A 72,089-nucleotide genomic window follows, 5' to 3' on the forward strand; every position below is an offset into this window, starting at 1 on the left:
GCTATTATCCCTCATGTTTTTTTTTTTTTTTCAACTCAGTCTCCTGACCGAGTAACCAGGAATTGTATCCAACTCTTAACCTACAATGCTCCTCAGTGTGAGCATCATCATGTCCGGCTTTGGTTTTGAGGGCACAGCTCTTTGATTTGGGTGGCTTAGCTCACTAATGCAATGCTAATGCTATATTGAGTGTAGTAACAAAGCTAACTGGCATAGCCGAGGGGTATACAATAAGGATCTGGATTAACCAGACTGGTGTTGTGCCCATGCTAGATGCAGACGCTGAATAAACACTCTGGTGTATACTGCCTGTGTTTGGTCAGTGCACATCTCACACAAGTATGTTGACATCTCATCTTCTTGAGACTGGGCAGCACTGCAAGATGCAATCACAAGGATGACCAGAAAGACAGTTCATCACTTTTGATGGATGAAGCAAAGCCATAGCTGGATTCTCCATCTCCAACCGACCTGTTCCCCAAACCCTTCATTACAGAGGTCATGGTGGAGCTGAGCACACTCAATCCTTTCATGGCCCAGATGAGTGAAAATTTAGGTGGGATCCAGCATAAAATTTCCAACATCAAGGGAGACCTGAGCGAATTCTAATGCAGAGTAATTTGTTTTCAGAACCAGGTCAGGAGACGTAAAGATGACATAGGGTACATCAAAAACATGAAAGAGGAGGAACTCATAATGCACACACATATTCATAATATTAAAAACAGAAGGTACTGGAACAATATTCATATATAGCAATCCTGAAGAGAGTGGGTACTTGACGATGGTGACGTTCCATAAAAAGATTCTGCCCCCAACTTTTAGGCCAATATTTAAATGGGCGCTTAGAATTCAAAAAGCCCACAGATTAATCGGGTGAAAAGGAAGTCTTCAGAAAGGAAAGAGACATTTTGAGGAATATTAATGTTGCTGTGCTATGCTTTATCAAACTCAATAGATCCTGCAGCCATTGCATGACTTTTCTAATTTAGCGACACAGACCCAGAACTACTTCCTGGAGTTGTGCCCCTGAAATATGGTCTATTCAGTCCCACAAGAATGACAATAATACAATCTGAAAAAACTATTTATTTTGCTGATGTGAAGGGTCAGTCAGTCCATCATTAACTCTATCATCCACAACAACATTGAGACACCACCATCAGGCATTAGGAGGAATATGGCACTCACAGCCTGAAGACTCCATGCATCTTCCATGCCATAAATGACTATGACATTCAAATTCTTCATGAACTTCCACTGTTAGGTTACATAATACTGTCTGTCAGAAAGATAAGAATGACCCTTCAGATTGTTCTGATTGCTTGCTGTATCATGTTCTTCGGCCCTAATTTGGAAGCTCTAGCACTGATATGTATTGCATACTTCTGTTTAAAGTATGATTTATGATATAAGTTCATACAGGTAGGCTACCCTTCTCTGTGGTGGTCTATATGACCCCATCATTAAGATGAATCATCATGTTTCACCCAGAATAATATATTGCATCCCCTCTTTTCCTTTCATGTGCTCTCATATCCACGAGGTTGGAGCTACTGACTCCATACACATCTACACAGAGACCCCCATGCCTTGTGCATGAAATAATTATGTCATTATTAGATTTTTGTATACTATGTGAATGGACTTGCATGTTATCCATTTCTCTTTACTACTTTAGATGGCAGATCATTTCCATTGCTGCAAGTAGAAGTCATAAAGAACAATTGTCAGCACTATTATGAAGTACATGATCCGAACAGAAAGGGGGAGGCTTCATCTGGGGTGGTGTGGCATTGTACCAGGCATTGTTTTGACGTCTTCTCATATGTCAATCTCGGCCCACACTAAAAAAGAAGAAACAGAACACAAGGAACTTTCAACCAATGAGTGCCCAGTAAAAATGTTGTGCTTTGCAGATTATGGTAATCCTTGGGTTCTTAAGCAGTAGAGAAAGACCAATTTTGAGCTGACTTCAGACCTGACTGACAAAGCCTACATGGTAGTACTCAGTAGCAAGGTGAATTATCACCACAGGAATAATGAAAGGGGTGGGCGACTGGCTAATTACCTCATGGCAAGACAGACTGTGACTAGGGCAGGAGGCATCCATCAACATGATGAGGGGAAGCCACACAGAGCTAATGAATGGATAGCAGGTATAGTCTCCAATATTTTTCTAGATTTATATCTTGGAAACATCCTCTGGTGAAGACAATATTTCTGACTTCCTCATCCCACTGACTAACCTCCAAATAACCAAAAAACATCTCCTTTGTCTATCAGCACCACACCGACGAAATATATTGGACTATCAGGACTGTTGACAAGGGTAACGCTCTGTAGACTCACAGTTTTCTGCTGAATTCTTCACAAACTGTACAACATGTACCTTAACACTATCTGACCTTTATATATTTTGTTGGGAAGTCTAGATAGGATAACACTTTGGTACAAAATTACAGGCAACTCACTTTCTTAGATTATAAGTGCACAATCCTTGATAAGGTTTGTAGGATATTTTGTCTTATTGGGGTGAATTTGGGGTTTGGTGGACATTTCTAATCGCCAAAATAGGAGCGGTAGTTTGGTAGTAAATTAGCCTTGCATTTAGATTGGGTTTGGCCTCATATTATTTTAGTGAGCATACTTTGTTATATTATATTTGGGAATCTAGTAATATATTGTTTGAGGTATTTAGTGGTGAGCAGAGTTTTCTTCCCTATATTATTACCCCATCATAAACAAAACCTTCCTTTCTATTAGAGTACCTTCCAGTGGTCTATGGAGAGCATTGGACCTATGAACGTGATGGAAACCCAACAATTTTATATAGAGCGCCACCTATAAATTGGGGCCGGTATCACTGGCTTATTCTAGCTATCTTTGCGCCCCTGGTATCACTGCTTTATCTACATCCAGCAATCTATATATTATATCATATTCCTTCCAAACAACATGCAAGGAAGGTACACACGCACACACACAAACCTGCTTTATCACTGAATATTATCAGCTTTTTCTGGGTTGTTATTTTTACCTGCAGGGGCTAATTGACAAATGGACTACTGAAGAGAAATGGACCTCCCCTGTACTGTATATTATATAGGTATATGAGTAAATTCACAGGTGCAAAGATGATACTAAACCATTTGTTTTTATATATTCTCATTATATTATATACAAATACAATTCACAATTATTAGTTCTTACCATGAAAACATTGTATCATCACCTGGAAAACAAAAGAAAGAGAATACAGAACAAGCAAGCCTTTTAAAACATGAGGTAATTCTTCCACATTGTGAACATGACGAAATAAAAATACAGGGGATTTCCCATCCTGTATACACTGTACTATAATTCAGTCATCCATGCGACCGTACACAGTGACCTCACTTAAATTTATCTCCTTACCAAAAGTATTCTTTTGAAGTTCCCCCACACAACCTTGTTTCACTCAAATCAAAAAGACAGGCCCAGTAAGCACAAACTACTCCTGTAATCTTGTGTGTCTGGGAAGCACGGCGAGAAACTCTCAAGCCAGCGCTCTGTGACACCTTGAACTTCTGTCTTCACAGCCCAGTCAGCACGAACTAACTCTCTCTGTAAGTTTTACCATTAGCAGAACTCGGAACCTTCCTACTTTGTCTACGTGATATGTCTGCAGACACTTTCCTCCAATCAGGTTAAAAGCATGTTTTCAGAACCACCCTTCACTTTTATACAATGGGATCTTTGCTCACTGAGCAACTGCTTCAATTTTATTTCCTGCCGTGCATGCTTTCTGCTTTCTGCAAACTAAACACAGAAAGAGAGAACAAAAAAATGCCAGTGTATTTTTAAAAACAAATTATATGAGTGCTACCAAAGTATGTATTTTCACCTCATTTTGCACATGAGACTACATTATAATGCGAGGGAGTTAGAATTAGTGTTTAGTAAATGGTAATTCAGTTAGTCAGTTATATGATTGATGTAGTCTCATATATGAGGCATCACAGAGAAATTGGTGCACTTTATTCTCTGCAGTTTCATACTTTGCATGCCACCAACAACATATTCAATTGTTATACTGGCAATACAAAAATAACTATACGTGTGTACCATATTACTGCTGGCAACATCAAAAAAATGCCATCACATTTAGTAAAGCGCTATATATTCTTATAAAGCGCTATATATATTATTACATATTCCCTCCTTTTCCGACAATTATGGCAACTCAAATCCACAATTGGAGGAAACCCAAACTGTGCTTCTCTTTTTTTTTATATGAATCACGGTTGAAATATTAGTAACTTAATAAAAATAACATTGAAATATTTCATAAGAAACCACTGTTTGACCATCATAACAAAAAAACATATCCGAAATGGGTCAATGAGTCCTCATACACATGGGCATATGTATAACTTTTTTTTAACGAAGTGTCCATGTGTATTCAAATGTCTTTGTTCAATTGTGAAATCAATATTTTAAGTTACAATAACAAAATAATAAACTAAAATAAATAAATAAAACAAATAACTTACATAACTAATAAAAATAATTAAATAAAACAATAAAGTTGTGGGACTCCATCGCCCATACTTCTAGTCACATAGGATTATCTTCTTCAGCCACAAGGCTGCAGAATTAAGTTCCATTTATCACTGTTCCATTAATGATGTTCACTATCTTTATGATCGCACCTCTAAGACGTCCTGATCATCAATCCTTCATGAAATGGTTCATTCGATGAAACTCTTTCACCCTGGCGGTCTTGGATTCTTTTCCAAAGAAGTCATTTCATAGGGCGTCCCTGTTACTTTTTCTTCACCTCCATATTTCAGTCTGGAGGCATTACTTGAGCTTCATCCCGTGGACTCCAGGACTCCATCACCTCCCGTGTCCTCCGGTCCTGCAACCTCCGACCTCAAAATATTAGTTAGCCATTCTAAATTAAACAGAAAAGGGACAGATTAAGTATATAGCATAATATCAATTTCACCATTTCTATCATAAAAAAATCCAAAACATTCTGCTTTCTTCTGCTGAAACTAAGCACATGTTAGAGAGAAAACAAACATATACATAAAACACCATTATACATTAAAATCTTTCAACATTGTATCATAATATTTCAATCTGCTTCAGCCCCGTTTGTCAATGTTTACCATCTATGGTATTTTCATCTACTTTTATCTCTCTAATCTCTATTATAAAGACCACAATTATTGTATTATTTCTGTGATGTGGGATGCAATGCAAACAATCACTGTGTCTTCCCTTCCATGTCTTCAGAGTACTTTAAGCTGTTTCTACTTGCTCAGGTCTCCTGATTTCATGTTTGGGATGACAGGGCTTAATTTGATTAACATGAACAAATTGCTCTGTTACCATTTCACCCTCTGTCTTCAATATTTTGTAGACAACTGGGGACACCTTATCCAAAATTTGAAAAGGCCCCTGCCAGGCCGCCCGAAATTTAGAATTTTTATGTTTACCTTTTCCAAAATTAAATTTATATACATGATCCGCTACATTATACTCTTTTACAGATGTCTTTCTATCATAATATGATTTTGCACTGTCAGCAGCCCTTTCAAAATTTCGCTGCACAAAAGCAAATGCATGTTGTAAATGCTTGTAATGCTTCCTCAGTTCTACTATATATATGTGAACTGTAGATGCACTTACAAGTGTCTGTTCGTGTGTCCTGTGTAATAAATGTTGTGGCAGTACCATTTTCCTTCCTGCTAACATCTCATGAGGGTTACCTGTTGGTTTGGCAGGAGTCGATCTGATTTCCATTAAAACCAAGGGCAATCGTAAATCCCAGCTGGAACCTGCCTCTCTACAAATTTCTTTAATATCTCCACAACAGACCTGTTGCAACATTCAAGAGGCGGGTCTGTATGCAATATGCAGTTTTCTTTTCACCCCCAGTATCTGCAACACTTTACTCATTAAAGCGCTTGTAAAATGACTTCCTCTATCTGATTCTATTCTTCGTGGTAACCCAAACCTTGAAAATATATGATTTACCAATAATGTAGCTGCGGTTTGTGCACTACAACCTGGTGCAGGAATACACTCTATCCATTTTGACATCAAACAAACCATGCTCAAAATATACCGGTTCCCGCTGCTCGACCTTTTTACAGGCCCTACATAGTCTATTTGCAAATCCGACCATGCAAGGGTTAAGCCTCTTTTCATCAGTGGAGGTCTATGCATTGGTGAAGTGGGTTTAAATTGGGCACATACTAGGCACCCCCTAGTATATAATTCCACATCCTGGGACATATGTGGCCAGTAAGCATAATTTTGAGTATCTCTAACATTTTTTGTGAACCTCTGTGTCCTGCAGTTATTGCATCATGTGCATGGTGTTGCATTAGACCTCTGAATGAAAAGCGTACCATGCACTGTACCTGTCCTGTTATGGATTCCCTGGTCATGAGTCCATCTTGTAATCTAATTCGTTTTTTTTATTCTTTAACAATACCTAAACTCTTCTTTTCCTATACAATCATTCTCAGTTAAAGGATTTTGTTCGGGGTCCATTAAATAATGATAATATGTTCCCAAAATTGGATCATCTTTTTGTGCCTTAATCAGATCTTGATCTGGTGTCTCATAACTCCATTGCACTACTGGTTGTTCTACCTCTTTTGGAGCCTTAGAGCATGTAACTGCATTAATCTGTATTTCACCAATTAAGTGTTCAATAGGTAGCAACTCCCCATCACAGCCCCAAATTTTGGCTAAGTGATCTGCTTTATCATTTCCCTCCTTATCTTCTCCTGGAGTTTATAAATGTCCACAAATTTTCCTCCAGTATATTGTTAAATCATTCTCTGACACTAATTTGTCTTTGGCCTGTATCATTTTTCCATGTTTGAGTGGCCTTTTATTACATGTAAGCATGCCTCTTGCTTTCCAGACAGGCAAATACTCTACAGAACTATTTTGTGCATAATCTGAATCAGTCACCAGGACAATTTCATTGAATTTATTATCAATCGCAGTAGTAATTGCTTTATAAATGGCTGCCAATTCCGCTACCTGACTACTCCTAGCCCCAATTCTCATCCCTATAATAGGAATGTCTTCACATTTCAACCAGACATTTCCTATTCCTGATACCAATTGTTTATTACTGTCATTTTCAATGTGAAAAGCACAACCGTCAACATATACAGTTGGTAAATTCTTACATGTCTTTTCATCAAAAGATTTGAGTGGTGATTGCTTCAAACTCCTGCAAACTACATTCCACCTCTACTTCATCTGATGCACATTCAGCTGCACAGTCATGTAAATCCGCTAATCCTTGATCAACTGGGCTCGTTTTATTTTGGCCATACCTCACTTCCACAGGAAAGCCTTGCAATGCTAATGTCCATGAAGTAATTCTGGACTGTGCTAGGTTGCCTGACCTTATCCTTTTAATCTGTAAAAACTGCAATGGTTGATGATTTGTCTCAATGATTACCCTTTCTCCTTGAACAATGGGTGTAAATGCTGCAATGCCCACACAGTGGTCAAAGGGGCCTTTTCACTTTCACATAATTTCATTTCAAATTGAGAAAATGCCTTACTTGCATAAGCAATGGTTTTGTGGTTCAAATCATGGTTTTGAGATAACACTGCTGACATTCAATGTTTAGTGAAACCTATTTCTATAAAGAAATCCCTGTTTTTTATGGGGTATGCTAAACATGGTACCTTTATGAGACACTCCTTTAATTTAGCAACTGCCTCAGATTGCTCCATTTCCCATTTCCAGGTCGTATTCAGCTTCAATAGTTTATTCAATGGTTGAGTAATTTCAGCATAATTTTCAATACATTTCCTGTTATATCTCGCCATTCCTAATAAACTTTTTAAACCTTTCAAATTTCTAGGATCTTTCAATTTCTGTATGTCTCTACCTTTTTCCTTTGTGGGTTTAGTCCATGTTCAGTTACTTCATGGCCTAGGAAATTCACCTTATTCTTGCACCATTGTGCTTTCTGTAAAGATACTTTGGTACCCACCTTTTGAAATTGGCCAAGAACATATCTAATTTCATAAAAATGGCTTTTTAAGTTTTCATTTGTTATCTGGACATCATCCACATAAACTATAGTTCCTCTTTCTGCTGCATCCGGCATAGCCTTTCTCAAAAATATTCCAAATTCACTCCCACTATTGACATACCCGAATGGTGTTGTAGCCCATTCGTATTGTGTTTTATCAAATGAAAATTAAAATAAATTCTGAATATCCTCTGCCGGTGGCACACAGCAATATCCAGATGTGAGATCTAAGGTATAAAATACCTTTGAGCCATGCACCTGAGCAAGACCTTGATCAATGAATGGCAGTGGCCATCTGTACACTGGCACTCTTTTATTTAATTCTCTCAAATCTGCACACAGACACCAATGGCCACTTGGCTTTAACACACCCAAAATAGGAGTGTTGGAGGTGCTATGAATGGGCCTGATAATTGCCCAACTCCAAGAAAAGACTCCAAGTTTTTAATGATCTCTGCCAATGACTCTAAACATGCCACTGGTAACCGTTATTGGCGCTCAAATACTGGTTTTCTACCACATCATTCCGGTAATGTGGCAACATGTAAATTAGTTAGGCCGCAATCATATGCATCTTTAGCAAAAACATCTTTAAATTCCATAAATATTTTCCTCAATTCATTTTTATCCTCATCGCTATCACATGCATCTGCTAACAAAATCTGCTCCTCTACCATTTTTGAACATTCTGGAAAATCCTCCAATGGAGGAATCTCTGTGCTTTCTTCTCACTGTTTGGCTGTATCTCTCTGTAAAGCTGCCACTTTTAAATATTTTGGCATATCAGCTTCCACTTCAATGTGCTGATTTTCTCTTTCATTTTCATTTAAGTCAAATACTATACAATTCTCATGGTGACAGCACACTGTCTCATTTAAATCATTAGGGTACACAGATTGAATTTTAAAGATCCTTTTGGGCTGAGAATCCAGATATTCTGGCAACACACCCTGTGCATCTACATATCTCTCAGGGATATTTCCAATTACCATGTTATTGAAATCTACAATACAATGTGATTTTTGTATGGCCATTCCTAATGAATAATTCTCTTCTAAATGAATAACCTGACACCCTTTATTATTCACCATCATTTTGACAGACCCTTCTCTAACATCTATCAATGGGATGTATTCATATCCAGGCCTTGTTGTTTATGGATTCATTCAAGCACACAAATGCATCAGAATCTTTCATTTGCTGTCCAATCTTGCACTTTAGCATTATAGCAACCTGTTTGGTGAATGCAGGCATAGTAGTATGCTTCCTCACCTGTAATTCAATTGCATACGGGACCAATTGTGCGCAATGATAATCCTTTCTCCTGTCTTCAAATTAGCTGGGACCATATTTTTTGATGGAAATCTAACACCATACACATTCTGTGTATGATATCATTGCCCATGTAAAAATCATGTTGTGTTCCACTCACTATCCACATATTGTGGTAAATGGTTTTCTGTACAATGTTAATCTTTAGCATGCATCTCCCTGCAATTCGTTTTTCAAAATCTGGGTTGTCCAAACCAGAGACATATTGATTTTTAATTCTAAATTTTGGGGTCTCCTCCCTCTCCATTATTTTCTGCAGTAATTTCTCATTAATAAAGCTCCTTTCCTGTTCAAGCGCCAACGTGGCTTTTATCATTTTAGAATGATCATTTATACCAATGTGAACCCTTGGTTGTTCATCTTCCATGTTTATTTCAGCAACAGTGGTAATGTGTTTTTCTGTGTCTGTTTTAGGAATAATATTCTGTTTGCATTTCTTCTCTTTTAAATAGAAGCGCATTGTGTGTTCATCTATTTCAGTTTTCCATTTCTTCCTGGGATCCAAATAAATCTGCACAGATTGTTTTTCTTTTTCACTTTGGATTTTATCCTGACGCATCAAAATGACAGTGATGCTAGGTACACAGCTATTCTGGAGGTGTACCTCCACTGCATCATTCGTTATGGCAACGGTGTGGCATTCATTTATACTGCTGTTTTCTGATTTTATTTTCTTAGGTCTCAACAGTTTTTTGGTTAAGGACCACAGTACTCCATTTACCCCATCTATGAGAGGAGACAATCTTTTCAGGCAATCTGTCCCCATCAGAAATGGAATTTCACAAATAAATCTGATCAATACTTCCTGTTTCATTCTATGTTTTCCTATCTTTATGTCAACCTCAGTGACACCCACAATAGGCACCTCCTCACCGTTAAAGTTATGCACTGGGCCTTCACTCTGCCTCACTGTGATCTGGTTCTGTGGAGATCTACCGTCATTGATACTTTTTACCAATTCTTTGGACATAATTGAGGCCTGTGCGCCGGTGTCAATCATTGCAAATGTATTGCATTTCTCTTCTACAGTGATGGGAGCATAGTACCTATCTTCACCTTCCTCTAATACACACAAAAAGTGTGGATTCTTACTGATTTCAGAACTCACCTTTCTCAGACCTTTTTCACTTTTGGCTAAGCACATTGGTAAATGAAAGGACATTTTTCCCTCCTTTTTGTTCATTTCTGTTTGAGAAACCTTATTCATTTCCCTATATTCAGAGGTCCTTTGGAGTACGGCCACTGTTCGCCCTTCCATCCGGGGAATCATCAGAGTTCACACTACAATTCTCCAATTGAATATGCATAGAAACATTACTTGGTGATTCGTCATTTTCTAATTCTGGGCATTTGTGGATATTTGGCATGGAATTAATCTTTTTAACTTCCTAAAAAATCTGTGGCTCAAAGAATTCTTCAGGTGATTGATCTATACCCTCCTTTTGAGTATTCATTTTTTCTGCCTGTATTTGGTTAGTGCTTTGATCATCTAGGGAAATTGTTCTAGCATCCCCACTTGCTCCCTGTTCAGTTGTATTACCCATGCATGAATTGTCATTCTAAAATCCGTCCCTTTCTTCTTTTGGAATCTCATGTTTTCCTTTTTCATGTGTGCAAATCTCCAATGTTTGATTTAACTCTAGGTTAAATCAAACTCCTTTTTTTATATGTATTTGCAATTTCTGTCACATGTTCATTTGCAGATATTTTTGTTTTTCAATCATTAAGCATCTCAGAATCATTATGCAAAACCAAATCAGGGCAATCTGTTTTCTTAGCATTGCAGGTATCACTAATATTTAGTCACTTATCAGAAACCACCCGGTCATTGCCTTCTGCCCCCTCTTTTGATGACTGTTTTTGTGCAGTACAGAGCTTTCCTATTTGTAAAGCCAACATTTTCACTTGCGCCTCGGAATCTTTCTATCTCTCAAGAATCTTCTCTCTGTGGCCTACGTCAATATTGGTTGTTTTCCCCCTGATTGAATCTATTCTGATATCTCTCAGGAGAATGATTTCTATTGGGATTGTTTCTGAACTCTTGATTCATATGTGGAGGGGAGCGGGGTGCACTCATCTTTTGGTTGTAGTCCCCTGGTGGTGGTGATTCATTGTATTGACGTGGGGTATAATTCATACTCTGCCTCATGTCCTGTCTCTCATTTTGTGAGTATTGTCCCTATGCTGATTCCCATTTGCAGTAAATCGATCCACATATCGGGGTCTATCCTGATTACCATATATCATGGTGTTAGGGTCAAATCTGCTCTGTGTCCCCAATGTCTAGTATGGACCATTATTCCTTTGATCCTGGCTTTGTCTCTGATTATTATTCATACCTGACATATCAGGCCGATATCCTGCCCGAGGCCTGTCACCTAAGTACCAAGGGCTAATGTAGCTCTCCCTATTACTAGGATCGTGTGATTGAAACATTGGTGCAGGGAGCGACAACCTCTGTTGATTACCCCTCTGTTCAGATGTCACATTATTTTTACCTGGACTTTGAGCGGACTCAAGGGACATTTTAGCTGACCTGATCTCCATCACTGTTGCTGAGGGTTCTTAAGATTTTGGTAGTGTCTTTCATTTTATCACTTTCACTACCCTGACAATAGAGTACTTCATATAGTTTTGTACACAATCCATTCAAGGGACTTGTCACGGTCAAATTCACGGACTGTGATGTGATGTCTTTCTGTAGCCCATAGAAGTAGGCAGTTTTAAACTCATTGGAATTGGGGTCAAAAGACACATCAAAGTGAGAAAAAGCTCTTTTTAAGTCTTGCAAAAATTGGCAAGGTGACGTATTAGGCCCAGCCGTAATTGTGTAAGCAAGCTTTTTTGCCTCTTGTAATTATTGGAAAGGAGAGAAATGATGTCTAATTTCTTTTTCAAACTCTGCCCATGTCATTTTCTGCTGTTCATTTTACCCTATAATGATACTGGCTGTGGGAGCATCCAGAGTTAATTGAAAGTATTGTCTGTATTGTTCCTTAGTTATCTGGAGGGCTTTAAATATATCATGCACCGGCTTCTAAGTGGTCCTCTACACAGCACTCCCCTCCTTTTTTAAATGGTTTGATCAGAGCCTTGATTGATTTCATTATTTTTATGGGGCTACTCGTTGCTATGCATGGAATTGCACTACTTTGTGATTCAACCCTGGTTTCAGGCGTATGGGATTGGTGGCGGCCCCCAATGGGTGTATCAAATCCCCCAAGAGCACTGCAACCAAGTTCAGTCACTGGTCCAGCCACTGGGGCACTAGTTCTCTCTGTAGAAATAGGATTCACCTCAACTCCATTGAATGTGGTGCCCTGTCGTTTGTCCTGGCACCTGGAAATGCATATTTGCTGTTCCAAATCTTTGCACTTTTTAACAAGCCTATCTGCCTCCTTACGCAAATAGTTATTTTCATCACTCATCTTATTAATCACACTTTGCATATCGCTCATTTGTATTTGGCATTCATTGAATTCTTCATTTCTTTTGTCACTTTCTTGAAACATTTTAACTATCTCTTGTTCAGCATTTTGAAGATCACTTTCTTTCTCAAATGTTCTTTTTGTAAAACCTGCATTTCCAAAACAACTTAATCTTTATCTTGTCTAATATGATCTACCAACGCTTTCAACTGTTTTAATTTTTGCTCACTATCCTCAAACTGTTTCTTTCTTTGAGACAATTGAGTGTGGAGATCTTTACATTTTGACTGCATGTCCTTTTGATATACCTCCAGTTCGGCTCTTAACTTTTCCTCTTGTTCATTAGCTCCATCCAGCGCAATTTTTAATCTGCTAATCAGCTTGACATCATTTTCTTGCATTCGTAGAGACCTATTTAAAATTAACCATGTCTTGGCACATAGCCGTATCAGACAATGGGCCTCATTCCGAGTCCGGCGCTAATGGAAAAACGATGGCGGTAAAGTAATTCCGCCATCCTTTTCCGCCGTGGACTATTCCGACCCTTCACACCGTAATTACCGCCGCCGTAAAGTACGACGGCGTAAATAGCGGACCAGTGTCGCGCGCCCGAGACACCACGTCGGAAATAACGCTAAGGCGTAAACCAGTGCTGATCCCAAGTAAAGCGGACACGGTAAAAACGGCCTCCACAAGGGCGCAAAGTACCTTAACGCCATGGCGTAATTACCGGCATCGCAGAGAAGGTGTTAACAACCCTGAACAGTGCCAGAAAGAGGAACAGGTGCACCCAATCAGCACAGGTGGAGTCCATAGAGTCAGGCACAGCACAAAAGGAGCACACCCACACACCACACCCCCTCCCACACCAAGATGATACCAATTCTCGCAGCATTCATGGAGCTGGAGGCCCTGCTTGCAAGGCAGCAATGACGACAACATCAACAACAGCAACCACAGCAACCACAGCCCCCACCACAGAGGATACACAGGAGGAGAAGGAGGCAGAGACAGGCCCAGCATGCCCTACCAGTGCAGCCACCATTACCACGCCGACAGCCCCCAATTCCACGCATCAGACCCACCCCCTTCAACCTCACACCAGAGCAGATACACACCCTGTACCGGCTTGACCGGGAAACGATAACCACCATAGTGGCCCTGATACATAACGACATAGTGAGCCTAATAGAAATCAGCACTGCCATCCCCCCTCTACTAAAGGTAGTGTCTGTGCTCCACTTCCTTGCCACAGGGACCTACCAGCATACAGTGGGGCACATGCATGGCATTTCACAGCCCATATTTTCCCGGATACTCAACCAAGTGCTCGATGCCCTCCTCAAGCACAGAAGGGACTACATATGCCTCCCCCGGACTCCCCAGGAGACATATGATACCAAAGCTGCCTTCCATGCACTTGCAGGCATGCCAAATTGCATAGGTGCCATCGACTGCACCCACGTAGAATTGGTGGTTCCCCATGCCATGGAGGTGCCGTATCGCAACCGCAAGCAATATCACTCCATCAACGTCCAGATGGTGTGTAATGCCAGTAAAGCCATCACTCAATGCAATGCCCGATACCCCGGATCAACTCATGACTCCTTGGTCCTGCGAAACTCTACACTACCACGCTACATGGAGCGACATGCTGAACGACGTACCTGGCTGCTTGGTGAGTGACCGGAATGGGCCATGGCAGTCCATTGGGGCTGTGAGTAGGCTGTCAGCATACTCCACCCGGGTGGTAAAGGGTGGGGTAGAGAGATGCATAAGGGTGGGACAGTCAACGCCATTGTACGATGTAATGGGGTGACTGTATCCTGGGACATGTGTGCATGGCCAGTGAACACCTGCTGCAATGTCAGATTAGCCCAATTCTCCACCATGATTGCACGAACACTTACCTTCATTCCACTCTCATGCAGGTGATGCTGGCTACCCATTGAAGCCGTGGCTCATGACCCCGGTCCGCAACCCACAAAACAGGCACCAGGAGGACTACAATAGATCTCATACCCGTACACGGGTGGTGATAGAGCAGACCTTCGGCCTTTTGAAGGCACGATTTCGTTGCCTCAGCCGGTCAGGTGGGGCCCTCATCTACAGCCACGAGAAGGTGGCCAAGATCACCATGGCATGTGCAATGCTGCACAGCATGTGCATCCATCGGAACGTGCCACTGCCCCCTGACGTGGGTCTGCTACCACCAGAGGAGGAGGAGGAGGAGGAGGAAGGAATGGCAGGACAGCATCACGGGGCCGATGCACAGGAGTGACGTCACGTGCGACAAGCATTGATTGACCAATATTTCTGAGTCACAAGTCAGCTGAGGGGGTGAGGATGACAGGACATTGGGCACTGGATGTGGGGATACATGTACTACATGCACTGTGAGACATTAAAAGACACATGCACAATGATCAATGTCCACTCTGTTTTCCAGGATACACCAAACTGTGTATTGTATAATCATGTGAAAACGTGTACAAATAATCCTCCACCCTCACCCCCCTCCCCCCCAACTCCCACGCACACCCTGACCCCCCTCCCCCCCAACTCCCAAGCACACCCTCACCCCCCTCCCCCCCAACTCCCACGCACACCCTCACCCCCCTCACCCTCCCCCCACAACAGCCCCACAATGGTCCCATCAATACTACATAGGCCATATGTGTGTGGCTTCATAGTCAATGGGCACGCCCCGAGCATGAGGAATCATTTTCGCATTGTGCGTTGTGACCTGCGGACCGGGCTGGTCTGCGTGGAGGAGCACTGGGAGGGTGGTTCCTCCTGCTGGGGCTGAGGTCTGTGGGTTGCTGCCTCCAGGGCATCAGCAATCCTGCCGAGCACCTCACAGAGCCGGTTTGTGGATGTAGTGATGACCTCGCCCAGAGCCTGCAGGTCATTGTGATGCACCAACCCTGATTCCCGGTTGTCCCGGAGAAACTCCTCAATCATGGCCGTGAGGTTCTGGGAGTGCACAGCTTCTGCGGCCGATGTGGGGGATGTGGTTGGCAGGCTCGGTATTGGGCCTGCAGGCCTCTCAGGTGTTTCGGCAGGGGAAGCGGGCTGATGTGAGACAGGTGTTACCCCTTCGCCTGTGAGACCTGGGCCATCACTCGACCCGGAGTCGCTGTGTGCAACCTGGCTGTATGATGGTGACTCGGGGCTGTAGACGTTGGTCTCCTCCACGTTGACCACGGAATAGGATGTGGGGCTGTCTGGCACACTAAGGAGGCACATGGCAGCATTCTCCCCTGACATGCTGGATTCCTCAGGGTGCAGCGTGGGGCATGTTTCCGGCGGAACTGCAGCCATGTCCAGGTGCGCGGGTGTGGGTTGTGTACCCTCCATGGGGGTTGCTGGAGCAGGTGGTGTAGTATGGGCCTTATGTCTGCCAGCAGGTATGCGCTGTACCCTGCCCCTGTCCCGGGAGGTACTTGGCCGGGACCCTTCCTGCTCCTCACTTTCATGACCGCTACCTGTGGGGGGCAAGAGAGAGACAGCATGAGCAATGACCTGGGGGTCATCATGACTTCAAGCCTATGGTAACACATTGGGAGAGCAGCGTCTTGGTGATATTTTGGTCGGTGAGTGAACTTGGCTTGGATGGTAAAAGCATACTGTTGGCGGGGTCAATCATGTTGGCGGAGTACTGTGGTGAGTGACATTGACCAGCTTTCTGTGTGGCATGGCCAATATGGGTGTCAGCCTTGCACCTGACATCATCCTGGGTCCCACTTGTTACGACATGGTTGCAGGGTGTGGCGGGGCTACGAAGCAAACATGATGTGACTCTTTGGCCGGCCCTTTGCGGTGAATTACATTAGGGATGCATGTACTGTTTGGACTCATGACACTCACCTGCATCAGCGGATGAGGGATCACCGCAATCCATTTCGCCCACACCTTCGATGGCTTCTGTGCCCATCATCTCCGCACATGTTTCCTCCCAGGGCATCATTTTAATGGGTGAGCCTGGGCCTCCTCCTGTCTCCAGAGCCTGCTGACGGTTTGCTGACATGATGGCCCGCACCCTGAGACGGAGGTCATCCCAGCGTTTGCGGCAATGCGTTGTGCTGCGGGGGGTGTTCCCAACGGCGCTCACCCTCTGTGCGACCAACTCCCATATCTCCTTCTTTCTGAGGATGTTGGGCCTACGCATGTCGCTGCAGAATACGATATCTGCATGTTCATGCAGAGTGTCGACCAGGACCTGTAACTCATCCTGGGTGAATTTTTCTTTTCGGATGCGCGCAGCGCCCTTTTTCAGAACTTTAGGCATGATGATCTTCTCTGTTGTATATTTGGTCGATCTGAGTCCTGTATGGAGTCCTGTATGTCCTGTATGGAGAGGATTGCAATGGATTGTGATTTTAAATATGGCCGCCGTGATGCTTCCCGTTCCTGTGCGATGACGTTATTTCCGTTTCCGGTATTTAACGGTGGCCGTAATTTACGGTTAGCGTAAATTACGGTCTCCGCTAATTACGGATTCCATCGAAGGCGATGGTGTTAATTACGTCTAGGTTTATGGCGGTAAGGGGTTTGACGGGACCTTTTGCGCTATGCCGCAAGGGAGTTTACCGCCATGGCGGAATACTCGTGCACGCGAAGTCGGAATATGGTGGAAATAGCGCCTTCCGACCACATCGTACATGGTATTTACGCCATGGCGGTAATTACTGTTACTTACCGCCGGACTCGGAATGAGGCCCAATCTTTCTCTGCATGTTTATCAGCTACATTTAATAGTCTCAAAAGGCAGACCTGAATTATGCTGCCTTCTGCAAAGATGCTGTCTAATGGTTCTTTCTGTACTTCACCATAGATGCGATCATGCCACTCTGTGGCATTATTTGATGACCATGTTCCATGTGCACATAGCATTGCCTCCAGATATTGCACTAGCTCCGGGAATGTGGCCTCCATTTAAGACATTCTGAAACCCACTTTTAGTGTCACACTGCTCTCATAAAATGGGTTCCCTCTAATGCACGTATGGTAGTGGGAGACACACTTGCCACGCCCATTAAGTGCTTTACAGTCACTTTCCCAGCCAACGCACCATATATGTAGAATATGTTGTCTTATTGGGATAAATTTGGGGTTTGGTGGTAATTTTTTAATTGCCAAAATATGAGCAGTAGTTTGGTGATAAATTAGCCTTGCATTTAGATTGGGTTTGGGTTCATACTATTTTAGTGACCATACTTTGTTATATTATATTGGGGAATCTAGTAATATATTGTTTGTGGTATTTAGTGGTGAGCGTGGTTTTCGTCCCTATATTATAATCCCATCATAAAACAAACGTTCCTTTCTATTACACTACCTTCCAGTGGTCTATAGAGAGCCTTGGACCTATGCACGTGATGGAAACCCAACAATTTTATATAGCACGCCACCTAAAGGTTGCTGCCGGTATCACTGGCTTATCTACATCCAGCGATTTATGAGCCCCTGGTATTACTGGTTTATCTACATCCAGCTATCTATATATTATATCATATTCCTTTCAAACAAAATGCAAGGAAGGCACACACACAAACCTGCTTTATCACTGAATATTATCAGCTTATTCTGGGTTGTTATTTTTACCTGCAGGGGCAAATTGACAAATGCACTACTGAAGAGAAATGAACCACCCCTGTACTGTATACTTTATAGGTATATTAATAAATTCCCAGGTGCATCGATGACATTAAACCATTTGTTTTTATATAGTTACATTATATTATATACAAATACAATTCACAATTATTAGTTCTTACCATAAAAACATTGCATCATCATCTGGAAAACAAAAGAAAGCGAATACAGAACAAGCAAGCCTTTTAAAAACAAAATGCCAGTGTACTTTTAAAAACAAATTATATCAGTGCTACCAAAATATGTATTTTCACCTCATTTTGCACATGAGACTACATTATAATGTTAGGGAGTTAGAATTAGTGTTTAGTAAATGTTAATTCAGTTAGTCAGTTATATGATTAATGTAGTCTCATATATAGGCATCGCAGAAAAATTGGTGCGCTTTATTCTCTGCAGTTTCAAGCTGGGCTTTGCTGTGTTATAAATCCTATACTTTGCATGCCACCAACAACATATTCACATGTTTTACTGGCAACACAAAAATAACTATATGTGTGTACCATATTACTGCTGGCAACAACAAAAAAATGCCATCACATTTAGTAAAAAGCTATATATTCTTATAAAGCGGATATATATATATTATTACAGGTCCTGGCCATGAGTTTTAATGTATTAGTCACCCCAGACCAGGTAGGATTCACAGTCAGAAGAACACATTTCGATAATATGTTCTAAATATGGTACCTCTTCATGAATATCTCCAGATGCACCAGTCAGGGCTCCACCCATACCTAATGTACTAGGACTTGAAATCCTCTTGATGGGGATTTGACTGGCACATGAGTTTGATGTTATTACATATAAGGAGCTAACTATCCAATGGTCTGCCTAACTGGAGGACATGCTGGTATGTCTGTCACAGCCCACCTAGTCCTTTTCTGCTTTTGTCAACTAATCACTGAATAGTCAGGTACATCATGATATAAGTGAATTGGAGTGAGACCTGGATCCTACCCCGAAAATACTGTCTTCCCAGCATGATTCATGTTTCAAGGTTTTCTGTGAGGCAGCAGGCTTGAAGTATCTGGGATGGCGCTCTGTTATTACCATAGTGAAGAGTATTGCAGGCAAAAGCATGGTACAGTATTTGTGTCTCCCTGAATGTCCAGCAGCCCATCTCTCTACATTTAATACGTGGGCCTTTTGGATGCCTTGAAAATGGTTGTTTCTTTGCATATGCTGCCTTCACTGGCCATGTTACCAACACCTATGCCCATATCTTCCTGAGCTGGCAAGCATAAAGGGGTATGCCAGTTTGTCCAGCAAATGGCCAGAGCATGCATCAAATTACATAAATTGAAGAGGAATAGGTGGTTGGGCAGCATCACATTGCTGAACTACCACCTAGACCTTTCCTATCACTCGAAAGGAAAGGTTATTTTTCAGGTAATAAACTGGATATATTTTGACACCCTCTCCCCTGCTTCACAGTTGAACCTTAAATTGGCTGCCTTGTAACACCTTTTTAAGCAAAAGAAAGATGGTGGCAACTAGTGTTTTGAGATTACCTCGGAGAAAAACGATGAGATGCACTTTGTATGTGTAGATTGGCAGTCACCATCTCGGTCAGCATATTTATCACTGTTCATGTATGCATGGGGGTTCCAAAGTGTTATGAACCTCACAGATGTGACACAGTTTGAAATGTTCACAAATAATCTGTGCTGGTTTTGCGGTCAGGACAAAGATGTACCCGACCATATGATTTTCGACTGCTGTAAGATAAAATTGTACTGGTCAGTGGGTGGGAGGGTTACATGTGCATTTCATTTTTACTTGTGCCTGTGTGAGAGGAGTTAGTGACTTGTGGGAGAGAGCAGTGGAGAACTCTGGATGAAACAAGTCAGTATTCTGGCTCATGCTCCGAATCCCTGACAAATGCTGCTTGCGGCCCCTGAATGGCATTACACTGATAGGCAAAGGTCAAAGCAGATTACTGAGCACAGCACCTGTGCATGTGACAGTTAGGATTCACGTGTCTCTCAGATCGCCACAAAAGATACTAAGGAAGTGTAAATGCATACCTACTGTTCACAACTTTCAAGCAGCCTTTTCTCCCAACAAAATGTTCCTACCTCCCATAACCCTTAGCATGTAGCATACGGTATTGAGTGACGTTTCCAGACTGCCCCCTTTCCCTTATTTTCCAATTTGCAGATCCATGATTTGCTGAATATGGGGTAAAATGTACCTATTTGAGACAGAGGGAGAGAGAGAGAGAATGAGAGGATAGAGAGAGAGAGAGAGAGAGAGCGAGAGAGAGAGATTGAGAGTAGTGCAGGCTTACAGGTCGATTTGCCTTATAAGGCCTAATTCCCTCAGCTAATAAACTCCCCTCTAAGCACTACTACCGGTATAACGTTTATTCCACGACAGTCATTTTTCAGTCAAAACTAATTTAAAAAAATATATGTGGGTGTGGAATAGTGTAAAGTTAATAGGGTAGGTGGGGGGCTGGGGGAAAATGCTTTCAAATATAAAAATAACATTTTCAATGAGTTTTTTAGAGAAAAGAAATTCTGTAAAAATCCATCGGAAAAAAATAAATGTGTTGATGAATGAAGGTAGAACCCTCCTACCACCTTACACTACAAATACAAATCCCCACAGGTGGCCACCTTAGGCCTAGTCATAACCACATCAACACTATTTGAGTCAGGATTAAGCCCTCCTGTTCAAGCCTATTACACTATCTCACATCAGCATCTAATCTGACCCAAAGCCCTATAGTCTGTCAGATCTTGGACTCTCACTAATGAACCCTTCCTTTTCTTACAGAGCCACAAGCAATGGGACCACTAAAAGGGGCAGAAGGGGGCAATGCAGGACCACTTACATCACATTTCATCAGATACAGTATTGTGAATGTAAATTACATACTTTGAACCTTATATGGTCAGACATTAGACAACAGAGCTATCCCCCTAAATTGCACATTCAACACCATAGATGGTCAAGCTTTAGGCAGCAGAGTTCTTCCCCCAAATCACACATTACATGAGCAGGCTTAAGACAGCAGAGCATCCCTCCAACTTTATTATTGTTCACCGTGCATGGTTCAGCATTAGACAGTACTGCTATCCACAGAAAGCAGACATCCTGCAATATACAAAGCTAGACTTTAGACAACAGATTATCCCCTAGATTATACATTCTTCACCATGAATTGTCTCGCTTTATACAGCAGAGCTTTCCTCCAAAATTGGCCATTCTTGACTATTCATGACTAGGTTTTCAACAGCCAAGTATCTCCCCAAATCACACATCCTGAACAGTAAGTATTTTTTTAGGCTTTAGACATAAGAGCCACTCCACTAAATTGCACATACTGCACAGTCCATTGTCAGGTTTTAGAAAGCAGAGCTAGCCTCATAAACCACACATAATGCATTATACATAGCCATACTTTTTACATCAGAGCTAACCCCCTAAATCCAAATTTCTGCACCAAACTTGATCAGGTTTTAAGCAGCACAGCCATCCCCAGAAATTGCAAATCCTGCACTGTACATGGTCAGGCTTTAGACAGCAAAACTCTCCCCTTAAATGAACACCCTGCACTGTGCATGGCCAAGTATTAGGAGCAGACCATTACATGATCGGGAATGTTGACAGTAGGACGTACAGCACCCAATCACAAAACCATATTTGTTATGATATATGATATGATATGGCATTAATAACGTGCCTGTATGCAAGTGTTTCAAGGTGCCACCAGACAATGGAGGGCAGACATAGGGAGGACAAGACAAACAATCCTACTAGGCCTTGTGTCATTCGGATCATGCAAGTGCCACAAAAGAAGTGCAAGGGGAAGTGGAGGGGGAAGTGCAAGGGAGAGGAAGGGGGAAGTGTGATCAAGGCAGCTTGGCTCTGAGGTAGTGCAGACAGGTCAGTGTGGCTCTGAATAAGTGGAAGGATGCAGAGGGCTGTAGGGGTTACAGTTTCAGTCCCTAAGTGTGCAGTAGGCCAGGAGTCAGTGCAAGGGAAGACTTGTCATGGAGGAGCCTGGAACCCAGTGACACTCTGAGGGAACCAAGCAGCCAGTCAGTTTAGCAGACAGGTAAGTTAGCAAGGGAGCGAGAGAGAGAAGGCAGAAGAGAAAAGGGGGGTCTCGAGTTGCTACCAGAATCTCAGGTGGTCATGCTCAAGTCTGAGAGAGGGGCAGAGAGGCCGTTCCAGAGGGAGGCACCTGCAGAGGAGAGAGATCTACCCCCCACTCTCTGCCTTTGGAGGAAGCTGAGAAAATGACTCTAGAAGGAAGGTATTTCGAGAGAGAGAGAGTTGGATGTAGTGCGGGCCCCAGCCCCAGAAAGCCTTGTGGACGGTGCAGAGGGTCTTGAACTTGATCAGCCAGAAGAAGCCAGTGGAGAGATTTCTGTGCTCTTGAGCTATGCCCTAAGATCACAGAGTGTCAGGTATTCGTGAATATTCACTATAGGATGGACATCATGTAAATGTATCTTAAAAAGAACATAGGTTGTTCTTTAAGGAAATGTATCAACTGCTCTACAAACATAATCATTTTAAAATTTTGGAGTAATTGATGTTACTTGATTTGGACAATGTGGTTTAACGTACCTCATCTAGACAAAAGTCTAGTGCTTAGGGGTAGATATGTCTTTATACATGAAGCTGTTTTTGACATTCATGGCATCTTTTTCTCTCTTTACTACCTTCTGTTAAAGGCTCAGGCTAGAACACATGGGTGGAGTTTACGGTCCATGATGATCTGTCAGAAGGAATTACTTTTCAGGCGTAATATGCAGGTTCAATTCAATATCATTAGCTCCAACTGTTAAGACGATGCATCATTTTGAATAGCTTGTACAACACAGTGTCCATGTGCAACTTTTTCTACTTTAACTGTTTATATAGTTTTGGAACACAGATATGTTTGAGAGGCACACCAATGACACTGAGCAAAACAGAGTGTATTTACTTTTATTGCTTGGCCTTTTCATCATCATAACAAAGTCACATCTTAGTTAACAGCCGAAAAAGAGCATGAAAATAGAGCTGATTTTATAGTACATTATCATCTCTCGGCACACACTCTTGGATGTAATAATCAAACAGTCTTGCCTATTTTACTGCTCATTTTATTCCTTTTATACAGTTCCATAGTTGCATGAACAGACAATTTATAGAAACAATATTGTCAGCAAACAATGTTCATGGACAAATAGAAGACTTAGTTGAATTGCTTGACATTACAATAAACCTGATAATCTGCAAGACATTGGAGCGCATTCTGAGTTTGTCAGTGTTGTAAAAATCTATATGTTATACTATTATTGGTCCTTTTTTGGTTGTAAAAAAATGTACACCAAGTTTTACTGCACCACAAAACTATCGGTTTGGCATAAAAGTGCAATAGTTATCTCCACCAAAGGGCTGGAGGCAAATCCTCAACTATAAGGTAAACAACTGGAGGAATTAGCATAGGTGAAATTAGTTTGGTGAAGTTTGCTGAGGAGAAATGTGTATTTTGGAGCACAATTAGGAAACTATTTCAGTAGCCCAGGACATCATTTACATGGGTATTAAAGAGGGATGTCAATGAGTGACATGCACATTTGGAGTGGACATTTCTGACAGTAGAAAACCGTAGGGGACACTGTGAGATTTGCATGCTTCTGTCATAATGAAAACCAATGTTTGGGTGGAGGGAAAGGGGAGTATTGCGTTTGGAGAGATGGGACCTGTAGTTAAAATGGTAATAAGGCATCAATGTAAGACTTCTAGCCTATTTACCTAGCCGTAACAGAGCAAATGTGCTGAAGTTCAGTACTATTCTCAAGCGAAAACCTGATTATTAATGCGCCCATTGGAGTTACTCTATTAGAGGTCCAATCTACATAGGTTACTGATGAGGGTTGTCATTGAGGTTAATATGTTGCCCAAAAAGGCATTCTTGATGATAGCAAGCTGACAAACCAGGGGTGACAACACAGGTGGACATGTAGAAGTTGCTGCAATAATGGAATGCAAAGTTAGGACAAAGAGAACGAGGAGTATGACTTTGGGGAACACGCAGAGGGGCATAAAATTGATGTGAGAATGGGAAGGAAGTGAAGTGGTTAATTAATGTTCAAATGATTTATAAATGCTTGCCTCAAACTCCAATGTTTATGACATGTTCCTGGAGTGTTCGGGGAAGAATAATAAAAAGAAAAAAGTGTGTGTCATTCTCTAGAGAGCTATGGAGAAAGACTAGAAGAGAGAAAAGTATTAAACTGGCATAGATGAGGACTAAGCTGAATGTCATGGTATTTCATATGAGTGCTACGGAGGTAGCAAGAGTAAAGGGAAAGGATGGTTTCGATTATTTATATGCGGGACATTCTTTCAAGTGGGTAACATGGTTTTAGGTTCTGAAGGACTTCAATGAGACACGATTAATGACATTCTGTGTGACAGTTTCCAAGTGGGATTGAGGATGAGGGGAACATTATTGTAGGGAGCTACATGCTTGATTAGAGGTTAGGTGACAGGTGTTCCTATTGAAAACCTGCCACATGGGGACTTTGAAGAAGGAACAAAACAACATACAGGTTAATAGTGTGCTGGGAACGGAAGAGCAGCAGAATATTTCTTAAGTATTGGAATTCCAACTGGTATATGAACCATGTGATGTAGATGCCAAAGTAAAGAGGTAAAGTGGCGGCTAAAAGGGAGACATAATTATTAATAAGTGGCAAGGACGAGTATGCTCGTTCTTTTTGTATAGACTTGCACAATAAACCTGGCAGTTAAGGGGTTAAGGACAAGGGTTGAATGCTTCCCTGTGTAGAAGGATCTGTGAGATCTTACAATGAGTTAGTTGAGGGAACATTACAGTCGTTGGGAGGTGGTGGTTTGGCCTGGAACAAAAAATGTATTGGATAAGGAGCATGAGGGAAGTGAATAGAGATAGGGCCTCATTCTGAGTTTGGAGGTAGCCATAGCGCTATTAGTGCCATGGCTGCCTCCAAACCCGGGTCCGGTCTGGTTGAATGGGGACTTACTGGGTCATTCCAACCTTGGAGGACCCGGTAAGTCCTTGTTCAGCCAACCATTCCCCATTCCCATTTGAGCCCGCATAGGGCTCAAATGGGAATGGGGAAGACGCTAGTTACGGGCCCGCAAATAGCGGGCCCGTTATTAGCGCCCTGGTCCCTTATCGGGACCTGCAAAGGACGTTTGGTCAGACCACACGTCCTTTGCGGGTCCCGCTAAGGGAACTCGGAATTGTGCGGTAAGGGTTTACCGGCACCGGTCTCCTTACCATTGCCCATTAACCCTTACCGCCCAACTCAGAATGAAGCCCATAGACATGTATAATTAAGTAGCTTTGATCCAATAGTTCCATAGAAAGCCAGAAACCGTATTTGCTCCACTTCCATATTGAAAATATGTTGAATAAATATCTAGACAAAACTGTCAATATCTACTTGGAAAATGTGCAAATGCAGCTTCAAAATCAGTTGCAAAAACTATGTATTCCTGGAAAAAAAACAAAAAATGTCATGGCAATGCAGAATTCGGCATAGGATGTTTTTTGGCTCAGACCTTTGTAAGCACCCCTTTTACTTCTTGGTTTCTTAGGCTATAAATTATAGGGTTCAACATGGGAATGACAACTGCATAAAACACAGATGCCACTCTGTCCTGCGTCATTGAATGACTTGAGGTGGGTTTGTTGTACATGAAGACAAGAGTGCCGAAAAATAAGGTGATGCAGATAAAGTGTGAGGAACAAGTACTGAAGGCCCTCCATCGCCCATCAGTGGAACTAATCATTAAAATGCCAGATATAATGAAAGAATAGGATACAAGGATAATGATGAGACTTAATAAAATGAGGCCACTGAAGTGAGAAGTACCTCATTCAGGGTAGTGTCAGAACATGAGAACTTCAGGATTGGAGGCTCGTCACAGCAAAAATGAGTGATCATATTTGACCCGCAAAAAGACAAAGTAAAAGTGAAAATGGCATGTGTGAGCGCATTCAGAATGGCTATTGAATATATAAAAACAAGAAGGTAAATGCAGGTTTTGTTGTTCATGATCACTGAATAAAGCAATGGATTACAGATAGCAGTATAACGGTCATAAGCCATAACTGTCAAAAGGAATACCTCTGCGCTTCCCATGGTAAAGTATATAAACATTTGTGCTGCACAACTTGAAAATGAAATTGTCTTCCTCTCTGATAATAGGTTGATCAACATGTTGGGCACAGTCATTGAGGAAAAACAGGTGTCTACAAAGGACAAATTCCATAACAGGAAGTACATGGGCGTGTGAAGTCGCGGAGTGACGCTGATCAACACCATGATCCCGATGTTGCCCATCAAAGTGATGACATAGACAGAAAGAAAGAACATGAAAAGTGGAACCTGCAACACAGGGTCATCTGCAAGTCCTAAGAGAATAAACTCAATCACTTGTGTCTAGTTGCTTGTTTGCATCAATCTAGAAGGAAGAACATTCCTGGAAAGAAAAAGAGATTGAAATGAGTGTTGTGATTATTGCACCAGAAGCAAAGCAGAGCACTGTCACTTTCCAAAGCAGAGACATAATATGACATTGCGGTTAACAGAAAACATGTTATTAATATGTGAGTAATAGGGCACCAACAGTGGACTAACTGCTTTACAGTACTAGGAGACTGGGGCAAGTACTGGGATGGGTGTGTTTTGAGTGATAGGCAGGAGGTTGGGAGGCTAAGGCAGATGAAACACAATAGACGAATTGTGCCGTGCGCAAGCAACGGAAAACACAGAACAGATGGAAGGAAGTTCCACACTTGTGTTTCCATCTCTGTAAATGCTTGATGAATGGCTATGGGAGTAGAATGGATGTAACAAAAGAGGATGACCTGCTTGGTTGTAATTTATGTGCAGTCCACAGGATGGGATCGCACTGGTTTCTTGAAATTATGTTTCAAGGGACACCTTGAGCAAACAATGTCAGGAAGGTGGGTTATCCTAACAAGCACACACATCTATACAGATAGGACCTAGGGACCAGGCTCGAGTCCAGACCACTACTCTAATCCAACATATTTCATGATTGTAAAGCTCAGTTGGTCTTCCTCAGTTCACTCAAATTTGCTGGGTATTCCAGGCACCAAGGTTACTTCTTTCTTGCATGGTCCCTTTGTAACTTGAGGCACAGATATTGCTACCCTTTGGCCTTGGGGCATATTCCTAGGCTCCTTACATATAGACATTGCACATATTTGCCAGTTTCCAGGCTACAATGATTCTCACCTGCCAACCAAGGATGGCAGTGGTAGATTTGAAACCATAACTAGACCCAGTCTACCTCAGGTTCACTAGACCCAGTATACCTCAGGTTCTATGGCACATGTCAGGCTCTGGATATATCCCACACCTGGCTAGCAATACTGCTTCTCAGGTTCTGGAAGGCATTGGTTTACCCCTAGGGTTGGTCTATCACACCGAATGGACTGGTAATAGCCCTTCTCTTCACTGGTCTCTGGTCCTTGCTGGAATCTTGGAATTACCGTCATATACCCAAGTGGGGTAATACAAAGCCAGAACACAATTCTTAGGTTAAAGAAACATGTTTACTTAACAGACAGAGATTCTCACCTGGGTCAAACTAAAAATATAATGTTTGATGATAGTCTCTTATTAACAGTTCCAACAGAGTAATGGTGTCCTTAGTAAAACTCACAAGGTTCATTGTACTTTCCCCATCACTCACAATCTCAATGGTAATATCTTTTGCTTTTCCTTGTTTATTATTGTTTGTTGGTGGGATACAGCGGCCTCTGATACACCTTGAAATTCCTGCATTGATTTGCACCGCTCACCGCTACCACCCAAGGGCAGTCTCCAGACACTCACTTGGCTCTGCAAGAGATGAGGGCTGGGCATGCTCGAGGGGATAGGATGATAGAATAGGTTCAGAACCAGGAGGAACTGGCATCAGTGAGCGTTGTTTTGCTGGTTGAAGTTGGTTCTGGAGGCCCTGTGCATTGTAACCGTATGGGTAGGACTCAGTGCCTCGGATGTGTGCTAGTGTTTGTGTTGGTGTGTGTGTTGTGTGATGTTGGGTGGTTTGTGGTTGTGCGCACTGGTTAGCTGTATCCATAAGAGGTCCAGAATCACTGATGGCTATTAGGTGTATGGATATCTATTGTGTTGGTGTGTTTTTGTGAAGTATTGATGGGTTCAGGGACTATGTGCCGGGTAGTTACCTCTAGGTTTGCTTCCAGAATCTCAGAGAGATGGTAGGGTATGAGCTTTAGGTCAACTGTTGGTGTGTTTATGTGTAGTGTGCCTAGCCCATAGTCATGTGTAGTGGTGTTGGTGATGTTGGAGGAGCAGGAAGGGGAGGTGGGTTAGTAAGTCAGTCGGTTTTGCTGAAGCCTATGGTGTGAGTCTTTGGTCACTGTTTAATGGAATCTCTCAAAGTTCTTGGTTGGGGTTTGTTGGCCCATCTTGCCTCCTCTCTAGGTTAGGGGGCTGACTTTCCTGTGGGTTATGCCTGATGGTGGGCGGTTGTACCTAGTGTGTTCCTGGTTACTCGTCCAAGTTAGTCATGGCCGCTGGGTGTGGACCTGCTGTTCAGTCAGTTATCTAAAGGGTGCGCAGCAGGAATTATAAAGACAGAGGGGGAGGTACTTAGCCCGGCAGTCCTAGTTATGGCTGTGCAGGTTCATTGCGTGGGGGTGTTTTCCCTTCATCTGTCTGTTGGTTGGGTGACCTTTTCTTCATTGATCACTGTAGTTTTTGGGCATGGTTGGGGGGGGTGAGCCGGAGGTGGGGGTAGTGCTGTGTTCTGGTTTTCTGAGTTATTGCTGCCGATGTCCCGTTGTGGTTGTCATTGTCTATTGAATAACCAGGTTTTCAGTAATTCCCTGAAGGTGATGTGGACTTCAGTGGTTCTAATTTCTTTTGGCATGGTGTTCCAAAGGATGGTGATTAGACGTGAGAACACAGTTTCTCCAAATTTCCTTTTTTCATTTTGTTTTGTCTCCATTTGTAGGTCGTCGCGTGATCATAGGTCCCATCTTGGCTGGCAGTGGTTGAACTTGCCTTGGAGGAATTTTGCTCCTTGTCTGAGTAGGGCTTTGTGGACGATGAAGAACGCTTTGAATTTAACACATTATTTTACTGGTAGCCAGTGTAGGCTTTTCAGAGCTGGAGTGATGTGGTCTGTTCTGTTTAATCTTAGCCAAATCAAATGTCATTGGGTCTCTACTAGGAGATCTAGGCACCAGTAGATATTCTCTTCAACATAAGTAAAGAGCTTACTGAGTTTTCCTTCCTCAGTTTTCACAGGTAACTTTTAAGAGGGATTCCCCACATCCCTCTCCTGGGTGCCTGACTTACCTCTTCACCACCTCTCTACTCCTGATCTCGTCCCACCCCTCCTTGAAGCCACACCACATGTTTGTTCTTTCTCCAACCATGGGATTGCTCCCTTCAGATTGGGACCCTTGCCACTACCCCAGCTCTGGCCCAAATATGACATTTTGTACAGTCATGATTGTTCCAGCTATGTCCTTGTTAGCATCCATGTCTTCCCCTGCAACTTCCTCCTCATGTCTCTAACCAACATCCTATATCTGGCACCAAAAAACCTCCTCCTTATCTCTTGAACCAACCTCCTCCAGGTATTCCATCCAACCTTTGACTGATCTTTGATACAAACCTCTTCCAGAAAACTATGAAAATCCTTCTCCTGGTATCTCCACCCCGCACCCTGACCTCTGGCCCCTCTCACTTCAGATCTCTCAAAGCTTGAGTCTCTCTCGAAATTCTTTCCTCATTCTTAAATTGAATACAAAGTCCTGCTACCTGATCCTACTCCAAACACCCACACTGCCTGATTGATATGCTAAGCTTATAGAGCCGTGTGACCCTATCATGGGGTTTGGTTAGCAGTAAGGGTCTGCATTTGTGGATGTTACTGAGTGTGGGGCTCTGAATGGATATGCATAATCGTTTCACCTGTGTATGCTTTATGATTTTGGGGCTTGGGCAAGCTTTTAAAAGTCTGACTTAACATTTTGCATCCTGTCTCCGGCTGGCCATGGTTTCCTCCTAGATTAGAAAGGGTAAGGTGAGGGTATGCTCGCTCCACTGGTATTTTACATGAAGGTAGGCAGGGTGAAAGCACTTTTAAGTGTGGCACTATTTCCCAGCTTGTGATTTATCACTTATTGATGCTGGGAAACAATAGTGTCATCAAACTGTGAAATGATCATGCTGCACAAACATGACAGGAAAGTCTGGCGTTGCTTCGATATCCATGCAGGCCAACTGTATAAGTGCTGTAGGAAATGTTGGTGTCCCTCCGGTGACTGAGTGTGCCCAGTGAGTGAGTAACAGAGGACAATCTGAGGTACCCCTGATGTCTAAGTGGCCCATCAAGCGAGTGACATAGGAAAATGTAAAACGTCTGTGATGTATCTGCAGGTGTGTGCTACTGGTGCTCTAGGAACTTACTTCCTCTGGTACATAACTTTCCTTAATCACAGAGTTTGTCTCTTAAAGTGGTAGTGTTTTGTCAACACATCTGCTCACATAATACAGAAAGTATCAATCATTAGTCCCAGGAAATCAGGGATTCACGGCTCCACCACCAATAGTCATTATTTCCATGTGGCGTGAGTCTGTGCTCAATAATTGCTTGATTGATAAAGAGATTGCAGACCAATGGTCTGATAAATGTCTGCTGTCATTTTAGAGATTAGTTGCGGTGTCCAGCACTATTTCCAGGTGCCAGACATGTAGATGCAATATTTCAAGTGATCACAGGGAACTTCCTGCCTGTTCTCATAAATAGATGCTTAATAAAAGTTGCCCAGAGCTTTTGTGCTGCCTTATTGTCTTGGGAAAACTTCATAATCAGCTCAGAAATGTTTCAGAATTGTAACACAAAAAACAGTCATCTTAATGTGTTTATCTTCATTTATTGTGTTTATTGAAGACATTTAGATTATGACAGTATTCTCCTTTTGTGTACCAATTTAAGCCAACACTTGTTTTGCACAATAAAGTTATTCAATGCCAACAATGTTTAACTACAATGCATCACATGCTGTGAACAATTGCATGGAATGAAGCCATTCTAAATCAACCAAATGTGGAGACCAAAACTTTGATAGATTCCTGTCAGTGTATGTACAGATTTGATCGCTTTTCTCTATAAAGGTATAATAGGTTTAAGCAGATGTAAGGTGCTATGTTAGATTGAAAGTGATTTTGAACATCACTTTCAATTTATTGGTCCTTTATAATCTCATAGATTTCAAGTAGTGCCACGTTTACATATGCTGACTGTCTATAACTTGGACCCTTATGTGGGTTGGCATTAATAGAGCACGTATTCAAGATGATGAAAGAAATCAACAGTGATATGCCAATTAATGATCAAAGTTGCGCTTTCTTATGGAAACATATCTCTCATAAAAATTGATTTGTATAATAAGTGAAGGGGAATACAGCAGTATGTATATTCACAACGTTTTGATGTACTACAATTAAATATCTGGACACATGATCCACTATTTAACTGTAATCAGAAGAGATCAGATATTCAATTATAGCAAAATATATGTTTAATGTAATTCCAAATAAACAAGTTATTTTAACATGTAAATATGACATATAAGTAAAGGCAAAATATGACATATATAATTAAAGACAAAAGAGAAAACCTATATGGGGTACATTCCACAACTAGAGTGGATCCACCTTCATTAGTCTGTGATTGCAGACCCAAACACATCTGGTGTCAGGGCTTGTGAAAATCTTTTCTACCCTTCACTGTTACCCAGTCACCCTAAATTGTGCTGCTGTCATGACATCACATTTATCGCTTCTGGCAAACTCTGATTTCTCCATTCTGGGGCCAACCTAGAAGCCGCCCTTAAGTTATTAAGTTTAAAAAACAGCATTTTTCTTAGTTTTTGTTTAGGTAAAAGTTCAACTTTCGACATGTTGCTCCTTCCAGTGATTTTATTTGTTAGTTCCTGACTTATTCCTAACACGGTTTCTTGACTTTGCTTCTGTTGCAGATAAGAATAGGCAGAAATGTACAAACCTGTATCTATGATAAATTGACATATATTTTAGAGCTACACCTTTTAGCATGTCACATCTAAGACAAAAGTTTGCATTTCCTTGATGTAAGTGCACTTTACACTCAGGAATAAAGTATGTTAGGATGCAAGTTCAACGTGCCAAACGTGAAAGAAAATACAAGGTAAGGATTTTTTTTTAACATGCAACATGAACCATAAAGAAGGCCAATCACCTTGTTAATTTGCATGATATCTAGGCCTCACATGCATCAGACACAGGGATAGATGGGTTTCCGGGAATACTCAATGACAAAATGTACATTACACACTTAAAGGTATTTAGCAGTGGGAGCGCTAATTTTGCACTGTAGCAAAGGTAACAGTTCACATATAGCAGAACAGTAGAAATAGGGTACGTTTATAAGCCATAAAAGGAGACACGTGACACATCCTTAGAGTGGAAATAATAGACAGACAAATGTATTCGATGACAGTTTAAATAATTAATAGGCAACATATAGAAATTCATATTCATAAGGTAACGTGAAGCAGATGAAGGTTGTGCCATTTTGGTGTCGAAAATGCATTCTTGAAGCAGTTCTTCACAGTAGTTAGAAGACTAGGCCAGAGAGAAGCATTAACATATTCAGTGGTTAAACACAGCCCATTATGGCATGTCCCAGACTTGACAAAGGACAAGGTCAGATCCCATGAGGGAAGATGCAAAAAGCCACACAGGGATTGGTCAGGAGCTGATGGTGCAGCAGGTTCCCAAGCCACGATCAAGTGAAACGTATTACAAATCATGTTCCTACCCAATGATTTAAAAACTAACAAGATGAAGGCCACAGCTCAGTGAGAATGAGGTAACGTGCAGAGATGTGCACAAGAGAAAGCCAATCAGACAAAATTCACACACTGGCCCATGTTGGAAAACATCGACCTAGGAGCGGTACCGAGCCACTTCAGTTTTTCAACAAGAATATAAAGAGACAGGTATTCAAATGACCTTGAGGCATGCAGAAGTTTGACTAATATAGAAAATATATAGCGGAATACATTAACTGTTTTGATACCTCGTTAAACCAAGTATGTTCATAAGAGGCAGGACCACTCAGGGCCACACCCACTTAAACGCACAGTTTAGATTTGCCCATGGTCCCAAAAGCAAAGTGCTAAGAAGAACGCCCAATTAAGTCATGTAGTTCCATCATGGGAAAGGAAGGAGATGCAAAATGAGGCGCAACGTGTTTCCAATTTGAGGTCACAATAATAAATGAGAATTTAACAGTCACAAGGCTGAGAACGGTGAGATGGTGCCAACCGTTAGGTCCCTTAAGAACTAGATGAGGAATGATGTGAAAATCCGAACAGGGATTGGTTGAGAGCAGAGAGTGCAGCAGATTACCAAACGTTTAACAAATGAAACATATAATAAATAATGTTCCTACCCATTGTTTTAAAAACTAACATGACAAAGGCCACAGCTTGGTGAGAACTAGGGTAACATGCAGAAATGTGCACAAGACAAAGTCGATCAAACAAAAGTCACAAAATGCCCCCTGCCGGGGTACCAAGCCACATGAGTATTTCAACTAAGAATACACAGAGACGGATATTCAAATGATCATAGAATCACAGAGAGGTTTGGCCAATTTAGAAAATGCAATAGGGAATACATTTACTGTTTTGATCACTCGTCAAACCAAATATGTCCATAAGAGGTATTGGTATTGTTTATTTATAAAGTGCTGATACAAAAAATGACTGATTTACAGTGCTTCAAGATGGGAGGGGAACATGGGATACAATCATTCATAAGGCATTGCAGATTCTCAAGCGTCGGCGTCTGAATCTTTATTGACCCCTGGCACTGCATTTTAGGTGGAGTAGGGTTCATTTGAACCCTGAGCATGCTTTATTATTCACCGGAGTAAGGGGCTCTACTCTGTTACTCCACTGAGCAGCTGCCACCCATTCCTCAGCACAGAACACAGATGGTTGATATTAAAAAAAAACCTTGTTTACTTACATTTTTCTTCATACGTAGTTTAATATTTTTTGAAAAGGCCAACGCGTTTCGAGATATTATCTCTTCTTCAGGGGCATATTTCTATATTATAATCACATCTAAAGAAAAAATTCAAAAGCATTCAATTAATAATTTTAAAGAATAATCAATACATTCATTACTATTGAATAAATGTGTTCAAAGAGTAATACATTAATTATTGTTCAGTTTACATAACATGCGTTCAAACGGTAAAGCTTCTATGCAACCATGTGAAGGGTACATAAACATTATTACATATAAAATGCTCATAATTTAATAAGTAGTTGGTATATACTAATCAATATTTGACCTCTTTGTTAAGAACACTAAAGGAGTTTCACCATCTCACTGTCTGTAAACATTCTGTTGTACTGTCTGAGAAAGTGCAATTTTCTAAGTTCTGTTTTAAGAAAAGGGTAATGAGGGAACATGACTAAGGCTGAACCAGTTATAAAAAGGTATATTGTTGGAGCAATCGAATTATAGTCAATTTGGTATCCTACCCAGTTCAATATTGGTAAAGGGCCCTCAATAGCAATTTCTAAAAAGGACTTCTATAATTGTTAGATGATTATAAATTCAAACCTTTAAATCACCTGTAAAAGATCCAACATTAATTGACCAAAATGGTATGTCCAAGAAAGTGAGGATGGTTCCTTACCCCTTATCTTTTAGTCAAGATTAATTACTGATGGAAGGTAGTTCAGAAAGTGATAATGGAAATCCCAGTCTGTATTCACTTCTTGGGTAAAAATGATACGTGTTTCTAAACGTAAGTAAAGCTTTTAGATTCACTAATCTATGATTTAAAGGGGGTGTTATTCCTCATGGATTTAGGTCCAAATCTAAATGGGCTCTCACTTACCTAATTCTCCTGCTGTAGGGAAGAAGGAGTTCTTCTCCTTGCCGTTCCTTGGTTCGTAATGGTAACAAAATGTCTGTCTTTTAAAGCGGCTCTTATTGGTGATGTCATCACGTGTCATGATGTCACCAATGTAAACAAGGGTTTGTATGCTCGCGGGAGTAAATATGATTTGTTCTCCTGTCCAGTTTAAAGAATCCTGTAATAGTTTGTAATCCCAATATTTAAAAGGTTGGACAATGGCCAAAGGGTTAATGTGAGGATTGAAGGCTATGCTGTTAAAGCATAATGCAAGGTCTGTTCATGTTCATACTCAATTGTGGGAATTAAAAAAAGGACTCAAAATGATCTTTACCCCAATCTCTAAGATGTTAGTATAGACGTCCGTCCATTAGAACGGAGTATATGGGTGACGTCATCACATATTTATGTGTCATGATGTCATCATTTTGAACTAAAATACGTCCGCTTGCGGGGTTTAGAGAATTCAATTTCTGGTCCAGAATAGTATAGTTATATGTACAAATATTTAAAGTGCAGAATGAAAGTTTGAAGCTAGTGTGGTCAAAAACTAATGAGGATTGGATACCTTAAATGCTACAATGTTAGTAAAAATAGGACGGTGTAGTTTCAAGCGTCATGTTCACCAAAAAATGGTCCACAATCTAAGCTGCGGTAAACCTTGTTCTCTGTTTGGTATATTTTGACTTTGTCTATAGTTTACCAACAATTGGTCCACAATCTAAGATACCGTTAGCCTTGTTCTCACCTAATTTTCACCGGTATACCTAGAAATACTTTCATTTGTTTTGTGGAATATTTGTTCAGTTGTAGTTGTGGGATTATACATAGATTTACATTGTTGTCAATCAAGCTATGTAGCCATATCTTTCTTTTACTTTCTGTCTTACAATGGATACTTACAATCTACAATACATAGGTTTACAGCGTTGTCAGTCAGGCTATGTAGACCTAACTCTCATTTATTCTCTGTCTCTCAAAGGAGACTTACAATCTGCAATAGTATGAATGACTTATTCTAATAAAAGGATATCATTTTTCTTCTGTCTCTCAGAGGAGACATACACTCTGCAGTATGTAATGTGAGGGTCCCATTCTGAACTTTACTTGGACTTGGTTGACAACCATGATTTTTACCCTACCTCAATGAATGTATACATCCATTATTTATGAGGCCTGCTTGATTTATTTATGTGTTCAGTGTTAAGTAATCTTATGGATTTTCTAAAGGAATGGTTGCAAGTAACAATCTTCATTTAAACCCAAAGGGATCATTGCTTCCAACTTGTGTATCCAATATAGTTCTCTTTGTGCCAACCTTTTGGCCATGTCTCCTCATCTTGCAGATGCTCGCATCACTTCAAGTATCACACATCGTAATTTGCAAAATGTTGTGTCCATTATCTTTGAAGTGTCTGGACACTGGTGATTTTATGTTCCCCGTTCTTATATTTGACTTATGTTCTGTCCATCGTTCTCTAGCTTTGCGTGCAGTCCTCCCCACATAGTATTTGCCACATGGGCACTTCAGTTCATAGATCATATTTTTACTTTCGCAGGTTGCAAGGTCTCTCAGCATTATTTTCCTTCCACTGTTGGGATGTCTTATATGGTCACCTTTAATCAGATTTGAGCAATGTTGACAATTGAGGCAGATAAGCCCCTTTCTTGTGTTTTTTCAGGGTGTTTTGTGATGTGTTTTTTGATCTTTCTGCTCTTATAAGACAATCTCTGAAATGTGTGCCCCTCTTATATGCCAACATAGGTGGTTCTGGAAATAATCTGTTTAGATTTGGGTCTGATCTTATAAGATCCCAATTTTTGTTGATTACTCTCTTTACTTGGTAGCTTTGGCTTGAATATTTATGTGGTATCTTTCTTGGGTCGTTCTTTAAGGAGATTTTCCCTGGTTATTTTGCCCGTCTGGTGTATTGCTTTGTCTATAAATTCTTCTGGGAATCCTCTTTTCTTGAATCTTTCTTTCATAATCTTTTGTTCTGTTTCTAATAGAATAGGATCCAATGAGATTTTTTTCAAACCTAGAAATTGACTAAATGGTAGATTGTCCTTAAGATGGAGTGGATGAAAACTTTCAAAATATAGGACACTATTTACATTCGTAGGCTTTCTGTAAATGTGTGTAATGAATTCTGTATTGCTCCTTTCCACTTGTACATCCAAAAAATGGAAGCTGGGTTTCCCAATTTCCAGTGTGAATGTGATGCTTTCCTGGCAATTGTTGAAGTATACCAAAAAATCCTGTAGTTCTTCAGTTGTTCCTTGCCAAATACCAAAAATGTTGTTGATGAACCGTTTCCAAAATATGATCTTACTTTTCCAGGGTTCTTTTTCCAATACAAAATTGTGTTCAAAACAAAACATAAAGATGTTTGCGTAAGATGGTGCTACGGAGGAGCCCATGGAGGTACCTGATATTTGGAGGTAGAATGTGCCGATAAATCTGAAATAATTGTTGTATAGGATGATCCTAATCAATTCTATTGCAAATACCTATGTATGAGAGTTTCATTTTGTCTAAGCAGGAACCATTCCAGAGCCTCTATTCCTTCTTGGTGGGGTATTGATGTGTATAGACAGTTGACGTCTAATGTAAACAAGATCAAGTTTGTTTCCACTGTCCTGATTTCACTGAGTAGTCGTAAAAAATTTGCTGTATCTTTAAGGTAAGTAGTGGTCTGTTGTACAAGTGGTTGTAGAGCCTTATCTAAGTAAATGGCTAGCGGGTGAAAGATACTCTCTGTCCCGGCTACTATTGGTTAAAATGGTGGGTTATTGAGGTTTTTGTGGACTTTGGGGAGTGCATAAAATACCAGTGTTATTGGACATTTTTTGATGAGAAAGTCACTTGTTTGTTCCGATATTCAGTCTGAATCATAGGCTTTGTCAACTGTTTCTTTGATTACAACCTTAATGGCTGAGATAGGATCGTTGTCCAGGACCAAGTATGTCCTTGATCTTCTAGGAGTCTAAGGCAACTTTCATTGGAAAAATGGATGTCCATTATTACCAGTGCTCCACCTTTGTCTGCAGGTTTCAATGTTACTGTGCTGTCCTGTAACAATTACTTGATCAGTTTGAGTTCATGACTCCTGATATTCATTTTCTTAATGTTACTGTATTTCAACCATTTTAGCTCTTTTTTAGTCTTCAGGTTAAACAAATTTATGATAGGATGGTTAATCCTGGGATGAAACATACTTAATTTTTCATCTCTAGCTAGCCTGATTTAGGTTGTTGATCTCCTGTGTCTGAAAGCCCATCAAAAATACTTTGAGTTCCATCTTTCTGATTAGTTTGAAAAGGTTAACCTCTTCTTCAAAGTTACTGGTGTTATTGGTGGAGATAAAAAGAAATCCATAGGTTCAATATTTCAATCTTGCTTCTAGTCAGTATCTTTTATGAAATACTCAAATATTGTTTTCAGTTGATCTCCTGTTTTTAATTTTGATAACTGTTGTGTAACCTCCTCAATCTCCTGATTGATTGTGGACAGAGATTTGGATAACTCTTTGATGGTCAATAAATGAGGTCTAGTGAGCATTTATTATGGATCTGTTCCCATCTCTTAACAAAAGTTTGCCTGCTGCCCTCATGTTTTTCAATTAATTAATTCATTCATTCATTAGAGTGTGCCAAAGCCCCTGCCAAAGAGGAACATCACATTTGCATACTTGCCAACATTCTGTGCACAAAAAGATGTAGGATTTTTCAAGTTTGAAAAATAATAATTCCCATAACAATTGAATCACAGGAAAATACAAAGAGGGTAATTCATAGAATTTCGCAGAAAAGTGTCGCAAGCGGCTGGCGCAGAGTGTCTGCGTGTGATTGTGTGCGCCAGGAACGTGCGCTAAAACCCATTTCCGCGCACAGCGTATTCATGGATTTTAGGCTCCCAAACCAGCCGTGGCGCAGAGAATCGCAGCGACCCTGCAGCAGCGCCAGTAACGCCCCCAAGAACGCCCTCGCGCAAGGAAAAGCCATCAAAATCGCTAAATCATCGCAAAGGGCTGCGCTAACCCTGGACCAGTTCACCGGGCTGGCAAACAGCAAACGCCAAGCGGGGAACGTGTATTACAGGGGTGCGCGGGAAGTTCCACACGCGATTGGCCCAGTGCGAGCAGGGTACGTGTATTTCAGGGGTGCGCGGGAAGTTCCACACGTGATTTAATCAGGGTACGTGTATTCCAGGGGTACGCGGGAAGTTCCACACGCGATTGGCCCAGTGCGAGCAGGGTACGTGTATTTCAGGGGTGCGCGGGAAGTTCCACACGCAAATTCATCAGGGTACGTGTATTCCAGGGGTGCGCGTGAAGTTCCACACGCGATTGGCCCAGTGCGAGCAGGGTACGTGTATTTCAGGGGTGCGCGGGAAGTTCCACACGCGATTTCAGCAGGGTACGTGTATCTCAGGGGTGCGCGGGAAGTTCCACACGCGATTGGCACAGTGCGAGCAGGGTACGTGTATTTCAGGGGTGCGCGGGAAGTTCCACACGCGATTTCAGCAGGGTACGTGTATCTCAGGGGTGCGCGGGAAGTTCCACACGCGATTGGCCCAGTGCGAGCAGGGTACGTGTATTTCAGGGGTGCGCGGGAAGTTCCACACGCGATTTCAGCAGGGTACGCGTATCTCAGGGGTGCGCGGGAAGTTCCACACGCGATTGGCCCAGTGCGAGCAGGGTACGTGTATTTCAGGGGTGCGCGGGAAGTTCCACACGCGATTTCAGCAGGGTACGTGTATTCCAGGGGTGCGCGGGAAGTTCCACACGCGATTGGACCAGTGCGAGCAGGGTACGTGTATTTCAGGGGTACGCGGGAAGTTCCACACGCGATTTCAGCAGGGTACGTGTATTTCAGGGGTGCGCGGGAAGTTCCACACACGATTGGCCCAGTGCGAGCAGGGTACGTGTATTCCATGGGTGCGCGGGAAGTTCCACACGCGATATCAGCAGGGTACGTGTATTTCAGGGGTGCGCGGGAAGTTCCACACGCGATTGGCCCAGTGCGAGCAGGGTACGTGTATTCCATGGGTGCGCGGGAAGTTCCACATGAGATTCCAGCAGGGTATGTGAATTCCAGGGGTTCTGGGGAGTACTACACGTGAATTGGCCGTGTGGGTCCTCCCAGGTGTACGCTCGACAACCTCCACGGCCCCTGCAGGCAGCCCACACCACGGGGGACTACCCTGCACCCCTGCTCATGTCCCGCAGGCAGCCCATCCACCATGGGCATGCCCCGCAGCCAACCCACATGTCACCTTCCACTACTGATCAACAATGCATGTCTCCCACCACCCCCACCCCCCAGCAGTGCAGGGGCAGCCTCCACCAGGCCCCCACTCATGTCTCCCACCACCCCCACCCCCCAGCAGTGCAGGGGCAGCACCACCAGGCCCCCACTCATGTCTCCCACCACCCCCACCACCCAGCAGTGCAGGGGCAGCCCCCACCAGGCCCCCACTCATGTCTCCCACCACCCCCACCACCCAGCCACCAGGGGCAGCCCCCACCAGGCCCCCACTCATGTCTCCCACCACCCCCACCCCCCAGCAGTGCAGGGGCAGCCCCCACCAGGCCCCCACTCATGTCTCCCACCACCCCCACACCCCAGCCACCAGGGGCAGCCCCCACCAGGCCCCCACTCATGTCTCCCACCACCCCCACCCCCCAGCAGTGCAGGGGCACCCTCCACCAGGCCCCCACTCATGTCTCCCACCACCCCCACCCCCCAGCAGTGCAGGGGCAGCACCACCAGGCCCCCACTCATGTCCCCCTGCACCCCCACCCCCCAGCATGCAGGGGCACCCTCCACCAGGCCCCCACTCATGTCTCCCACCACCCCCACCCCCAGCAGTGCAGGGGCAGCCTCCACCAGGCCCCCACTCATGTCTCCCACCACCCCCACCCCCCACCATCCAGGGGCACCCTCCACCAGGCCCCCACTCATGTCTCCCACCACCCCCACCCCCCAGCCACCAGGGGCACCCTCCACCAGGCCCCCACTCATGTCTCCCACCACCCCCACCCCCACCATCCAGGGGCACCCTCCACCAGGCCCCCACTCATGTCTCCCACCACCCCCACCCCCCACCATTCAGGGGCACCCTCCACCAGGCCCCCACTCATGTCTCCCACCACCCCCACCCCCCAGCAGTGCAGGGGCAGCCCCCACCAGGCCCCCACTCATGTCTCCCACCACCCCCACCCCCCAGCAGTGCAGGGGCAGCCCCCACCAGGCCCCCCCTCATGTCTCCCACCACCGCCACCCCCCAGCAGTGCAGGGGCACCCTCGACCAGGTCCTCATAATCCCCAATCATGTGCGTTATGGTCAGCCTCCACAGCCAAAAAGCCCTACCAAGTAACCCATTCACCCACATGGAAATGGAAATTACATGTCACACCCCCAATGTTCATGAAGCTAATGAACCCATGTCCGTCACACACAATGTTTGCAATTGAATGGTAAAACACCCAACATGACATGCATGAAACCAATGAGATGATACCACACAGTGAAGTATGAAAACAAAATTGTATTGAAAAAAGAAAGAATGCTAAAGAAATGAAACAAACTACAATGGGAATTAAAAAAAATCAAGCTGCATGTCCGTATGAAAATAAAGAACTGCAAATCATAATCCAAAAAAATGTCGTCCAAAGTCAAATTTAAAATAAAATCTATCAAATCAAGAACAAAACTCAAAAGGGTCCATGAGCCCAAATGAACAAAGGAAACCTAAAAAAAAAGACCTAACTAAAAAGCAACTATATACAAAAAGTGGAGCAGTGTCCGTCGACTCCAAATCATAAGAAAAAACAAAGGACACCTAAAACTAAAGAACTATATACAAAAGCGGCGGGCAAGTCCAGCGGCTCACTCCGTGGTGTTCCGGGCCAGGGCATCATCGAACTCCTGTTCGATGTCCCGGAGGCGGTCCAGTTCCATGGCCCCGAGGGTCCGCAGGGACGACGCCGTGTCCTCCTCCAACCCCCTGCGGATTGCCTCGAGGCACTCGGCCCGCCTCAGGGCCCTCCGCATGGAGTTCTCCGCCCTGACCATTGTGAGCCGCGCCTCTTCCGCCCGCCGCCGCTCCGCACCTATGGCCTGGCCCAACCGCTGCCACACGGAAAGACACTCTCTGTCCTGGGTCCTCCTGCCCTCTGCCCTCCGGCCGATGCCTGCCCCTCCGATGTCGAAGGCCCCGAGCCTTCATGGCTCCCACCATGTTGCTGCTGCTGCTCTGCCTCTGCCCATGCACTGCCTCCTGCTGCCTGCACATCCTCCGCCGGCTGGGGTGCAGTTGTTGATGTGGCCACCCCTGCTGGACGTCCGACTCCCGACTGTGGCAGGGATGCCTCCTCCACCAGCCTGGCCGCACTGTCAGAGGCAGCTCCACAGGGCACCCAGGTGACTGATGGGTGGGAAGATGGCACAGAGGACAACTGGCGCATAGGGGGTCCAGTTGAGGAGGCGGTCGGAGCAAGCCCCATCAGACGGAGGAATCCGGTCTGGGTGACCTTTCCCAGCAGGCTGACGTGGTCAACGAGCCATTCGAGATGACGTGCAGTCTCTCCATGAAAAGACTGCAGGTCACCTCGCATGGCCCGTTGACGCAACGCCACACCAGCCAGGACAGGCTCAACCCGGACCTGGATAGCCACGTCCGCAGGCAGAGGAAGGCCAGTTGACGTCAGCTCATCCCCTGCCTGAAAACGGGTCTGGACGTAGGCATCCCTGCTGGTGCAAGATGATGCAGGGACAGGATCGGGGACAGGATTGCACACAGGCACCTCCGCGGCGGCCTGTGCTGCCTCCTGTCCCTGGTCTTGGGCTGCACCACTAGCACCAGTGGGATCCCCACCTCCAGACCCCGTCTCTGGTGCTTGCACGGCCTCCTCCTCCGCCAAACCCCCCACCAACCTGGATGACTCTGTGCCATCTTCCCCTGTTGGGCCCTGTGGGGTCCCAGCTGCCCCTTGTGCTGCCGAGGAGTCCAACTCCAACCTCCGCCTCTTGGACCTCCCCCCGGCAGCTGCGGCCTGGGACGCGGCACCGGACTCCTCACTCCCCGACGAGATGACAACACGGGAGGGGAGCCGGGCCTTGCGTCTCCGGCTGGCGGTGGGATCCCCACCGCTGTGCTCCACAGCACCTTCTCCGCCCTCTTCATCAGTTGACGCTGCATACAGGGAGAAACAAAACACAGGCATCAGGGCACTGTACAATGGACACATACACACATGACAGTTGCACATGAGTGGCATTGGCAAACCTCAGACATGTCATCACAATCCCCAACACACATTTCATTGCAACTCGCACACATGAGCCATACCACAGCCATATCACAACTGCCACCACCATCCATACACATACAACAGCATGAGCAGCCAAAGGTGACCCAGACATCACATGCAACACAGGAAGTGCACCACACATGTACACACACCACCACACTTGCATGCATGTGTACACCTCTGCCAAGTGTCGCACTGTTCAGACGGGCATCCATGTCACATCTGCCAATCAGGCTTCCACATACCGCAGTCACATGCATCCATGTTGCATCACTGTTGCACCCTTGTCAAATACACACACATGCACATGTACACAGTGCTCATACATGCAGCCGAAAACAACATACATGCGTGACATCACGGACATGTCTACTTAAATACACATTCATCCAAACATGTGTGCACACACAACTGCATTTGGCATGCAAGCCTACACACACAAGCACCATCCATGTCTCACACATTACAGCCCTCGCATGTGTCAGCCCCACGGCCCTGGACACCCCCACCCATACTCGACCCCATACAAACAGATGTGCAACCTGCACACTACCGAATAATCACCACACGCACTGCTCACAATCAGGATGCATGTACACTCACCGCACGACTCCAGACGGGTCTGCTTCTCCAGGACCTGGACGTGGAGCACTGGGGATATGCGTTCCAGGACCCTCATCTGTTCTTCCGACAAGTGGCCCCGGCGCCCCTTGGCATCCGCTGCCTTCAAGAGGCGCCGGACCTTGTTCAGGGTCCTGGACCTGAAGTCCTCCCAGCGCTTCCTGACATGTTGGAAGTCGCAGACTACCACCCCCTCCGCGTTGATGGCAGTCACGATGTCAGTCCAGATCCGAGTCCGTCCTTCCTTGTCGGCGCGGGAACTTCCGAAGAGGGCATCATACTGCCCCAGGACTTGCTCCACCAGGACACCAACTTCGGTGGCACTGAAGCTGGTGCCCCTCTGCCTCTCTGGCCGGGGGTTGTCAGTGGTCACAGATGGTGTTTGCCCCGACATGACAACCCCAGAGGCAGGAGTGGGTGGGCAACTGGGTCCTGGGGCTGGGCTGTGGAGCGATGGAATACCAGTCGGGAGTCTTCGGTTCCAGCAGGGGTGGTCACAGCAACAGCACCCCTGGCTGATGTGCAGGCAGCAAATGGCAGTGCACGTGGGCAGCAGGCAGTCAGGCAGCAGCAGATGGCAGGTGGGAGCGTGCTCGGGGCTCTGGGGGGCAGTAGTTCGGCCTTCTGGGCAGGAGCGTGGTCTTCCGTGTGCATACGCTTGGCCAGCTTGATACGGAGTGATTTGGCACGTGAAAAGTCTGCACGTCAGCGTGAAATTCGAGGAAAGGCCCTTAGCGCGTAAGCGCGTCAGCACACATACGCGATTCTATTGGACCAAAGGCCCTCAGCGCGTAAGCGCGTCTGTGACGTGACCCGCACAGGTGTTTCCCACACCGCACGTGATGACAGAGCACACGTGGAAAGACTGCACGTCAGAGTGTCATCGCGTGTTATTGGACAGCGCGTCAGAGTGTCATCGCGTGTAATTGGTGGGAATGGGCCTAGCGTGTACACGTGGCAGTGACAAAGCGAGTAATTGGTGGAAATAGCCCTACACGCAGAAGTGACAAAGCGTGTAATTGGTGGAAATGGCCCTACACGCAGAAGTGACAAAGCGTGTAATTGGTGGAAATGGCCCTAGCGCGTACACGCCGCGTAAGTGACGCTGGACGTGTGGGCCTGTATAAAAGGTACGTGTAGAACACCATTTCCTTGTACGTGCTTTTCGTGGAGAGCGAGTGGGTGAATTCTGTACTTCTTGTCAATTCACACGCGATTTACTTCACGGCGTTTCAAGTTCGTATTCCCTGTTACCTCTGACAGCTTTTTCTCTTTTTTCTCTTTTACTGGTTTACCTGGGCCTGTTCCCTCAAACAGTGTTCCCTTCTACTGTTGTCCTGTCTCCTCAGACAGCGTACAAATCTTCTTTTGGCGGGGGTGTTGCCAACCAAACGCGCTCCTTTTTCACGCTCTTTTACCTGGCAGACGGTGAGTCACGCACGTATCTAACATCTGTGCTTGCCCCGTGTGTAGCCTACCCCTTCAGAGGTCATTCTAGGCTACGTGTGACACGCATACGTTCATTGTTGTGTTACTGGGTGCCACAGCGTAGTGCAGGTTTTTCTTTCTGCACACGTGGTCTAGGAGGGGTTGTGTGCACGTCATCTCCCTTTTTTGGGGCTCCTGTGCGTAGCGTGACCCGTCATCTTTCCCCAGGGGTTACATTCAGCCTTGCAAGAGCACTAGGGTACAATTACCATCTGGTACCCAACCCCTTTGACCCCCAATTGCCCAGGACAATAGTTTACAACCAAACCCATACGCACATTTACATCAGTGCCATGGCTGGGAGGCGAGGATTCCGTAAGGGTGGCAAAAGGTGGAAGAGCCACAAGTGGTGGCCGTGGTAGATCCGGTAGGGGACGTGGTCGTTACTTGCAGGGTGAGCCTGTCCCCCCATGTGTGGAGGACCAGTCAAGGGCACCCATAATCCCCCCCCCTCCCATTGAGGCTGATGTGGCTGACACCATCCATGCTCAGCCCTTGTTGGACCAGCCCATTGTGGCACCAGACCTGGCTGACTCCATGGCTGACTTCCAGGTCAGCAGGCCTATGACACGTGCGCTGGTGCACATTGATGTCACCATGCCACATGCATCTGGGGCAGCAAGGTCATCTGCTGCCCCAAGTAGGCAGGGCGGAGAGGCTGCAGGGGCAGCTGCGGCTCCATCCACCCCAGCCCTCACACACCCAGCCAGGACAGTGTCGGTCCTAGTCCATCCTGCTGACATTCCCCCCGACACCATCACACTTGAGCCAATGCCTGCACCAACTCCCATGCTGAGTGTGCAATCCCACACTCCTGATACAGAGTCCACCAGGGCTCCTGCCCCTAGTGTCCAGAGCGGCGCAGGACACTCAGGATCACCACCACCTTCCAAGCGGAAGAGGAAGAGTGCTCGTCCGGCACAGGCTGATGCCCCAGACACGGCTACACAGTCCGGCCCGTCGAGGAAGCCCAGCTTCACGGATGACGAACTGAATGCACTTGTCGAGTATGTGTCCGCACATGACAACGAGATGGTCATTGTTGCAGGATCCAAGACCACACCTGCACAACGCCAGGCACACTGGCAGACCGTTGCGGACATCGTAAGTGCCCTTGGAATCGTGAGGCGCACAGCCAATGATTGCTATAAGCGCTGGAATGACCTAAAGCGCAGGGCAAAGAGTAAGCTGGCCTCAAGTCATGCCGCAACTCTAGTGACTGGAGGTGGGTCTCCAGTAGTAGACATGGAACTCACTCCACATGAGTCAGTCGCTGGGACCTACGTCACGGAGGAACAGATCCAAGGCGTGGGAGATCTGCCTGATTACGAGGCATTGTCCGGTGAGTGCACATGCATGTGTGTGTCATCCATGTGCATGGTGTGTGTGAGGGCTTCTGTTTGTGTGCCAGGTGAGAGTGTGTGCGCCTGAGTCGTATGGGTCAGCCATGTGCTTCATGCAATACATCCTGCGCACTGCATTTGGCCATAGCAGTATCCCTTCTGCCAACAGTAGACATCTAGCCCAACTGCACGCCAGTTGCCCTTGAAGTGTCACCTTGCCACAACATTGTTGCTTATTTTTCACTGTTCATTCAGTCAGATTGTTTGCATTCCACCACTTTTACTAGGCATTTCGCAGTCCTCTAGTCACATGTCTGACATGGCTATGGTAAAGTGGAGTGACTTTGTTACTTGGATATCATTTGTTCACACATGTCCCTTTGCAATTGGACCAATTTCGGACTGGCAGCTCCAGGTGAAAAATCTGACCTGTTTGAATTAGAAAAGCTATTACATGCGGGAACTGGACTGAATGCATAGGTGCTGCCCTCCTCTCCATCTTCACTCAATAGCAATGGTACATGCCATCTGTGTGATGGCATGTGTGTTTCACCTGGCAATCACAGGCCAATGTGTGATGCCACTGCCAGGCAGCATGCAGAAAATGTGTTCATCTTCCATCTTGGTGTCATCAGTGTGTGCCATTTGCCTGCCCTTCATATGCAGTGAGGGTGCATGCATGGGAGGGTTTTAGTCATGTGGGACATGTGTCAATCAAGTACTGGTTCTCTTGCTTCTCAGCCCTCATTGTGTGCCATGGTGCTAATGCCTGTTTCCATTTCTTTGTTTTTATGTCTTTACAGGGGAAGACGCACCTGATACTGCTGGGGTTGTGGAGATGGTGCAGACCCAGGAGGGGTCCGAGGGCCGACCAACCACCAGTGAGGGACGTGGTGTGGTGGTGGGTGAGAACCCACAACTGCTGCAGGTCGTGCTCTCAAGGGGTGTCTCTGGCTGCACCTCCCCCGAGCTGTACTCAGGTGTTGATTCGGATGAGACCTACGTGCCGTCGCAGGTGAGTGTTCCAGGGAGGGATTCTGTTCTGTCCCACCCACCTGCACCAGGGTCAGAACCCTCAATGGGGATGTCAGTGTTGGCAGCTACGCCTTTGGTGGTTACGGATGCAGGGTCACACTCCGCGACATCTGATCCTGTTCCTGGGCCAGCAGATCAGAGGGGGAATGCAGTCCTGCAGCCTCAGGCAGTGCCGGCACAGCAAGGCGCAGTTCGCCTTGCCCCAGACAGGTGTGGTGCCCGCCGACGTGGTGGCCGTACGCCACCTGGCAATACCGCATGGGAGCAATCCATTTACGGTATGGCAACCCAACAGGCAGCATCATCCGAGATGATGGCTCAGGCCATGGATAGGGTGGCCACTTCCATTGTCCCCCCTGAAAGGCTGATGGAGCGACTACAGCAGGCAACCGACTCCATCTGCCAGTCACACAGGGAGGACATGTTGGCGTCCAACAGGGACAGGCGGGCGGCACTGGCGACTCTGCAGGAGGCCATCTCCATAGAGTCCCAGGGCCAGAAGGGAAGCCCTGAGGCAGGAGCTCCTTCACCTCAGGACGACTCTTGTTGAGCTTGAGGCTTCAACACACCAAAGGACAGAACAGCAGCTGGAGCGTCTCACCCGTACGCTCTCAGCTGAGATGCAGGCAACGAGGGCGGAGGTCCGGGCATCCCGTGAGTTGTTGCATGTGGACCTCCGCACACTCATCCTCCAGAACCAGACCTACCACACCCGCATGCTTGCAGCCATGGAGGAGCAGACTAGGGCCTTGCGTGGGCTGCCTCCCATAGTGCAACCACCTCCGGATGCAGCTGCACAGGGTGATAATAGCGACAGCAGTGATACTCCCACAATAGGGTAGCCGTGTGGGCCATGAGCCCATGGAGGTGTTTTTTTTCCCAGGATCCACGCAGGTGGGTTCTGGTGTGCATCCTGTCCTCGGACCTCCTGGGTGGCCTCCCCAACCCCCCCGGGCCCATCAATGGCCATTTTTGATTTTTTTTATTTTTATTTTTATTTTTATTTTTAATTATTTTTTCCCAATTTTTTTGGGACAATTTGTTGGCTTCCGTGGTTCCTGTGGGCATACGCTGCATTGTGGCTGGGCACATGCAGGCTTGTCATGTATTTGGTTCAGATGCTTGGGTTAGAGTCACACACACCCCTCCTGCTTCCCGTTTCCATGGGCTTGCAAAGGGTGTGCCCAAGTGACATTGACGTACATGGTGACATTGGACTCCCACTACATGTGTGGGTAGTCTAGTCAATACTGTGTATACATTCCTAGTGCATATTGCTGTTGTGTTGTACACTGCATGTTGCATTGATGTGTAACTCATCATCTGTGTCTTCCTCCCAATTTGCAGGTCCGTTCCTCATGTCTACACAAGGCCCTCTAGTTTGGAGATGGGGTCCATGTCGGCAGCAGTGCACCTACAACTCTACATGGCGCCATCACTGCCCAGTTGGTAGTGGTGGGAGTGCAGGCATTTCCAGGTGGTGATACTACTAATATATAACATTTGTGATGTCATGTTGATGGTAGTACCTGCTCAAGTTTGTTGTTGGTCCTGCATTACTGTGAGCAAGTTTCAATTAGGGACACTTTACATTGTGACACTAGTGTCATGTTGTGGGGATTAGTTTGTTTACCTGCAAATAGCATGACATGGCACGGTGTGCCGTGTGGCGGTGCTGGGGATGGGTTGGCTGACATGGCACTGTCCTCTTGTTGCATTTTGCAAGTGGGTATTCATTTTAGCTGCTTGAATGTGTTACTTCACAAAACTGCATTGGTGGTGTCTGTGTGGGTAGGGATGCACACATTGTGACACTTCCAGGTGAACAATCTCAGGCTGATATGGTTTTCACGGTTCATTCTCCAGACATTCAGGATCAGTGTCAGGTTGAGTCATCATTGATTGTCAGATGGAATGTGCCAGAGCAGTGTGCACTCCACAGGGGTGTCATTTCTATGTGAAGTAATTAGCCACTAGCTGTGTACGGGCTGCCTCCCCCCGTGACCTTTCCCCTCCCATGCGCAGCGGCTGTGCATGTGGTTGGGGATGTGGGGCCACCACCATGTCCACGGCCAGGCCCCGGCGTGTTGCAACGTTGTGCAGGACACATGCTGCCACTATGATCCTGCACACTACTGGGGGAGCGTACAACAGCTGCCCGCCCGAACGGTCAAGGGAGCGAAAGCGTGACTTTAGCACTCCGAATGTGCGCTCCACTATGCCCCGGGTTGTAATGTGGGCTGTGTTATATCTTACCTGGGGTGGCGTGGTGGGGTTCCGAATTGGCATCATCATGTGGGGGCTGAGAGGGTAGGCACTGTCCCCTGTGGAGGTGGTGATTGGTATCATTGTTGGGGTTGTGACCTTGCTCAGTATCTGACATGCATGCATGTGCAGTGGCATTCATACTCACCAAGCAGCCATGTATCGCCATGCCGCCCAGCTTCTAGGTCCCGGCTTAGGGTGGACATTCGGTAAATGAAGCTGTCGTGGGTTGACCTGGGATAGTTGGCAAATACTGAGGTGATGATTCCCTTGGCATTACATACTACCTGCACGTTGATGGAATGCCAGTGCTTGCGGTTCCTATAGATGTGCTCTGATGCCCTGGGGGGACGTAGAGCCACATGGGTGCAGTCAATGGCACCTAGCACTTTGGGGAATCGTGCCACACCGTAAAAATCCAGGGCGGCAGCATGCCTTTCTGCAGGTGTTCTGGGCAGGTATATGTGCCTGTGGACTGATGGGCGTGCAGTGATAATGTTCAAGACCTGGTGTAGGCAGCGTGACTGGGTGGCCTGTGATACCCCACCCACAATGGCACTTGTCCGCTGAAATGATCCTGTGGCCAAGAAGTGCAGTACATTGAGGACCTTCTCCAGGGGGCTGAGTGCTTGGGAGCACAGGGTGGGTGATGTGAGGTCATCCTCCCAGTCACTCACCAGGTCCAGTATAATGTGTGGTGGAAACCTGCACCTCCCATGCACCTGGTCATCAGGCATCCCGAAAAGGCTGGTTCTGGGTGTGAATATTCTGGCCCTGACTATCCTCCTCCTCCTCCTTTGGTAGGCCACGCCCACTGCTGCTAGGTACGGTATGTTCATCCTGGGTCTGAGCTTGTTATTTTGTTAGCGCGCAAATTAATGCGTTGCGCGTGTTGTAGGCAAGCGTGTGACCCGCGCACCCCTGAAATCCAGTACCCAGTCCAATAGCGTGTGGAAATTCCCGCGCACCCCGGGATACAGGTGCGCTGACGTACTTGCGTGTGTAAGTGCCCGCGCACCCCTGATATACACATACATAGGCCAATCGCGTGTACGCGCACTTTTGTCCAATTACACGCGATGACACTCTGACATGCTGTCCAATAACACGCGATGACACTCTGACGTGCTGTCCAATAACACGCGATGACACTCTGACGTGCAGTCTTTCCACGTGTGCTCTGTCATCACGTGCGGTGTGGGAAACACCTGTGCGGGTCACGTCACAGACGCGCTTACGCGCTGAGGGCCTTTGGTCCAATAGAATTGCGTATGCGTGCTGACGCGCTTACGCGCTAAGGGCCTTTCCTCGAATTTCACGCTGACGTGCAGACTTTTCACGTGCCAAATCACTCCGTATCAAGCTGGCCACGCGTATGCACACGGAAGACCATGCTCCTGCCCAGAAGGCCGAACTACTGCCCCCCAGAGCCCCGAGCACGCTCCCACCTGCCATCTGCTGCTGCCTGACTGCCTGCTGCCCACGTGCACTGCCATTTGCTGCCTGCACATCAGCCAGGGGTGCTGTTGCTGTGACCACCCCTGCTGGAACCGAAGACTCCCGACTGGTATTCCATCGCTCCACAGCCCAGCCCCAGGACCCAGTTGCCCACCCACTCCTGCCTCTGGGGTTGTCATGTCGGGGCAAACACCATCTGTGACCACTGACAACCCCCGGCCAGAGAGGCAGAGGGGCACCAGCTTCAGTGCCACCGAAGTTGGTGTCCTGGTGGAGCAAGTCCTGGGGCAGTATGATGCCCTCTTCGGAAGTTCCCACGCCGACAAGGAAGGACGGACTCGGATCTGGACTGACATCGTGACTGCCATCAACGCGGAGGGGGTGGCAGTCCGCGACTTCCAACATGTCAGGAAGCGCTGGGATGACTTCAGGTCCAGGACCCTGAACAAGGCCCAGCGCCTCTTGAAGGCAGCGGATGCCAAGGGGCGCCGGGGCCACTTGTCGGAAGAACAGATGAGGGTCCTGGAACGCATATCCCCAGCGCTCCACGTCCAGGTCCTGGAGAAGCAGACCCGTCTGGAGTCGAGCGGTGAGTGTACATGCATCCTGATTGTGAGCAGTGCGTGTGGTGATTATTCGGTAGTGTGCAGGTTGCACATCTGTTTGTATGGGGTCGAGTATGGGTGGGGGTGTCCAGGGCCGTGGGGCTGACACATGCGAGGGCTGTAATGTGTGAGACATGGATGGTGCTTGTGTGTGTAGGCTTGCATGCCAAATGCAGTTGTGTGTACACACATGTTTGGATGAATGTGTATTTAAGTGGACATGTCCGTGATGTCACGCATGTATGTTGTTTTCGGCTGCATGTATGAGCACTGTGTACATGTGCATGTGTGTGTATTTGACAAGGGTGCAACAGTGATGCAACATGGATGCATGTGACTGCGGTATGTGGAAGCCTGATTGGCAGATTTGACATGGATGCCCGTCTGAACAGTGCGACACTTGGCAGAGGTGTACACATGCATGTAAGTGTGGTGGTGTGTGTACATGTGTGGTGCACTTCCTGTGTTGCATGTGATGTCTGGGTCACCTTTGGCTGCTCATGCTGTTGTATGTGTATGGGTGGTGGTGGCAGTTGCGATATGGCTGTGGTATGGCTCATGTGTGCGAGTTGCAATGACATGTGTGTTGGGGATTGTGATGACATGTCTGAGGTTTGTCAATGCCACTCATGTGCAGCTGTCATGTGTGTATGTGTCCATTGTACAGTGCCCTGATGCCTGTGTTTTGTTTCTCCCTGTCTGCAGCGTCAACTGATGAAGAGGGCGGAGAAGGTGCTGTGGAGCACAGCGGCGGGGATCCCACCGCCAGCCGGAGACGCAAGGCCCGGCTCCCCTCCCGTGTTGTCATCTCGTCGGGGAGTGAGGAGTCCGGTGCCATGTCCCAGGCCGCAGCTGCCGGGGGGAGGTCCAAGAGGCGGAGGTTGGAGTTGGACTCCTCGGCAGCAGAAGGGGCAGCTGGGACCCCACAGGGCCCAACAGGGGAAGATGGCACAGAGTCATCCAGGTTGGTGGGGGGTTTGGTGGAGGAGGAGGCCGTGCAAGCACCAGAGACGAGGTCTGGAGGTGGGGATCCCACTGGTGCTAGTGGTGCAGTCCAGGACCAGGGACAGGAGGCAGCACAGGCCGCCGCGGAGGTGCCTGTGTGCAATCCTGTCCCCGATCCTGTCCCTGCATCATCTTGCACCAGCAGGGATGCCTACGTCCAGACCCGTTTTCAGGCAGGGGATGAGCTGACGTCAACTGGCCTTCCTCTGCCTGCGGACGTGGCCATCCAGGTCCGGGTTGAGCCTGTCCTGGCTGGTGTGGCGTTGCGTCAACGGGCCATGCGAGGTGACCTGCAGTCTTTTCATGGAGAGACTGCACGTCATCTCGAATGGCTCGTTGACCACGTCAGCCTGCTGGGACAGGTCACCCAGACCGGATTCCTCCGTCTGATGGGGCTTGCTCCGACCCCCTCCTCAACTGGACCCCCTACGCGCCAGTCGTCCTCTGTGCCATCTTCCCACCCATCAGTCACCTGGGTGCCCTGTGGAGCTGCCTCTGACAGTGCGGCCAGGCTGGTGGAGGAGGCATCCCTGCCACAGTCGGGAGTCGGACGTCCAGCAGGGGTGGCCACATCAACAACTGCACCCCAGCCGGCGGAGGATGTGCAGGCAGCAGGAGGCAGTGCACGGGCAGAGGCAGAGCAGCAGCAGCAACATGGTGGGAGCCATGAAGGCTCGGGGCCTTCGACATCGGAGGGGCAGGCATCGGCCAGAGGGCAGGAGGACCCAGGACAGAGAGTGTCTTCCGTGTGGCAGCGGTTGGGCCAGGCCATAGGTGCGGAGCGGCGGCGGGCGGAAGAGGCGCGGCTCACAATGGTCAGGGCGGAGAACTCCATGCGGAGGGCCCTGAGGCGGGCCGAGTGCCTCGAGGCAATCCGCAGGGGGTTGGAGGAGGACACAGTGTCGTCCCTGCGGACCCTCGGGGCCATGGAACTGGACCGCCTCCGGGACATCGAACAGGAGTTCGATGATGCCCTGGCCCGGAACACCACGGAGTGAGCCGCTGGACTTGCCCGCCGCCTTTGTATATAGTTCTTTAGTTTTAGGTTTCCTTTGTTTTTTCTTATGATTTGGAGTTGACGGACACTGCTCCACTTTTTGTATATAGTTTGTTAGGTCTTTTTTTTAGGTTTCCTTTGTTCATTTGGGCTCATGGACCCTTTTGAGTTTTGTACATAGTTCTTGATTTGATAGATTTTATTTTAAATTTGACTTTGGACGACATTTTTTTGGATTATGATTTGCAGTTCTTTATTTTCATACGGACATGCAGCTTGATTTTTTTTAATTCCCATTGTAGTTTGTTTCATTTCTTTAACATTCTTTCTTTTTTTCAATACAATTTTGTTTTCATACTTCACTGTGTGGTATCATCTCATTGGTTTCATGCATGTCATGTTGGGTGTTTTACCATTCAATTGCAAACATTGTGTGTGACGGACATGGGTTCATTAGCTTCATGAACATTGGGGGTGTGACATGTAATTTCCATTTCCATGTGGGTGAATGGGTTACTTGGCAGGGCTTTTTGGCTGTGGAGCCTGACCATAACGCACATGATTGGGGTTTGTGAGGACCTGGTCGAGGGTGCCCCTGCACTGCTGGGGGGTGGGGGTGGTGGGAGACATGAGTGGGGGCCTGGTGGGGGCTGCCCCTGCACTGCTGGGGGGTGGGGGTGGTGGGAGACATGAGTGGGGGCCTGGTGGGGGCTGCCCCTGCACTGCTGGGGGGTGGGGGTGGTGGGAGACATGAGTGGGGGCCTGGTGGAGGGTGCCCCTGGATGGTGGGGAGTGAGGGTGGTGGGAGTTACATGAGTGGGGGCCTGGTGGAGGGTGCCCCTGGATGCTGGGGGGTGGGGGTGGTGGGAGACATGAGTGGGGGCCTGGTGGGGGCTGCCCCTGCACTGCTGGGGGGTGGGGGTGGTGGGAGACATGAGTGGGGGCCTGGTGGGGGCTGCCCCTGCACTGCTGGGGGGTGGGGGTGGTGGGAGACATGAGTGGGGGCCTGGTGGATGGTGCCCCTGGATGGTGGGGGGTGGGGGTGGTGGGAGACATGAGTGGGGGCCTGGTGGATGGTGCCCCTGGATGGTGGGGGGTGGGGGTGGTGGGAGACATGAGTGGGGGCCTGGTGGGGGCTGCCCCTGCACTGCTGGGGGGTGGTGGGAGACATGAGTGGGGGCCTGGTGGAGGGTGCCCCTGCACTGCTGGGGGGTGGGGGTGGTGGGAGACATGAGTGGGGGCCTGGTGGAGGGTGCCCCTGGTGGCTGGGGGGTGGGGGTGGTGGGAGACATGAGTGGGGGCCTGGTGGAGGGTGCCCCTGCACGGCTGGAGGGTGGGGGTGGTGGGAGACATGAGTGGGGGCCTGGTGGGGGCTGCCCCTGGTGGCTGGGGGGTGGGGGTGGTGGGAGACATGTGTGGGGGCCTGGTGGAGGGTGCCCCTGCACTGCTGGGGGGTGGGGGTGGTGGGAGACATGAGTGGGGGCCTGGTGGAGGCTGCCCCTGTATGGTGGGGGGTGGGGGTGGTGGGAGACATGAGTGGGGGCCTGGTGGAGGGTGCCCCTGGTGGCTGGGGGGTGGGGGTGGTGGGAGACATGAGTGGGGGCCTGGTGGGGGCTGCCCCTGCACTGCTGGGGGGTGGGGGTGGTGGGAGACATGAGTGGGGGCCTGGTGGTGCTGCCCCTGCACTGCTGGGGGGTGGGGGTGGTGGGAGACATGAGTGGGGGCCTGGTGGGGGCTGCCCCTGCACTGCTGGGGGGTGGGGGTGGTGGGAGACATGAGTGGGGGCCTGGTGGGGGCTGCCCCTGCACTGCTGGGGGGTGGGGGTGGTGGGAGACATGAGTGGGGGCCTGGTGGGGGCTGCCCCTGCACTGCTGGGGGGTGGGGGTGGTGGGAGACATGAGTGGGGGCCTGGTAGAGGGTGCCCCTGGATGGTGGGGGGTGGGGGTGGTGGGAGACATGCATTGTTGATTAGTAGTGCAAGGTGACATGTGGGTTGGCTGGGGGGCATACCCATGGTGGATGGGCTGCCTGCGGGACATGAGCAGGGGTGCAGGGTAGTCCCCCGTGGTGTGGGCTGGCTGCAGGGGCCGTGGAGGTTGTGGAGCGTACACCTTGGAGGACCCACACGGCCAATTCACGTGTAGTACTCCCCAGAACCCCTGAAATACACATACCCTGCTGAAATCGCGTGTGGTACTTCCCGCGCACCCCTGAAATACACGTACCCTGCTGAAATCGCGTGTGGAACTTCCCGCGCACCCATGGAATACACGTACCCTGCTCGCACTGGGCCAATCGCGTGTGGAACTTCCCGCGCACCCCTGTAATCCACGTACCCTGCTGAAATCGCGTGTGGAACTTCCCGCGCACCCCTGGAATTCACATACCCTGCTGAAATTGCGTGTGGTACTTCCCGCGCACCCCTGAAATACACGTACCCTGCTGAAATCGCGTGTGGAACTTCCCGCGCACCCATGGAATACACGTACCCTGCTAGCACTGGGCCAATCGCGTGTGGAACTTCCCGCGCACCCATGTAATACACGTACCCTGCCGAAATCGCGTGTGGAACTTCCCGCGCACCCATGTAATACACGTACCCTGGCGAAATCGCGTGTGAGACTTCCCGCGCACCCCGGTATACACGCACACGTAATTTTTTGTCAGCGGGTGTCCGTGTTTGTGGGTACCCCTTTGCACGTCATTTGTCCTGGAGGGCCACAGTATAGGACATTCTTCATGGCTGTATATAGGTGCTATTTGTTGGCGCACCTTTTGGCGCACATTTCTTCCAGGCGCAGAGACGCTACCGCCTGCTTTCTTGTGGCGGTCGTGTTTGTGCCTGTGCGCTGGTTTGAGCGTGCGCTTTTTTGCCCTATTCTATTCCATGAATACGTGTTGTAGGCGAGCGTGCGGGCGTTCCGCGCACTTGTACCCTGTACTTCCCCCGTGACGCCCACGTTTTGGCAAGTTGTTCCCCTTTCCGAGTGTTACGCCCCGTGTTCCGCCTACTTTTGTTGCGTGCGCCGCGCTATGTGCGATTTTCGCTGTGGCCTGTGCGATTTTCGCTGTGACCTGGCGCACGCTGTTAGATGGCCTGTGCGCCAACGTGCGCCGTGCACTTTTTTTTCGCACATCCGATGGTTTTCTCGCGCACGGCCTTCCATGAATCGATGTGCGCTGCTTTTCGTGCGATTTTCGCACTTGCACTGCGATTTTCGCTATTCCACTGCGATTCGCACGTTTTTGGCCACTTGCGCCGCGCTAATTATTCCATGAATCGGCCTGTAAACATACAAACAACACAACATAGAAAGATGTTGAAATGTTGAAAATGTATAATTCTAAATGCTATCACAAAACTGTTGGCAGATGCTGTATGAAGGTGTTACACTCTCCCACTTGCTTTCAGAGAGTGACGTAGCTGACAGGTCAGCCGATTGGTCTGAGCCCAATCAAAGTAATCACCTACTAGCCCACTTTACAGACAGACTAATTAATGTTTTGCATGCTTTGTCCTCGGCTGCTCTCAAGCAGTCTGCCTTAGAATCACATAAATTACTTGCCACTGTAAAAAGCAGTAGGATCTGTCACTGAAATCTGTAGGCGGTAGGGCTGCCTCAAAAGCAGTAGCCTACTGCCGAAATCTGTAGGATTGATAAGTATGCATTCGGAACGGCTCTTTGTTCGTTCCTTACTGATGGGCCGCCAGGGCTTCAAGCATTGGCCAATTGCTTCTAGTTTATTTCCTTAGAGTTGGATCACGCTGACTGCATCTGATACGTTTCTCTGAAAAAAAAAACATTACAAATTCTATGTATCTTTAACTGCTTCCCAAAATGAGACCCGGTCCCCCAGCTGGAAGTGACATCTATTGCTGTGACACTTTGTCCTTCTTCACACTCACTCAACATGCTTAGCATACATGGAGCAACAAGAAGCTCTGTTAGAACATTTACGATTGAGGCATTTTGTTATAGTGTACACTGCCAACTGAGTCACCTCTAGGTGATCCCAAGTAAACATATATAGACAATAATGCACAGTGGGGGGTGGTCACACGATTCTCCCAGGATCACATAATCTGGTGAAGACTGAATTTTCTTCCATATGTCCCTGTACCCCAGGCCTGGCTTGCAAAGTGCAGACACTGCCTGAGATATCAGCCTGACATTGTATACAAAATCCTCAGGAAATCATATTAAGTAAAATGATGATGAGCGAATCTCAAGAAGGGCCGCTACATGGGATGTGTGCTCTTTTCCATAGTAGTGTCTAAGGTAGGCAAGGGAAAACACTTGATGTATACTCTAATATCAGTAGGCCTCACTTAAGGCACACCCCTCCACATCTTCCCACTAGCTCATACCTGCTTGAATTTTGGATGGTACCTGCATTTCGCTACTTCAAACCCAGCAGCAGGCTCCACTTAACCTTTCATAAATTAAGTGTTGTTCAAATGAGGGTAATAATACCTGTTATTACATTGACTAGAAGCTGAAAGCATCTAGCTTGAAGTGCTATGATCAAAGTGTTATTATATTTCATAAAGCAAACTATTACCAGCACAGACATGTCCCTGCCCAAAATAAACCATTTGTTGGAGCCTATCCTGCGCATCTCTTAAAATAAATCAAGTGCTAATCTTCTGTAGGTCTTGGCTAAGCTTCACCCTGTTTTATTCAGCCTGGCTGTTTCTGTCAGCGTACTTGAGTGGTCGCAGTGCGATCAGATTTTGGGGGTAAAGCCTTGGCGGTACATGGATTTAGTGAATTCTATGTATGTAGCCCTTCCAAATATCCATGCTCCAAACTATTTCTTAAGAGTTAATGGTTGCAGGTATCAATGGGCCCTTTTAAGGACATGGATCTGTCATGCCTATTTCGGCTTATTCTGAGAAGCTATATGGAGTGCTTGGTCATGCAAGGCCTGCAAGAGAAAACCTGTGAAATGTAAGCCAGGATATCGCGGGTGCTCTGAAGACTGAGGAGAAAGTTCTGAGTAAGTGTAGATGAGAGTTGTGGGGTGCTGGCCATGGGGGAATGGGAAGCTAGGCACTGGGCTGCACTATGGTGTGGGACTGCAAAGTGAAAAAGGGTAGAAAGAGTGCAGGGGACAGAAAACGAGAGGAGCAAGGGAGGGGAGAGATGGGAACAAGAATGGAGTACAGATGAAAGATAGGGATGGTTTGCAGTACAGGTGACCAGTGTGTGCAGGGTAGAGAGGGGTGCAGGAAAGACCAGAACAAAGGTAGAGTGGTGTAGGGCAGAAATGGCATAGGAGGTGCTTTGGGTTTTGCAGATGAGAGAGAAGTACAGACAAATAAGAAAGTGTAGAGGGCAGCGTGTCAGAGGAGTGACTTGGTTTGGGGTGCAGGGAAGGGACTTGGGAGAAAAGGGTGTACAGCAGACGAGAATATGGAGTAGAGAAGGGTACATAGGGGAGATTTGTAAGAGGAAGAATGGTGCCTCACCTCCAGGCTCCAGATAAAGGGTGCAGTCATGAATGCGTCTTCTTCTAACGCTTGATCCATGCTCACGAGGCCTGCACAAGGACAATTAGAAGTCGTTTGTTGAAATAATTGAAGATATGTACACTGCACCATATCTGTCTGCACATTGATTGGGCCTGATAATAAACAAAGTTGCCTCCCTCTTCCAGGTGCAGGCCGGCATGGGGAGGATTTATTAGAGGGAACGTGGGAGCTCGGGCTTGGTGCTCTCCCACTGCCCCAGTGTCATCTGCGCTGATGTCTGGTTCCTCTCCAGGAAGAGACAGTCACAGCAGGATGCTCCTGCATCAACTCCCGTTTCACTCAATCCTACCTGCAGCCTAGGTCTGAAGTCAGGACTAACCTTAAATGAGGTATATATTCACCTCTGACCTGTCCTGTAGCAGGAGCTGGTGCTAGGGATGTGGCATCTTGCATTGTGACACAGCATCATGTTATTTGGGCTTTCTTAGCAACTTTCATGGGTTTTTTGGTGGATGGATGCCACGCGGGCCACAGACCCATTTTACGCCATAACCTATTCCTTTATAAAAACACTAGAATGATCTATAAAGGGCACGTAAAGTGCCAATTCTGGTTTAGATAATGTCACAGGGCCTCATTACACGTAGTGCGGTAAGGGTTTACCGGTACTGGTAAGGGCACCGGTACCGGTAAACCCTTACCGCCTTACTACGAGGTTCCTTTGCGGGTTGGTACTTTAACGCCTGCGTTTTAGCAGGTGTTAAAAACCAACCCGCAAAGGGACCAGGGTGCTAATTACGGTACTGCAATGTGCGGCACCCTAATTAGCGCCTTCCCCATTCCCATAGAACCCTATGGGGCAAAAATGGGAATGGGGAAGGGCAATGGGGGAAGGGGGAATTACTGCCCCGCCAACGTTGGAATAGGGCGGTAATTCCCCTTTCCTCCAAGGCGGTGCCGGTATTTTACCGGCATGGACCAATGGACCAAGGTGCTAATAGCACCTTGGTCCACCGCCTACCGTGTAATGAGGCCCACTGACTTAGGGATGTTTACTACAAAACCCTGTGTAATTAATAACTTAATTGGAGCTGGGAACATACTACTGGAATAATACAAATGTTTTATCCAGGGATGCCTTCATCCACTCCTTTTCTCCTTAATTGGTCATTGCACTTGCACTATCTGAAATGTCGTCAGGCTGATTATGATAGTTATTCTTCACATTCTTTATTGTTTCAAGGACCTGTAGGAATGTGACTGTATTTCTCCCATGCTCTCTCCCCCCATTGAAGCGCTTTGAAACACATTGTGCATAGGTGCTATACAAATAAACAATCAATCAATCCAAAATCAATCAATCACTCTATTAGCACTATGCATTTCCTTCACTGAAGTCCTGCTAAAAACCAGCAATGGCAAGTGTTTGCTTGTCTATACGTATGGGGCATTTGCCAGGCACTGCCATTAAATATTCAGGTACTTGCACCATTTTGCAACTGCTACCATCAGTGGGTACCTAATACCACTATGGCGGTGCTTGGTAAGAGCCTTTTCCATGCCTACATTAAAGCTCAAACGGTTGGCGTTGCCAACACTGGTTTTAAAATAGGGATACAACTGCATTTTGGGTACCCAATACCAGCCGTATAATGATTTGTAGACAAGTTTTAATAGAGGCCACCGTAAGCCATCTGGGTGACCCAGTAAAAAATAAAGCAGAGCCTCGAGATTCAAAACAGCACTTGTTCCACTATCCATGTAAATCCAGTGAATACCCTGGTTCCAAGGTATGATTGCAGCCCCTACACTGCTGTAAAAGGGGCACATTCATGTTCCATTATTGAGGGTTCAAGTGGAATAGGATAGGAAGGGTGGGCGAAACTCCATAAAGCATCTGTACTTAAAGCACAGGTGAGAGTATTATAAAAGATCTCTCTAAAGGTCCATCGCTGAGAGGATTTTATACCCTGAACTGCTTTTCTTTCCTTCTTTTCTCTTGTTGTATACAGTAAAGATATATGTAATTTAATACGTACTGCTGTTTTAATTTTGTGAAAAGTCGAGTTCTTTGACCAAAACACAACAAGATTGCCCCTGTCCACCAAATGTTTGTGAATGTAAAGGAACTACAAATGGCAGTACATAAGAAGTGAGGGTTCTTCCAAGAATCATTTTCAGAACTGCTAAAAGAGCAGTTTGTTTTCCTTCAGCCTAATATTCCAGGGGATGTACGTATCTACAGCACCTTCTGTTTCTAAAAATGCTTAGGGCAGAACTGAATTTACTGAACACAGATACCAGTTGTGTGCAACATTATTATAAAAGAATAGTGGGTGAAGTATTCAGCAGATTGTCTAATCTCCATGCATGTAGGTTTTATTATTTGTTCTCAGGGGGATAATGATAATGATGTGTTATTTATATAGCGCCTTAATCCAAAGCGCTTTACAGAGCACATATTTACATACAATATCACCCAACCGAAATTGGTACTCATTTATCGACCTCGGAAGTATGAAAGGCTGAGTTGGCCTTGCTGGGATTTGAAACTGCGACCTGCAGAACACGCTCAGATCGCGATTAGATCGCAGCAGCAAGCGCTCAACCTGCTGACGTATCTTACCAGCATATTAGACTGTGGATCCTAAGTTACTTGAGATGTTTTAATAATAGCATTTATATAGGACTACGAACCCTCAGGCATCTGAGCGCTGCTTATTATTATTACCCACGGTGTGTGGTGCTCATTTATCAACCTCAGAAGGATGAAAGGCTGAGTTTCGCCCTGCGAGTATTCAAACCTGCATCAGTATGGTCTACACAGATGTCAAAGCGAGTGATCTACTCGCTGTGCTATCGGACAAGCTTCTATACACTTCCCTTTATCTTAAAAGTACCTGATCTGGGTTTACCTGAATATTCCTGCAAACAGAGACACAGCCCCCGGGGCGATCAAGGCATCCTCCCCAAAGCATGTTATTATTGTAAAGACGTTATTCGTTTGTGTGTACCATCAAAGCATACATGACAGAGTAAAAAAACTACATCATCACAGAATAATAACAATTAGGCTATCATAAAATACATGTTAAGCTACCAGGTAAAAACAGATAAAAAGCATCTGATTGTCACTGGAGGTTGTTTTGTCAATAGCATTAAAAACACTATTTCTCCATATCCATGCCCTGTGTAAGTATTTTGCCAACAAAGTGGGCAACACATAAATCGGTAAAAAAAAAAAGTCCAGTGCTTCTACTGTCCTCCAAATTCCGTTCCGTCTAACCATGGGTAATAGGCATTTGTGAGCATTGATGGGATTGAGCTAGGAAGGGAACAGGGGGGAAAACAATGTGGAAGACCACATGGCAGGCTGGTAGGAAATGAAGACTGGAAAGGGAGCTTAGCTACACGCCCTTATGTATATTGATAGCTCTTTCCCTGTACCAATGCCTATTAGCCTCTGTCCTTAATATGTCTTGTTCTCTTCTCTTTCAGGTGGACAGTACAAATACCAGAATGCACTAGACTTCTCAGACCCTTGGGATGGATCATGAATCAAATTATGCCGCCCAATGCTAACATAAACCACAAGGACTACAAGTACCAAAATGCACCTGGGACCACCAGGCAAGTCCTCACCTGGAACAGGAGGAGGCGACTGGTTACCCAAATGGAAATGGACTTGGTGTCCCCATACAGGATCCAAATGGAAGACCAAACATCTACAACATGCTGGTCATGCGCACTACAGGGGAGCAGGGGAGCAGCAGTTGCAGAGCTGAAACCAGCAGGCAACAACACAGACCAAACAATCCTCTCCAATGCATCTGTTGACATTGACTTACTTCAGCCAGGATGGAACAGGGAGAAAACAATGCGGAAGATAGCATGGGTGAAAGGAAATGGAGACTGAATAGGGAGCTTAGCTATAGAATCTTTTGACACCTTCTTCTGGACATTCCAGTCCACAGGGGAAGGAGTTGGTAAGAGTTAGGATTAGTGAAGCTAGAGATTGGCTAAGGATAGCAGTTAGCTTGGAGGCCCAATAGGAGCTGAGAGAAGGTTACAGACAGGAAGGACTATGAAGAGCAACCAGATTAAGCCTGGAGTGATATGTGTTCAGTAAGGTCCATGGAGCTTAAGGAAGACCAAGAGACAGGAGAGGAGGGTGTTGAGGATGCAGAGACTTCTGCAGTGTTTGGAGAGTGTCAAGGTATGATGTTGGGACTAAAAGGGTGATACCTATTTCGCAGTTTGTGAGGGAATGAGAGAGTCTTTGAAGATCATTTTGGAGGAGAAACAGAAGGGTATTTGAGTGCAGGTGAGAACGAGAAGTGAGCCATAGACAGAGAAAGAAGATAGAGATGGAAGTGAGAGTCAGGAGTAGGGCAGGGGAGAATAGAGACAGAAGTAGGAGTGACTTTTAGGCCTTCCTAGTATATGGGCAGACTAATCAGCAGCAGTATACAGAACATGTATGAGAGCTGTTTAGTTAGGGAGTCTGGGCTAGGGAGGTGGCATAGCAAGGAAGAGAGAAAGTGTACAGGGACAACCCCTAGATTTAGACCCCATCACATCACTTACCCAAGGGTCGACAGAGGTGATCTGTTCAGACCATTGGGTCTCTTAATACTCCAGTAGCTTACAATTTCTACCTGAAAGCAAACCTGTCAGAAGAAGTTTACAATCAGTTAACATTCAGACACATTCTGTGTTGTAGAGCTTTTGGAAAGTCCAATCATAGAACATTTGCTAAGAAACAATGTTATGCTTTAATGCCAAAAGCTAATGTAGAAGAAACATGCCATGTAGATTCCCTAATCACTTCCCTTTCCAATACCCACCAGACTTTATATGAGACCATTTTTCCCAGAGCTGTCATGCCCCCACTACTTCACTTGTCAATGAAAATACACCATACCCTCTACAACCACAAACTCTTCTCCCACAGACCTTCCCAGAAGGATATCATCAATACGTTGATGTATTGAATGTGTCTGTTGTCAAGGCAGCCAGTGCACTCCGCCATCACCAAGCATATTAAATTGTTGCCAGGACTAAATTACCATTGAGAAAAAAATATACGCACCTGCTACCAAGGACACAAGACATGAACACGTAAATGCAAGAAAACATAAAAAAGGGATTCTTCAACCCTTCCATGTTCCCTGTAGTTGTCCCTATATTTTATTTTCACAGCTAAGTCATAGAGACTTAAGACCATGGTAATTCTACCATCTGATGACTTCAATCAAATCAGTGTCAATAACTGATAGCCCCTGCCCTGATACATGTAGTGGTCTATCATGTCTATGGGGGTCATTTTGAGTTGGGCTGTTAGGGACACCGGGCACCGGTAAGGAGACCGGTGCCGGTAATCCCTTACTGCCCAATTCCGAGGTTCCTTAGCGGGAACCGTAAAGGATGTGTGGTCTGACCACACGTTCTTTATGGGTCCCACTAAGGGACCAGGGCACTAATAACGGGCCTGCTATTTGCGGGCCCGTTATTAGCGCCTTCCCCATTCCCATTGAGCCCTATGGGGGCTCAAATGGGAATGGGGAATGGTTGGTTGAATGGGGACTTTCCGGGTCCGCACAGGTCGGAATGTCCCGGTAAGATCCAATTCAACCAGACCGGTGCCGGACCCGGTATTGGAGGCAGCCATGGCACAAATATACCTCCAATCTCGGAATTAGGGCCTATGTCTATGTCTATGATTCCATAATGTAATTGAGAATGGCCCTCATTACAACCTTGGCGGAGGATCATGGTGCTATTAGCACCATGGTACATGCCGCTAAGGTTACGATTCCGCCATGGTGGATGGCGGAATTACCGCCCTATTACAAGGTGAGTGGGGCAGTAATTCCCCATTCACCAATGGCCCCTTCCCCATTCCCATTATTGCCCCATAGGCCATAATGGGAGTGGGGAAGGCGCTAATTACGGCACCGTAAATTACGGTGCCGTAATTAGCACTAAGGTGGCTTAGCGCCTTGCATTTTAACGCCTGCAAAAAGCAGGCGTTAAAATGTGAATCAGGCGTTAAGGGTTAACGGCGCCGACGGCGCCGTTAAACCCTTAACGCCTGAGTTGTAATGAGGGCCAATGTATTTAAAATGGGCCTGACATTAAGTGCATATTTTTGCTGGATATGAGTGGAAAACTGTATCCAGAACAGAGCAAGGGCAGTATGAGTATATGGTAATGCTTTTTGTGCCAGGTAGTGCACTATCCTTTGTAGATGTCCTAAATTATCGTTTGAAGAACCTTCTAGATGACCATGTAGTCATTTCAAGATTCAATTGTTCGCACAAGCTTCTCAGGCTCTCTTCAGCCCTGGCTTTGACAAAAGAATGTCTTCCTTTAAACACAATTTCTGGGTTACCCTCATTCTGGATCGGACCTGTTTCAAACACAATTTATGGCTCTCCCTCGTCCGTGATCTGACTTGTTTCAAACACAATTTTTGGGTCTCCCTCAGTTGGGCTCGGACCCCTTTCAAACATAATTTTGGGACTCACTCGTTCTGGCTCTGACCCCTTTCAAACACAATTTCTGGCTCTCCCTTTTTCGGGCTCGGACCCGTTTGGCTCCCAAAAGTTTATCACAGCTCAATTCCCTTAGGCTTCCCTCGATTGGGCTCGAGCCTAAACACAAAGCACAGATTCTTTCGAATGAGTGTACTTTTGTTTTCCGCCGGACCACTCTGTTACTTTATTTTGCAGTTCAATTTCAATTCATTTAAAAAAGAACGTCAAGTTCCATAATGTCTTTCATGGGCCTTTTTATTTCCTGCTTTCTTTCTCAAATTCAATGCTCAGGTTCCTGCTCCAGCCACACAGACGCTCACCAGGATTTCCTCTCTCTTGCCAGGAGACTTACACGGTTAGCGTGAGCAACTTCTCTGGAGCTCTCTGGGTCGAAGTCAGGGTCTTGGCGACTGCTCCTCAGGTACCTGGGCATGCCTTCATATGCTATGGGGAAATGAGTACTTCTGTGGACAAAGTCAGCAGGATATGATCTGCCCTCTCTGGCTCTTGCAACGCACAGCACCTCAGCCCTGCCGCAGCCCTTCAACAACACAGGATCAGCATTTTGGCCCTCAGTTACTTTCCAGACTCTCCAGGGTTCTTTCAGGACTCTCTTCTCTGCTCTTCAGCTCATCTGGTCCACAATACAATCCCAGCTCGCTCAAAGTGCTTCAGTGCTCCACCTTTTATACTGATGGGGAGTGTTAATTGGAGTCAGGTGTGAGTGGTTGAAAAGGAAGACCTGACCCTGCCTGTCCTCATTAATAGACTGCCTATAGGAATCCAAGGAACATGTGTTCCTATGGGAAATCTTCATAGCTCTGTTCCTCTTTGTCTTCGTTCCAGTGGTTTTGAAACAAGGCAATGGGGAGAAAGTATGGGGGTTGTAGTTTTCCCTAATGATGCAGGGAAACTTATGTAAGTGTTTGTTAGGGTGATGGGGGTAGATGTGTGGTTGTAGGTGATTGGGTTTTAGATGATAATGTCTCATAGTGACTGTGGGGATGTCAGGTAGGGATACATTTCTTCTCATGTGCCTCACTTTAATGTAGTACCTGTTGGGGAGGGGGCAACGGGAGAGATTCATGGAGGTGTGGGTTGGGGTTTATCAGAAAGGGCGGAATACCACATCTCTCCCGACAGCATTCCTCCAACTGTTCCTAAGGATCCCCTGCTCAGGTGATCCTCAAGCACTGGTCCACCCCAAGGGTCTGGTTCCAAAGGCAATCACTGGGGTCCATAAGTGAGAAAGCCCGAAGGTTTCAAAGGGTAGTGGGGCACTGTGATGAGGAAGAATGAAGTGGGTGTATTAGGAGGCTTTTACAAGGACATGTGAGGGAAGGCTAGTGGGCGTAGACCAGAGTTCTTCAGGGTTGATCAAATGAAAAACACTAGAGTAATACAAAAGGAGAGTACACTGTGCATGAAAAAAACAGTTTTATGAAACAGTCGACTCAGAGAACTAACAGCTCTGTGGACTTGAACTGTAATATATTTTCAACTTTGCCCATGGTGGGCTACAATATTTATACACCTTCACACACATTAGCAAAATCCACATAAGTTACATTTTTTGCAGCATTAATACATGGTTGGTTGTTCATTGTTATGCCCCTAAAAAGTCTATAGATTGTTCAATGTGAGTGGATAAAACATTTCCTAAAACAAGACCACTTTTACACCCCTTCATGAGCTCATGATGCTGTCGCTCACCATCCCTCATTTATACTATTACGCTGACCAGCAGAAGGACTCTTAGCTATAATTGGCTAGCACAATTCAACATACAAATGGATCAACAGCTGCAAGCTATTTGATCATGTGTTTGGAGATAGCGTGAGTTACAGCATCTCACTGAGTCCTACCAAATAAATCATAAGGAAACAGCAACAAGATCAAGGACATTGTTACAACCTATGGAACACCATAGCATAGTCCCCTGATTGGTTCCCCTCTTCCCTCGTCCCCCTGGACCTGTCCGGTCCCGAAGCTTCTCTTGCATCGTGCCAGCACTTGATAGAAAGAACTGTGGAAGATGCCATTGTTGAAAATTAATTTCTCCTATTTAATTCTCTTTTACTATAGTATTCTCGTCCAGGGCCTTCAGTACCCAGCAGAGTGGCCTTAAAACGTATTGACTGAAGCTGCAACTGGGATCCGGCTGGAGTTTTCCTCCATGAGAAACGTCTCCCTTTGCAACAGTTAATTAGATACTGTGGATTTCTTGGTAGCTGGATCTTAGTGAGCTGATCGACTGTTGCTTTAGGTATGAGCAGAAATGAAATTGTACCGTGCTCTGTGGCCTTTCAAATAACTAATGATAGCTTTGGTCTGGTCAACCCTGGGCCTGCTCAAACATCTTAGTTGAGCAGGCAACTCTTAGTTCGTGTACGGGCCCTACTTTGAAAAGCTGGTTCTCAAAGAGCAAGATTGTCATCTAAAGGGACAATGTCAGAGTGGGGTGCAGGGGGCACAGTCCGCCCCAGTTCAGTGAGTGTCAGGCAAATACTTGGGCCCCACAGGCATAATGACACTTTTAATAGGACCATTGCACGATCGGGTGCATGGTCACTCGCTGCGGGTGCTCTGATGCTGTTCAGGTTGACAGTCCCCTTCCATCTAAAACATTTTTAAAAAATGTGCGAGTGTATTGATGTGTAAGTGTTTCTTTTTTTCATACTCCAGGTCAGGGTCTGTACATCATTACTCCACCGTTTTGTTGTTCATGAGCACTGCTACCCCCTCAGCAAACCCCACTAGTCCGTCTGCTTTTCACCTAAGGAACCCTTCCACCCAATCATTGTTATAAACACTGAACCTTCAATCTTTTGATCCCATAACCGGCACTTGCCCAACCTCCCCTCGCCTTGGCACTTTTCCCCTCCCCTCTCCGCTGCACTTGCGCAATCTCAATGTCACTAGGCCTAGTAAGATTGTTGTCTTTGTCCTCCCTCTGTTTACCTGCCCTTGCCTCGTTGTGCCTTAAACACTTGCGTATATGATCATTATTATTGCCATATGATATCATATCGTATTAATAGTTGCTCCCCCTTCTGCCCCCTCTGTTACTTATTTTAGAATCATTTTCTTTTGTTTCCTCCTGGTCATACATCTTTTTTAAATTTAATATACTTACTTGTGTGGAAAATCTCCCCTCCTCACCCACTCCAGGTGGAACCTCTGTCCCTGAAACTGTCCTTCAACTCTGCATAATGGCAAATGTATCCAGCAAGTTCCCATCTGCACTGGGCTTGGATATACCTGTGAAACGTGGGACGAGAAAGCACACACAACGTGTCTTGTTTTGCCCTCTCTCGCCCCAACTCCTCCATATATCCACAGCACACGTTGGCAAACTCAGTACCTTATGGACCTCGAATGCTATCTCCACACATCTCTGTGTCAAAAACCTCTCTTCTGTTTCTATTCAAATACTCACTCAAACACTCATGTTACATGTTACATTATTAACATTAATGGGGATAAACAGCCACCTTTCTTCATAAAAGAAAAAAAAATAATAAAAACACATTTCTCTTGCTGGAACATCCCTGAAACTTCTTCCTGCCACTTCCATGGACGAATACTTTCTGGTCTCCTCTGGAGGCGAAACGAGGACAAACAAGTAATGGCAAAACGGTTTATACTTCTCACTCGTTGGCCCTCTTGTCATCTCCTGCAACTAGGGCACCGGCCTTGACCCAGCATACTTCTGTGAGGTGCAGGGCCTGTAAATCTGTGCTCGTCCACTGTCTGTGTCTGCAGAAGGGACGACAGGCATGCTTTGACAATGTTGTATCTGTTGCGAAATGTTATTTGTGCTGTTCTCTTTTGTTATTTGTGCTGTTCTCTTTAGCTCTTCTACAAATAACGTTGGGATCATAATCTGTTCTCGTCCTCCTGTGTACGTCCTGGCGAAATTTTAAACTAACGCATTCAGTTAATCACCTAAAATCTCCCTAACACTCTGCACCAAACACTGGATTTGTATTATGCGCATGTGATGTTCTGCAGCATGCATGCTGGTGTAAAACCAGTTTACATGCGTTTGACTGTTACTTATACCTATACTACAATAATGAACTGTCCCTAGCTTAAACACAGCCAATACACAATACCCTTTTCAATCTATTAAACATACATGCATTCAATACTCAACATAAAAACAACATGACTAAGTTACTCACCTGTTATCCATAGTTCTCCCTTATTTTCTGCCTGCAGCTAAAAGAATCCCTCTAAAATGCCATATAGCCAAATTATGCATAAACTACTTTACCTATAAGCCTGCTACAATGTGCTAAAAGAATTTGCTTCATTTAAAACTACTATGAATATATATCCACAACTCACTACTTTACCCATTCTTACCTGTATCTTCTTCTCTCCAATAAAGGTAAATAGGGGAACTTACACATCCCCTTTGTGTCCACAAATGATTACCTTTTCTATCTTGTCACATCCCCTTTGTGTTCAAAAGTACTTACCTTTTCTTTCTTGTCTCGAAAGACAAATATCCGGGGAAATTAAACCTCCCCTTCATGTCTAGCAATAGCTCTTTTCTTGTGAGACTCCTTCCTACTATGTTAATAAGCTATAGATTGATAAGGTCCTATAGGGATAATTTTGCATCTAAAATAATAATCTTTTCGAATCTATAAAACAAATGGCTAGTTCTGTTAGTGCCATAATGCTCACTATTTAAAAACAAAATACTTCTTTTGTTATGCACTCTAATACGTTGTTCCCTATGCTGTATTTCTTGTAACCCCTTCTCTGTATTTCTGAAAACCCTAAATGCACTATGGATGTGACATGTGCTCATTCTGCATATACTCTTGTGTTTACAGTGTGAACTACTACACTACTCCTCACTTTCAACAGTACTCTCAACTTGTATATTTACTTACAATACCCTGGTGTTTTTTTGGGTGCTGTATTCTTATGCCCTGTAAGTGAATGTGGTAAATTGCTGTAATCCTAGATGCCGGAAATGCATTCCTTATCAACTATTCTGTTTCGGAGGCTGAAGACCTCAAACATAGTTTATATGTTTGGTAATGTTTGTGCATGGGTCATCCTACAACTGGTGATGAAAGCTGTGTGTGTTTTTCATTTTGCTACTGTCTGGGATACAAATAATTGGTGCTTCTCTAATTTCAAGTCCTGTGAATAGCCCATACTAACAGCTCTGACAAAAACACCCCATTTTCCCTTGCAAGCTGAACTTGGCTAGCAAGCAGGACAGACGAGGCCTTTCATAACATGAACAGATCTCAACAACGTTGCCCAGTAATTTTAAATACTATGTTGGACCACTTCTAATGAAGGTTTTCGCTCAAATTCAAATATTCAACAAAGCTACTACTTATATTGCACGGCCTGCGGTAGCGGGCATGTAGTCATGGTTAAGTTGCTGAACTCATAGGAAGAGCACTTTTTGGGCAGCTTATAAC

At 45.9% G+C, this 72,089-nt stretch overlaps 1 pseudogene; it reads right to left on the reverse strand.

The window, feature by feature from the left end:
* Window positions 1-26,041: 26,041 nt before the first annotated feature.
* Window positions 26,042-60,151, reverse strand: LOC138514561 (olfactory receptor 8U9-like; annotated as a pseudogene).
* Window positions 60,152-72,089: the final 11,938 nt, after the last annotated feature.

Source organism: Ambystoma mexicanum, chromosome 12 (assembly GCF_040938575.1).
Source record: "Ambystoma mexicanum isolate Mex_15411 chromosome 12, UKY_AmexF1_1, whole genome shotgun sequence".
NCBI lineage: Eukaryota > Metazoa > Chordata > Amphibia > Caudata > Ambystomatidae > Ambystoma > Ambystoma mexicanum.